Raw genomic sequence first — 70,025 nt, 5'->3', positions numbered from 1 at the left:
ACATCTACAAAAAGTCCTTGAGCGCATAAGGGAGGCAGGACTAACTGTTAAGGCTAAGAAGTGTCAAATAGGCCTAAACAGAGTGACTTACCTTGGACATCAGGTGGGTCAAGGAACTATCAGCCCCCTACAGGCCAAAGTGGATGCCATCCAAAAGTGGCCTGTCCCAAAGTCAAAGAAACAGGTTCAATCCTTCTTAGGCTTGGCCGGTTATTACAGACAATTTGTACCGCAATACAGCCAAATTGCCGCCCCACTGACAGACCTAACCAAAAAGAAACAGCCAAATGCTGTTCAGTGGACCGAAAAGTGTCAGAAAGCCTTTAACAAGCTTAAAGCGACACTCATGTCTGACCCTGTACTAAGGGCCCCAGACTTTGACAAACCGTTCCTAGTAACCACAGATGCGTCCGAGCGTGGTGTGGGAGCAGTTTTAATGCAGAAAGGACCTGATCAAGAATTCCACCCTGTAGTGTTTCTCAGCAAAAAACTGTCTGAGACGGAAAGCAACTGGTCAGTCACTGAAAAAGAATGTTACGCCATTGTCTACGCTCTGGAAAAGCTACTCCCATATGTTTGGGGACGGCATTTCCACCTGCAAACCGACCATGCTGCACTGAAGTGGCTTCACACCATCAAAGAAACTAACAAAAAACTTCTTCGGTGGAGTTTAGCTCTCCAAGATTTTGATTTCGACATCCAACACATCTCAGGAGCTTCTACCAAAGTGGCTGATGCACTCTCCCGTGAAAGTTTCCCAGAATCAACTGGTTAAAATCGTCCTTGAGATGTAGAAAATATTGTTAGTCTTTATGTACTTGGTAGTATATTTAGAGATACATGTGTCTTATTAACTCTGTTTTCCTAGAGCTCCAGGAAGAAATCCCAGCCAGTGTTTCACCCTAGTTGAGATTTGGGGGGTGTGTCATAAATATAAAGGGAACGGTAAACCCCTTTGAAATCCCTCCTGGTCAGGGGAAAGCTCCTCTCACCTGTAAAGGGTTAAGAAGCTAAAGGTAACCTCGCTGGCACCTGACCAAAATGACCAATGAGGAGACAAGATACTTTCAAAAGCTGGGAGGAGGGAGAGAAACAAAGGGTCTGTGTGTCTGTCTATATTCTGTCTTTGCCGGGGATAGACCAGGAATGGAGTCTTAGAACTTTTAGTAAGTAATCTAGCTAGGTACGTGTTAGATTATGATTTCTTTAAATGGCTGAGAAAAGAACTGTGCTGAATAGAATAACTATTTCTGTCTGTGTATCTTTTTTGTAACTTAAGGTTTTGCCTAGAGGGGTTCTCTATGTTTTGAATCTAATTACCCTGTAAGGTATCTACTATCCTGATTTTACAGGGGGGATTTCTTTATTTCTATTTACTTCTATTTTTATTAAAAGTCTTCTTGTAAGAAAACTGAATGCTTTTTCATTGTCTTAAGATCCAAGGGTCTGGGTCTGTAGTCACCTAGGCAAATTGGTGAGGCTATTTACCAAACCTTATCCAGGAAGTGGGGTGCAAGGTTTTGGGAAGTATTTTGGGGGGAAAGACGTGTCCAAACAGCTCTTCCCCAGTAACCAGTATTAGTTTGGTGGTGGTAGCGGCCAATCCAAGGACAAAGGGTGGAATATTTTGTACCTTGGGGGAGTTTTGACCTAAGCTAGTAAAGATAAGCTTAGGAGGTTTTTCATGCAGGTCCCCACATCTGTACCCTAGAGTTCAGAGTGGGGGAGGAACTTTGACACCCTGGAAGGCAGTAATGGATGGGTCCCTTTCTCCCACAGGCTTTGCTGGATCTCGCCATCCAGTGGGGGACTGAACATCAGTTTGGTGAACACGTTGGCGGGGGCTAGTGTGTGGTTACGAAAGGCCTGGGGAGAACTAGCCCCTCCTTTGATGCTGCCCTGCTCTGAGAACGAAGGGGAGAGGAAAGGGTGGTAGCAGCAGAACCTACAAACGGCGCTGACAGGCCAGCTGTGGGATTCCTGGCCAGGGAGGGGAGGAGCAGGATTTTCACCAGGTACCATCACTTGTTGCCCTGGAAGCCAGCAAGAGCATTGCAGCACCCTGTGGTGCAGAGGCCCCTCGCTGCCTGCAGGCTCAGTCACAGAGCCACAGACTCCAAGGTCCGAAGGGACCACTGTTATCGTCCTGTCAGACCCCCTGCACAACGCAGGCCACAGAATCTCACCCACCCACTCCTATGACAAACCCCTCACCTATGTCTGAGCTATTGAAGTCATCAACTCATGGTTTAAAGACTTCAAGGAGCAGAGAATCCTCCAGCAAGTGACCCGTGCCCCCCGCTGCAGAGGAAGGCGAAAACCCTCAGGGCCTCTGCCAATCTGCCCTGGAGGAAAATTCCTTCCTGACCCCAAATATGGCGATCAGCTAAATCCTGAGCAGGTTTGTGTTTCCCTAAGGGGAGCCTCATCCCCAGGCTGCCCTGATCCTTGTCAGCAGGCCTGCAGGACACCAGGGTTCCCATCCTTACTGCCATACGCCCTGATGGAGAGTGGGGTAGCGGAGGAAGGCGGGAATGGGCTCACGTCATTTACGACAATCCTTTTTCTGGCTAGAATCATAGCACAGGCCCCGCTAGCCCCCGCACCAGCCCCCATTCACACGTCCGTGGCTTGAAGGGTCTCCCGTGGCCCATCAGGCCTTACATCATCAAAGAACGGCAGGAGTTTCTCAGCCACTTGCATAGCCGCGGGGCTGGTTCTCTGCCTGTCCAGGCCAGTGAGGATGAGGTTCAGGACAGTGATGGCCTTGGCAATGATGGTCCCTGTCTGCCTCATGTAGCCACTCCCGGATGTCTGGCAGCAGACGCTGGAGTTTCCCCAGCTGTGTGAAACGAGGAGCTGCTTTACGAAACACCCTCCAGTGCCCCAACAAGCCATTTCCAAAAGAACGTCTGCCTCCCCTCCAGACATAGGCATGGGAACTAAGGGTGTGGGGGTGCCGCAGCACTCCCAGGTTGTACACAGGGCTCTGCTCCTGGCCCCACACACAGGATACCAGCTGCCAGCCCTGGGCCAACCCCCAGCTGTGGCCCCAGCCTCGTCCCCCTTGCCTTGTCCACGTCCTGCCCCCCGGAGCCATGGCTCTGCTCCTGATCCCAGCTCTAGGGGTGGCGGGGGGTGTGGACAGGGGCAAGGGGGGGTGCAGCACCTCCACTATAAAAAGTCTTCCAGTGCCCCTGCCTCCAGATGACATGTTAGAGCCTCAAAGCCTTTGCACAGCTAGCTAGGATCACAGGCAGCGGGGCCAGCTACCTGCAACATAAGCAGCTGCTTCCTTGTACCCCAGATCTCAGGGGATGGTATTTATTAGCAGGTATCATCTGTGGAAACTTCTCTGCACAACACGTTGAGCCCAAACAAATCAAGTGTATTATTGTTATAGGGGTTAGAATAGCACCTCGAAGGCCTATCTGCAATCAGGGCTTGTGCTGGGAGCTTTCCAGGCACAGTAAGAGACGGTCCTTGCCCCAGAGCTTACAGGCTAGACACACAAAGGAAGGATTTCTATCCCCATTGTACAGACATGGAACTGAGACACAGAGCGGCTACGTGACTCACCCACGGTCACCCAGGGAGCCTGGCAGAGCCAGGAACTGAACCTGGGTTCTCCTGAGTCCCGGGTCTTACAGCCTGGCCTTGGGGAGGGAGCTGATTTTGCATACGAAAAGCCAGATTCAGTCGTTTCTGTATTTGGTTTTTGACAAACATCAGGGACGGTCGAGGAATGCTTGGCCCTGCCTCAGTGCAGGGGATGGAGTAGATGACCTCTTGAGATCCCTTCCAGCCCTGTACTTCTAGGTTCCCTCTTCCCAGGCTCTGGGATCGAGGAGACCGAGTCTCTGCCAAGGACATTTCTCTCTTTTTGGACCACAAACCACCCACAGAATCTACTTCCTGTGGCCCCAGATCTAGAACGTTGGGGGAATCTAGCTGTAGGCTCTGGCCAGGTTGGTGGGGCCCATGGGTAGTGCTCCAGGCCCACAGCCCAGGGATCCCAGTGTGATTGCTGGGTGGGGGTCTCTCGGCCCAGGAAGGGCCGTGAGAGTTTTGCCATCACTCTGCAGCCCCGCCCTGCCCCAAGGCAGCTCAGCTGTGGTGTTGATGGGCTCTGGAGGCAAGGCCCTGCACACAGCCAAGGGCAGGGCATGAACACCAGGGTCAGATGGGGGCTCAGTGGAGAACACGGCAGATCCTGTGTCCCTCTACCTCCCGCCCCCATGCAGACATCTCTCAGATATAGCTGGGGCACTTGGTCCTCCAGCCCAAGAACCTTTGTATAGAACGTACTCTGAGGAGCAGAAGGCACAGGGATGTCCCATGCTTGAGATTAAATGGAGCCTTGGTCCCCGAGCCCCACCCCAGCTACAGGACTAGTCCCCTTCCTGCCCCCATGCCTCCAGACCTCCAGGATGTTCTGCAGCACCAGAAGGTGGGGCTTCTGATCTTCGCACACCAAGGCCTTCAGCATCTCATCCATGACTTTCAGAGTCTATGTGCAGAGCAGAGGAGAAACCAGAGCAAGTGGCATTACCTAGCCAGGAGCTGAACCAATGCCCTGGCGTGTGACACCCCCCAGGCCATGGCAGCCCCCGGTATTCCAGCTCACCCACTCACTTGTACCCATAGGGGACCTACTGAAAACTCCTCCTGGCAACAGGACCCCACCTGCCTTTGCTGTCCCCAGGAAGGCCCCTGCACACAGTCTAACCCACTGGAAGAGTCAGGAAGGACTCCACATTGGAGGGGGAGGGGAGATTTCCAGCCAAGCTTCAGTTCCCCTGGCCTGTGTGCGACTGAGGCAGCCGATCTCAGGCCTGTGCCCCCAGCCACGCACTGGGGATGAATGTGCTTGTGAAGGGAGTGTCTGTTCCCCACTAATTGCCAGTGCATGTGAAGGATAAATGCCTACTACTGCTACCCTATGAGGGAGTTACTCCTTTCTCTCCGGCCGTGGGGCCTGTGCTTTGGTGCTGCAGGTCCTGAGCTGAAGTCCTTCCAAAGAGCTGTGATTATTACGCTCCTATGCCAGTGCCAGGAAACCCAGTGGGCAGGGACATGAGCGACTGTCAGGATTCCCACTCGGTTTGGGGCAGCTGCGCAAGGCCGGTTTGGGGCTTACCTTGGTGTACAGAGCAGCCTCCACACCCTGGGTGGTCTCTGCTGGAGGCAGGGAGAAGACGCTGCAGAAGCAGGTGGCGAGCAGGCTGGATTGTTCCAGGCCCCGCAGCAGTGGCTTCACTTTGCTAAGAGAAGAGACACGGGTGGATTGGAGGGCTGAGGCGGGACTGATGCGCTAACGTTGGCCGCAGGCTCCCAGGACATGGAAACACCTGCAGGGGCTCCAGCTGGGGGGTGGCGGATGAGAACAGGGGGTGGTGGAGGGAGCTGGTGCTGCCTTCTCCCATACCAGCAGGCAGGGACTTAGTGTAGCCTGCAGCTGTCTGCAGTGACCCCAATAGAGCGCTGCGCTTCGCCGAGAAACAACATCCCGCAAATGGCATGGACGGGAGACTAGAACCTGCTGCCAGCAAAGGGCCTCTGAACCCAGCGGCCACAGTGCAAAGAAGTCTGCCAGTCCTGCCCCGCTGGGGGCAAGAGACCCTCCTGTCACGGAGTCCCTGGGCGATGCTCTGGAACTGCTCCCTACATAGCCAGTCAGGACTCTGGGGAAGTCTGCTTTCTGTGAGCAGACTGTCGCCAGGGCACACAGCTCACACAGCTTCCACCTTCCTGGGTCTGACCTCGGAGCATTCAGCATCCTCTGCCCCTCCGTGCGCTTCCCACAGCGAGTCCGCTCAGGCGGGGTCCTGGGGAAGCCAGAGGGTCCTGCCCCACAACTTCGCAGACAGACGTGACTCTCAGCCAGACAGTAAAACAGAAGGTTTAGATGACAGGAACACGGTCTAACACAGAGCTTGCAGGTGCAGAGAACAGGACCCCTCAGCTGGGTCCATTTTGGGGGGCAGTGAGCCAGACAACCACGTCTGCCCTTCACTCCATGTCCCAGCCAACCCCAAACTGAAACGCTCTCCAGCCCCTCCTCCTCTTGGCTTTGTCCCTTTCCCGGGCCAGGAGGTCACCTGATTCCTTTGATCTCCAACCCTTTAGCTCTGACCTTGCAGGGGGGGAGGGCCAGGCCATCAGTTTCCAGGAAACAGAGTGTTGGCCATTCTCTGTGTCCAGACCCCTGCACACACCTGCCCTCTAGGGCTCTGCAATGATCATACACTCTTATCCCACCCCCTAGAGACTTAAGAACTGCCTAGGGGAAACTGAGGCACCCCCACACTGTTCAGAGGAAACATTAAGAACAGTCCCACTTTGTCACACCTCCCATCACAGCCATCTGCACTGCAGCTGCACAGTCCGGGCCAGCAGAGAGATGCTGCCCTGCCCCTGCCCATTGCTCTCAGGAAGGTGGGGACGACCCATACGGCATTAACCCCTTCACCCCCACTGCCAGAGCATGGCTCCAGCACATGCAATGAGGTGCCAGTTGACCACTCGAGCTGCCCCCTGCAGGACAGAGCTGTGCCCCTCGTGGCGGGTGGCAGCCAGTGAGGAACAGCTACACCCACTGCTGACACAAATCACCCCCTTCGGCCCCTGCAGAGACAGGATCGTGGCCAATGCTGTCGCCTGCCCTGCCCTCAGGAAGCCCGTGTCCAGTGGGGAGAGCTGCCCCAGTGCCTCCCCCTCCCATTCCTGGGAACCTATCGAGCCAACAGCGAGAGCCCAGCTCCAGCCCGCAGCATCCGCCACCCTCCAGGGTCCTGATGGGCAGGCTTCTGGGCCGCTCAGAGCAGGGCACCAGCGGCACTGAGAGAGAGAGCCCCCCCATGGCCCAGGCTGTGCCACGTGCCAGGGCTCAGCCTGCCCAGCCTCTCAGCCACGGGGAGTCGCTGAGCTGCCGGTGCGATGCAGCTGGCATAGCTGGCGGCGACTCCGATTGCTCCGCTCCAGCAGCGCCCAACTGTCCCTCTCCCCCCAGAGCCATCGCCTGCGGGTCCCAGAGGCAGTGCCGGGTTCACAATGGCACCATGCAGCCGGGCCCATGCTCAGAAGGGGCCCCGGTCTGCTCTGCTTCCCTGCACCCCAGGACCCCGCGGGCTCCCCCCACCCACCACTTGCTCCTCTAGGCCTGCCCGCTGAGGGCTTCTCTTCACCCCCTGACCCCACCCGCCAACTTCCCTCAGCCCCCTGGCCGGACCCCAGGGCACCTCCAGTTCCAGGCAGTCTCTGCTTCCCACCACCTGTGGGGCCCCACCTGACTCCTGGAGCTGAGCCACCTGGGACTGGTGCAGAAGCCTGGCCAGTCTCAGCCAGGTGTGTGGGGCGGGACACTGTGGGGGGCTTGGCTGGGCCCCTCCAGGTAAGTGGGTCCTGAGCGAGTCCAGCTGGGGCAGGTCCTGGCCTGGCTGATTGCACCACCCCCGAGGGACCAGAGTGATTCAACCTGGCAGACAGTCACCTCCCAGCCAGGAGGCAGGGCGTGGGGGTGGACCTGGGGTGGGGGGCGTGGTGCTGGGCTGTGAAGGGGGCAGGGAAGATGTGTGTGTGTTGGGGCACTAGGGAGTGGGGGTTCTGTTTGGGGTGCTGGACAGTTGTGGTGGGGCTGTGGGCAGGGGGGCGCTGGGCAGGGGTGGTGGTGTGCAGGGTGCTGGGCATTTGTGGCAGGGTCTGGTTAGAGCGCTGGGCATAGTGAGTCCAGGGGGGCTCTGGCCATAGGGAATCAGAGGGCTGCTCCAGTGTTGGGTAGAGGGGGCTGTGTGGTGCGGCATGGGCCCACCCCCCAGGGGAAGGGGCATGCTGGCAGCACAGGGCTGGGCGGGCCACTATGCGTCTGGCAACGGCTGGTTTGTAAATAGTGCCCTCGCACTGGGATGGGCGGAGCAGGGCCGCCCATTCCAGGCCCCTGGCCACCCCCTCGCTCTGGGGACTGACCCCCCTGCACCATGCTCCATTTCCCCCGTGGGGACGCTGGGTTGGCCAAAGCACCTGCTGGCCTGCTGGGCCGCGCGAAGGGGGAAGCCCAGCATGTTCATGTGGGGCAGTGGGAGAGGGCAATTGGGTGGGGCTGGCCCAAGGCCCTGCTGGATTGCACCTCACGCATATGGGGTCCCTGTGCTACAGAGCTGTGTGCCAGGGGCCACGGTGTGTGGGGGTTTTGTGGCTCATCTCTCCAAGGTCTGGGTGGCAGCAACTGCTGCAGAGAATCCCAGGCCTGATTCCCCCCACGCTGGGTCTCCTGAATGGCCCCTGTCCTGGGGGGTCCATTCCTCACACAATGTCTCCCACTGACTCTCCAGCAGCTGCATGGCAGGTGTCCTAATGCAGCCCCAGCCCTCTCCAGAGCTCAGGGGGACTGGCCTGGTAACTAGAACAATGGCTCCTGGCAACCTAAGAATGCCTGTTCCCCTCTGGAAGTGGTGATGTCAGCAAAGGTGATGGAGGTGGTCATGCCTAGTGGTCAGAGCTGGAGGCAGGAGGCCAGGGCGTGGGTGGAGTGAGGCTGGAGTGAGACCAGGGCTGGAGCAGGCTAAGACTGTTGCCAGTGTCAGGCAGGAGCGAGTTCCTGGCCCTGGAGTCATGTTGAGCAGAATGAGCTGCTGCTGTGAGACCAATATACCAGCTCTGCGAGTCACGGGGCCAGTTCCTGGCTTGTCTGGAGCCCAGCACAGGAGGGACTCAGCGCTTGACAGATGGCTCCATGGGGCACTTGGTTCCTGCTGGGTACTAACATGCCAGGCGCCCCAGGGCCTTATCACCAGCCTGTTCCTAGTCTTGGCATGGCGGTACATTTCCTTCCCAGTCACTGTCCCCTGGCATTAAACCAGGGACTCCGCGCTGGGGATGTGCACCTGGCAGCATGCAGCCTCCTGAGTACAGACAAGCCAGGCTGAAGGGCAAGGGCTCCCAGAGAGAAACAGCAGGAGGGCAATGCTGGGAACCCCCAGGCCATCTTCAGCTAGAGCATGAGGGCGCTCCGGCATCCTGGAGAGCATGAATCTAACTTCATCTCAGCCTTTGTATCCCCCCCTTCTCTGCATAAGGTGGGTCAAAAGTGCCGATCAGGAGTTCCTGGCTTATCCAATGTCAGTTTCCAGCTCTTGTAAAAAAAACGGTGACTTCCCTGACCCAGGAGCTGGTACTCTTCAGGCTGGGCTGGGCCTGTACACGTTCCACGTTCGGGGCGTGTGCACCCAGGACACGCGAGTCGCAGACATTTGCCAACTGCACCATGGAGCAGTGCCCGCGCCCCTGCTCTCCCCGTGTGCTCCAGCTCGGGCATCAAAAGGGCACGTCTGCCACTTTCCTCCCAAGTCCTTCGCACCTGCGTGCTGCCAGGGGAACATCCCCATTTCCACTGAGGCCTCAGAGACAAGGCTTATGACGAACCGGCTGGAGTTGATCCCCCCGCCCCCCTGTTGCACCCCTACGGCTAGCTGGGATCCAAACTGACACTCTGCCTAGCTGTAACAATGCAGTCTTTGGTGGGACATTTCTGAGAGTAGCAATTCAGGACAAATTGCTTAGAACAGGGCAGTCACAGCCCAAGGCTGGGGTTTCTCCACTTCTAAGGCACACCAAACCAGCCACACAGAGAGGACTTTGGTTTCACCCCACTGGCTAACTATAAGTCATACAAGCAATTCCCTAGACACTCCAGTTTCCCAGTATGACCACCAGTGCCACTCGTTATGGGGATGACTGGTTATGAAAACCAATATCCCAGTAGAAGAAAAACGGTTCTCCCGATCCCAAAGGACCAAGCCCCAGACCCAGATCAATATACATGTCAGATCTTACCCACAAATCACACTGTTGCCAATCCTTTAGAATCTATAATCTAAAGCTTTATTCAAAAAAAGAAAGAAATATAGATGAGAGCTAGAATTGGTTAATTGGAATCAATGACATACAGTGATGGCAAAGTTCTTGGTTCAGGCTTGCAGCAGTGATGGAATAAACTGCAGGTTCAAATCAAGTCTCTGGAGAACATCCCCAGCTAGGATGTGTCATTGAATCCTTTGTTCAGAGCTTCAGTTTGCAGCAAGGTTCCTCCAGAAGTCAGAAGCAGGACTGAAGACAAAATGGAGGGGTTTCCATGGCCTTTTATATTCTTGGTCCTCCTGTGCAAAGTCACAGCAAGATGGAGTTTGGAGTCACATGGGCAAGTCACATGTCCCTGCATGACTCAGTTCTTTACAGGCTGACGCCATTGTTTACATGTTAGTTTGAACATTCCCAGGAAAGCTCAGATGTGGACTGGCGTCTCCCAAAGTCCATTGTCAGTTAAGTGTTTCTTGATTGGGCACTTACTGAGAATAGTCCCTTCTCAAGAAGCTGACCAACTTCAACTACAAAAGTGATACACACAGACAGACAGCATCATCATAACCAGCAAAGCATAACCTTTCCATAGGGACCTCCTTTGTACAATATTTGCTGCAAATGTAGAACAGTGGTTGCAACAATGATCTATATGGTCACAGTTTACGTCAATAACTTCACACTAGCCAGGCCCTGTTCCCTCCCCCCCAGGAAGTTGCTGGCCCTGAACTCCTGCAGGCAGCCATGACACACAGGCGCCTGGGGCTCGAGAGAAGGGCTATCGTTGGCTGAAGGAACCCTGTCTGTATGGTGGGGATTGACGCCACTTTGCCAGCAGGTGCCCCCCAAGTCCTGTGCTATGCTGAGTCTGGGGAGATGGGCGGGTTCAGCCTCATTAGAGGGGATGTGGTGGGACAGAAAGGTAGAATCGGGTCCCTGCGCAGAGCCCCTCTACTACCTGCCTGTGTCCTAACCGCCAGGACAGTGGCCAATCCCACCTTCAGGTCAGGTTCCAGCATCGGGTCCTGTCTACACCCACAGCATGTGCTGATAGACTCCGGAACATCCAGTAAGTTCACGGACACTAGAAACTGCCTAACACCAGGCTGGGGGCTGGGGATGTGTAGGGTACAGAGCACAGTGCCCCTAATGCCGGGCAGGAGGCTGGGAGATGGGGAGGTACCGGGTACAGAGTGCAGCGTCCCCTAACCCCGGGCAGGCAGGGCTGAGAGATGGGGGGTACAGGGTGCAGAGCACAGCGCCCCTAACACCAGGCAGGGGGGCTGGGGATTCATATGTAAGCAGAGTCAGGATGAGCTCCACCCTGACATCTGGTGGTGAGGTGTGGCAAGTTGTGGAAAAGAACTTCAGGGGCCGATCTCATTTGCATAGGCACACCCACCACACCTAGAATGAGACCATAGCTGCCCAAATGGTCACTTTGGCTGTTGTGGGATCCCCAGTGTCTCTGTTATTGGGGTGGGAAGAATAAATTGTTATTACCCTGATTATGGGAACTGTGCTTGGAACTGCACGTGGCCTTTTGTTATGATGGAGGGATTCACCATCAACTAAGTAGCACTCGCTAGGCAAGGGTCATGGGTTCCAAAACTGTGTGAATGGAGAGAGGCTGGGGACAAGTATTAATACTTGGTTTCAGAGTAACAGCCGTGTTAGTCTGTATTCGCAAAAAGAAAAGGAGGACTTGTGGCACCTTAGAGACTAACCAATTTATTAGAGCATAAGCTTTCGTGAGCTACAGCTCACTTCTTCAGATGCATATCGTGGAAACTGCAGCAGGCTTTATATATACACAGAGAATATGAAACAATACCTATTCCCACCCCACTGTCCTGCTGGTAATAGCTTATCTAAAGTGATTTCCAGCACAAATCCAGGTTTTTTCACCCTCCACCCCCCCACACAAATTCACTCTCCTGCTGGTGATAGCCCATCCAAAGTGATAACTCTTTACACAATGTGCATGACAATTAAGCTGGGCTATTTCCTGCATAAATCCAGGTTCTCACATCCCCCCCACCCCCATACACACACAAACTCACTCTCCTGCTGGTAATAGCTCATCCAAACTGACCACTCTTCAAGTTAAAATCCAAGTTAAACCAGAACATCTGGGGGGGGGGGGGGGTTAGGAAAAAACAAGAGGAAACAGGCTACCTTGCATAATGACTTAGCCACTCCAAGTCTCTATTTAAGCCTAAATTAATAGTATCCAATTTGCAAATGAATTCCAATTCAGCAGTTTCTCGCTGGAGTCTGGATTTGAAGTTTTTTTGTTTTAAGATAGCGACCTTCATGTCTGTGATCGCGTGACCAGAGAGATTGAAGTGTTCTCCGACTGGTTTATGAATGTTATAATTCTTGACATCTGATTTGTGTCCATTTATTCTTTTACGTAGAGACTGTCCAGTTTGACCAATGTACATGGCAGAGGGGCATTGCTGGCACATGATGGCATATATCACATTGGTGGATGTGCAGGTGAACGAGCCTCTGATAGTGTGGCTGATGTTATTAGGCCCTGTGATGGTGTCCCCTGAATAGATATGTGGGCACAGTTGGCAACGGGCTTTGTTGCAAGGATAAGTTCCTGGGTTAGTGGTTCTGTTGTGTGGTATGTGGTTGTTGGTGAGTATTTGCTTCAGGTTGCGGGGCTGTCTGTAGGCAAGGACTGGCCTGTCTCCCAAGATTTGTGAGAGTGTTGGGTCATCCTTTAGGATAGGTTGTAGATCCTTAATAATGCGTTGGAGGGGTTTTAGTTGGGGGCTGAAGGTGACGGCTAGTGGCGTTCTGTTATTTTCTTTGTTAGGCCTGTCCTGTAGTAGGTAACTTCTGGGAACTCTTCTGGCTCTATCAATCTGTTTCTTTACTTCTGCAGGTGGGTATTGTAGTTGTAAGAAAGCTTGACAGAGATCTTGTAGGTGTTTGTCTCTGTCTGAGGGGTTGGAGCAAATGCGGTTGTATCGCAGAGCTTGGCTGTAGACGATGGATCGTGTGGTGTGGTCAGGGTGAAAGCTGGAGGCATGCAGGTAGGAATAGCGATCAGTAGGTTTCCGGTATAGGGTGGTGTTTATGTGACCATTGTTTATTAGCACTGTAGTGTCCAGGAAGTGGATCTCTTGTGTGGACTGGACCAGGCTGAGGTTGGTGGTGGGATGGAAATTGTTGAAATCATGGTGGAATTCCTCAAGGGCTTCTTTTCCATGGGTCCAGATGATGAAGATGTCATCAATATAGCGCAAGTAGAGTAGGGGCTTTAGGGGACGAGAGCTGAGGAAGCGTTGTTCTAAATCAGCCATAAAAATGTTGGCATACTGTGGGGCCATGCGGGTACCCATAGCAGTGCCGCTGATCTGAAGGTATACATTGTCCCCAAATGTGAAGTAGTTATGGGTAAGGACAAAGTCACAAAGTTCAGCCACCAGGTTAGCCGTGACATTATCGGGGATAGTGTTCTTGACGGCTTGTAGTCCATCTTTGTGTGGAATGTTGGTGTAGAGGGCTTCTACATCCATAGTGGCCAGGATGGTGTTATCAGGAAGATCACCGATGGATTGAAGTTTCCTCAGGAAGTCAGTGGTGTCTCGAAGGTAGCTGGTAGTGCTGGTAGCGTAGGGCCTGAGGAGGGAGTCTACATAGCCAGACAATCCTGCTGTCAGGGTGCCAATGCCTGAGATGATGGGGCGCCCAGGATTTCCAGGTTTATGGATCTTGGGTAGTAGATAGAATATCCCAGGTCGGGGTTCCAGGGGTGTGTCTGTGCGGATTTGATCTTGTGCTTTTTCAGGAAGTTTCTTGAGCAAATGCTGTAGTTGCTTTTGGTAACTCTCAGTGGGATCAGAGGGTAATGGCTTGTAGAAACTCGTGTTGGAGAGCTGCCGAGCAGCCTCTTGTTCATATTCCGACCTATTCATGACGACAACAGCACCTCCTTTGTCAGCCTTTTTGATTATGATGTCAGAGTTGTTTCTGAGGCTGTGGATGGCATTGCGTTCCGCATGGCTGAGGTTATGGGGCAAGTGATACTATTAATTTAGGCTTAAATAGAGACTTGGAGTGGCTAAGTCATTATGCAAGGTAGCCTGTTTCCTCTTGTTTTTTCCTAACCCCCCCCCCCCAGATGTTCTGGTTTAACTTGGATTTTAACTTGAAGAGTGGTCAGTTTGGATGAGCTATTACCAGCAGGAGAGTGAGTTTGTGTGTGTATGGGGGTGGGGGGGATGTGAGAACCTGGATTTATGCAGGAAATAGCCCAGCTTAATTGTCATGCACATTGTGTAAAGAGTTGTCACTTTGGATGGGCTATCACCAGCAGGAGAGTGAATTTGTGTGGGGGGGTGGAGGGTGAAAAAACCTGGATTTGTGCTGGAAATCACTTTAGATAAGCTATTACCAGCAGGACAGTGGGGTGGGAATAGGTATTGTTTCATATTCTCTGTGTATATATAAAGTCTGCTGCAGTTTCCACGATATGCATCTGAAGAAGTGAGCTGTAGCTCACGAAAGCTTATGCTCTAATAAATTGGTTAGTCTCTAAGGTGCCACAAGTCCTCCTTTTCTTTTTATTAATACTTGGTGGCATGGGCCTCTTGGTGAGGGCCTTACATGCTAATTGCACTTCCTCCTCTCTCCACTGTGGAATATCAGAGCTAATTTTGATTTCATTAGAAGTCTAGTTATAGGCTGCTGAGCTCACTTTGGGCTGACAGTGCACCAGCACTGGGGCTCCCCTACTATAAGCTGAATTCACCTAAGAGCTGAAATCACTGAGTGTTGTGTTAAGTAGTGGGGGAGCCTGAAGATATATTGTGGAGCAGTTTGATGCGACGCAGTGTGTGGATGGCAGGAGCTGCTTGTGGGCCGTGGAGCTGAGTGAAGGAGTTTGTGGGGCCGCGGGCGGAGCGGAGCGCCGCTATGGGGCGGTCAGCTTCAGATCACGTAAGGTGCCTCTTACCCCTGTCCCATTTCCACCCAGGTTGGGAGGTAAAGCTCCGCAGATAAACTTTTGAACTCTGGGGCTGCCCTGACCAGGGACAGAGACTTTTTGGGGCATTGGACTTTTGGGACTTTGGGTGATTTGGGGTTGCTGGACTCAAGAACCAAAGGGAAAAGGGCATGCCCCAATTTGCCTGGGGTGGGTTTTTTTTTGCTCATGGGTTGTGTTATGAATCCTGTGGGTGGTGTTTCCCCAACATAATGCCACATTGTTTCTCTCTGTTATTAAAAGACTTTTGCTACACTCAGACTATGTGCTTGCAAGAGGGGAAGTATTGCCTCTTGGAGGCGCCCAGCGGGGGTGGTATATATTGGTCCCAGGTCACTGGGTGGGGGCTCGAGCCGGTTTGCATTGTGTTATTGGAATGGAACCCCTAGATATTGAACCCGGCCCTTGTTGCTGCCAACTCTGACGGGCAGAAGGGTTACACATAGATTCATAGATATTTAGGTCAGAAGGGACCATTATGATCATCTAGTCCGACCTCCTGCACAACGCAGGCCACAGAATTTCACCCACCACTCCTACAAAAAACCTCACACCGATATCTGTGCTATTGAAGTCCTCAAATCGTAGTTTAAAGACTTCAAGGAGCAGAGAATCCTCCAGCAAGTGACCTGTGCCCCATGCTACAGAGGAAGGCGAAAAACCTCCAGGGCCTCTTCCAATCTGCCCTGGAGGAAAATTCCTTCCCAACCCCAAATATGGCGATCAGCTAAACCCTGAGCATATGGGCAAGATTCATCAGCCAGATACTACAGAAAATTCTTTCCTGGGTAACTCAGATCCCACCCCATCTAATATCCCATCACAGCCCATTGGGATGTGTAGGATACAGAGCACAGCGTCCCCCAACACCGGGCAGGGGGGCTGAGAGATGAGTGAATATGTAGGGCACAGACTGAAGTGCCCCCCTAATGACAGGCAGGAGGACTAGGGGAATATTTAGGGTACAGAGCACAGCGCCCCTAACGCCAGGCAGGAGGCTGGGAGATGGGGGGTACAGGGTACAGAATGCAGCGCCTCTAACACCGGGCAGGGGGGCTGGGGATGTGGGCACAGAGCACAGCATCCCCTAATGCCGAGCAGGCAGGGCTGAGAGGTGGGGGGTACAGGGTACAGAGCACAGCGCCCCTAACGCCGGGCAGGAGGCTGGGGATGCGTCGGATATGAAGCACAGCGCCCCCTAACACCAGGACACGAGGTCTCGTCCACGTCAGGGCAGAAATGATCACACCTTTCGAATTGGGGATCTGCCATGGCCTCAGCACTCCACTGATTGGAGCCAGCAGGTCCCCTCACCCTGGGGTTTTGAGGATCTAAATCTTGGGCGTAGGCCCCTGCTGTGGCACTTAGGGGCTGGATCTAGAAACGGCTTTGCCCCCCTCCCCCTTCAGTGCCTGGCTCTCCCCACACGTTGTACGGGGAGCCTGGGCATCTGGGTAGGGGCTGCGACTCCACTGGGCGGCCAGTGCTCAGCCCAAGTCCCCCCATGATCCCCCATGTTCTCGCTCACGCGTCATCTCTCTTGGACTCACGCTGGCTGTCGTACTGCTTGTGACCTTCCCCCTAACAGTCTGGTTCTCCAGCCGTACTAGAGCCTCTGTCCCACCTGGGAATCTTCAGAGGGGAACATAACCCTAGCAGAGAGCGTAACTGGCTCTGGCTGCAGCATACGGTTCCCAGTCCAGTATACGGCCCCAAGCGGGTCCGGACCCTGGGGAGCAGACTCCAACCGAGCCCTGCAAAGCCTTTGCTGGTGGCAGGTGTTAGCAGAACAGAGCCGGGGAGGAGGTGCGCTCTGCACCTGGCATCCTCACCAGCCATGGGGCCGCTTCTACTAGTGCACTAGATTAGCACTGAAAGGGTTGGCTCAAAGAGCTCGCTTAGTGCATGGCAAGCTGGGGCGTGAATCTCCCCCACATGAGCCTTCCCCACACGAACAGTTCCTTAGCACGCTTTGAGCTACCCCACATTGGTGAGGCCTCATCTGGAGTACTGTGTCCAGTTTTGGGCCCCACACTACAAGAAGGATGTGGATAAATTGGAGAGAGTCCAGTGAAGGGCAACAAAAATGATTAGGGGTCTGGAACACATGACTTATGAGGAGAGGCTGAGGGAACTGGGATTGTTTAGACTGCGGAAAAGAAGAATGAGGGGGGATTTGATAGCTGCTTTCAACTGCCTGAGAGGTGGTTCCAGAGAGGATGGTTCTAGACTATTCTCAGTGGTGGAAGAGGACAGGACAAGGAGTAATGGTCTCAAGTTGCAGTGGGGGAGGTTTAGGTTGGATATTAGGAAAAACTTTTTCACTAGGAGGGTGGTGAAACACTGGAATGGGTTACCTAGGGAAGTGTTGGAATCTCCTCCCTTAGAGGTTTTTAAGACCCGGCTTGACAAAGCCCTGGCTGGGATGATTTAACTGGGAATTGGTCCTGCTGTGCGCAGGGGGTTGGACTAGAACCTCCCGAGGTCCCTTCCAACCCTGATATTCTAGGATTCTATGAAGCAGGACTAGATCAAAGCGAACTGTTGGTGTACCTCAGGAGGGACTACGTAGACGCTTAGCCAGTTTTGCAAGCCCACTGGCAGTCCCTGGCAAGCTGGGGTGTGAATCGGCCACATGCTGTTTGGAACATGGGCTAGCTGTAACCCCCGAGATACAGGCTGGATGCAGGAGTCACTGGGTGGGGTTTTCAGGCCTGTGGTCTGCAGGAGATCGGGGGGGAGGTGACAGGAATGGTCTCTTCTAGCCCTGGAATCAATCCTGTGGCCAACATGGCTACAACAACACTGCAAGCTAGAATCTATGGCTCATTAGAACTGGGAAAAGTGTGGGGGGAGGCCATTTTGGATTGGATGGCCCTTTTCTTATGCCCAAATCAAGACCCTCCCCACCCCCATGCCTGATTTGCACAGGTGCTGAGCATATGCAGCTCACCCTGGGAAACTTTGAATAACTGACTACATCTCTTAGCTGAGACTAAGGCAACGTAGGCACCTAAACACACAACGCTCACTCAAACTAACAGAGCCTTTTGGAATATCTCCTCTGAGACTCGACTCTCTGCTCCTTGCTGTCAGCACCACTCTCTCGGAATCAGCCACTCACCCTGTGCAAACTGGGTATTTTTGGGCAGTGGTTTTCAAAGTGTTTTTTCTGGCAATCCAGTAGAAGAAAATTGTTGATGCCCATGACCCAGTGAGGGGATGAGGGGTTTGGGAGGGACTCAGAGCTGCAGCAAAGGGTTGGGGTGCCGGGGTGAGGGCTGTGTGGTGGGGCCAGGAATGAGGGCTTCAGGGTGTGGAAGGGACCTCTTGGCTGGGGAAGGGGGTCAGGGCTCTGGGCTGGGGCTGGTGATGAGGGATTTGGGGTGCAGGAGGGGGCTCTGGGTTTGGGGGGGCTCAGGGTTGGGGCACGGGGTTGGGGTGTGAGAGGGGGTAAGGGCTCTGGGCCAGGGGTGCAAGCTCTGGGGTGGGACCAGGGATGAGGGGTTTCGGGTGCAGGAGGGGGCTCTGGGTTTGGGGGGGCTCAGGGTTGGGGCAGGGGGTAAGGGCTCTGGGCTGGGGCCAGGGATGGGGGTTTGGGGTGCAGGAAGGGGTTCTGGGTTTGTGGGGGCTCAGGGTTGGGGCAGGGGGTTGGGGTGCAGGCTTTGGGGTAGGGCCAGGGATGAAGGGTTTGGGGTGCAGGAAGGGGTTCGAGAGGGGGTAAGGGCTCTGGGCCGGGGGTGCAGGCTCTGGGGTGGGACCAGGGATGAGGGGTTTCGGGTGCAGGAGGGGGCTCTGGGTTTGGGGGGCTCAGGGTTGGGGTGCGAGAGGGGGTGCAGGCTCTGGGGTGGGGCCAGGGATGAGGGGTTTGGGGTGCAGGAGGGGGCTCAGGGGATTGGGACATAGGCTTACCTCGGTCAGCAGGGGGGCTATGGCAGGTTTCCTGCCTGTCCTGGCACCGCGACTCTGGAAGTGGCCAGCAGCAGGTTCGGCTCCTAGGCGGAGGCACGTGGCTCTCACCTGTAGGCACCGTCCCCGCAAAGCTCCGATTGACCAGTTCCCAGCCAACAGGAGTGTGGAGATGGTGCTCAGGGCGGGGGCTGTGCATGGCCCCCCTCTAGGAGCCAGACCTGCTGCTGGCTGCTTCCGGGGGCCGGCGCGGTGTTGGAACAGGAAGGGACCAGCCTGCCTTAGCCGGCAGCGCTGCCAACGGGACTTTTCACGGCCCAGGCTGCGGTGCTGGCCAGAGCCACTGCCACCCAGTACTGGGCCGCGACCCGCACTTTGAAAACCACTCTTTTAGGGTGTCTATGCTGCAGTGTGTGATTAGAGCTCGCCCGGGTAGGTCTGCCCATGCTGTAATCCCAGCCTGGCACGGCAGCGCAGACAGACCCTCGCAGGTCCAAGCTACACTAGGACATGATGCCCCCGAAAAGGGCTGCCAGCAATGGCTGCTCCCACCAGAGCCCTTGTTCTCCCAGCTCAGTCCCCACTCCCCCCCGAGCAGTGCTGCAATGATTTGGGCCCATCTACCCCAAAGGCCGAACCAGTTTAGAGGGGTTAACAAACAAACTGGCACCGGAGTTAACAAACAAACTGGGATTATGCCCCTTTTTGTGGCTTTCCATTAAGGCTTGAAGGACATGAGGTTTCATATTCTCCTGCGTGTCTTCCGAGAGCTGAAGGCTGGATGCGTCCGGCTTTGCTGGAGCCCTCGGACATTTCACCATGGCACAAATGCCACACAAGGGCCATAAACCTACTGCCTTGTACTGGTTCCCTTGAACACCACTGCTGGGACACAGCTGCTGATGGTGACGGTCAGCTGCAGGCGTTCTTCAGACAGACCCGTTTGCTTCCCTACCTCAGTGTGAACTGTTCCCGAGGGTCAAAATCCACTAACTCACTGTGTCCTGCACATTAGAAAGAGGCAGGAGCCTGGTGCTTTCCTCTTTAGTACCTACCCTCCCCATTTGCTGCTCTGAGCTCTCCAAGGACCAGGCTTGAGCACAAGCTGAGTGACAGAGCAGCGTGTGCTGGGCGCCTGGTCAATCCTTGCTGTGCCACTGGCTCGGGCTGCGCCTGTTTCCTGATCTGGAAGATGAGGGGTAATAACCCATCCCACAGGCACCAGGGTTTAATCTCAGGTTTGGAAGGCAACTGGGAGCCAGAGCCACAGCGAGGCCTGAGCATTATTAGTGACTCACGGCTCCTGCAGCCATTTGCACGTAGAAATCGGCGCAGCGATGAGCAGTGGAATCGCGGTGAAGGCGGGTCCCATGTCCCCACCCCACTCAGGGAGTCACACACACCCCGGGAGTTTACTTAAATAGTTTGTATTTATTGATCATGCTCTTTTTTGACATGACAATGGAGAACGACGACTGCGTGCCGGCTGTTTAATCGAATGACACAGCAACACCAGAGTGTGAGTGTGAGGGTAAAATACAGCTCTAAGGTACACAAAAATCAAAACTTTCTCGGCTTAGGCAGCATGGAGAAGTGGGACAGGCTCCGGTGAAGCAGGGGGGCGAGTATGGGGGATAATCCCCTACTGATAAACCTGGCCACTGGGTGGATAGTCCCCGTCCCCACTCCTTAGCCAGGATCTGCAGAGTCCCTCTGCTTTGGACCCTGCTTGTGGCTCTGATCCGCACTGCTCTGTGGGCCAGCACCGGCAGGGCAGCGACGGCTCCTCAGAGCTTCCAGCACCAGGACCCCAGGTAAGGGGCATGGGGCAGGACTAACACATGGACGGAGAGCTCCTACCCCCCCATGGACCAGCCCCACCGTGAATGCTCTGGGACAGGGCCTGGGGCCCCCCAGACATCAGCTAGACCAGTGGCCAGGGTGCGGCGGCTGGAATTGTCTGACAAGACCTGGAGGGTCAGAGCGGGAGCAGCCTGCTGTGGCCGGGGCTCTGGGGGAACAGGTCCAGCTGACCGAACAGCCCTGGAGGGAGCTGGGCTGAGGACCGTCCCCTGGGCTGGGCGGGCGTGTGGGGAGGAGCAAGGGGACGGGGATGGACGGAGGAGAGCGCCCCGCACATATGGGCCCAGGCAGTGACTGTGACCAGAGTTAAGGGGGGAGGGAGCTGAGCTTTGCCCCGGCATGGGGGGCTGCTCCCAGGAGCCGGTGTGGGCAGGGAACCTCCCGCCCATGCGCGACCCCCTGATCTCTCACCATGGTGGCGAGATGGGTGTGGTACTAGGGCTGCCTAGCCGTACTGGCTACCCGGGGCCCAAATGCAGGGGAGAGAGACAAGGGCACAGAGTCCAGGGGCCTGTTTCTAGGGCAGGGGGGGCAGCTCTGGCCCCTGCCACGTACAGCCAGCCCCTCCCCAGCGAAGGGGTCACCCCCCAACCTATAAAAACTTCCCTTCCAGGGGACCTGGGGCCTGAGCTCCGCACTGCACCCCAGCAGAGCAGGCAGGGCCTCTCTTCCTCACAGCAGTCACAGGGGCGGGGAGCACGTGGTCTGGAGCCGTTCCATGGGGGGCCAGAGACGGTTCCTTCCCCACCCCCTGGACTCTGGCACTGTCCCTTCGCGGTAGTCCAGGACCCTAGAACAGAGGTGTGGGGGGGGAAGGGCCCGTCAGATCTAGGGCCCCTCTGGGTAATGCCACGGGGACTTGGCCACAGAACGCTCTGCAAGCCCATGGCCGGCCCCTGATGCATGGGAGCAGAGCAGACGGGGCCGCGGTGGCCCAGCAGGGGACGGGGACAGCTGTGAAGCAGCACGTGTGGGAGGATGGTTCTGCACCCCAACACACCCAGATGAAGTTGGGCACCAGGCACAGACAACTGGGGCCTCGCTCCCTACTGCTGCCAGGGAGCTCCCGGGGTCTCCCACAGGAACTGCCCCCGAGAGACGAGGCTGGCTGTGACTGCCCTGACTGGGTGGTTCCCAGGAGCTAGAGGGTTAATAAAGACGCCCAGGGCCCTCCCTTGCCACTGACAGAGAAAAGCTCAGACTGACACCAGATGCGTACGGAGTTAAAAATACCTCTGCCCCGGCCCCCGGCCTTCCCCCCATGCCAACCCAGGGCAGGACCACAGGCCGGGTCGGAGGACTCAGGTGTCACTGTTTGAGGAATCTGGAGGGTGGATCCTCCTTTCTTTGAGAAGTCCATGGCCCAGCCAGCCCCCAGCACCGTGGCCCATAGAGCTCAGCCGCATGGGGCAGGGGGCATGGCTGCAGCAGGCTGGAGTACTGGGCAAGGGCAAGCCCAGCTCTCAACCACCTGCCCTCATGGCTACAGCTCCAGACACAGAGACATCCAGCCACAGAACTCACCGGACTGATAATCTCAAGGCAACACCTTTCCCAGGCGTAACATAAGCCACCCAGAGCACCATGCTCCAGCAGCCCCCACGCACGTGCATCCCCACCAAGCGAGAGGGGCATCAGCCCCTTGACACATACCAGAGTTTTCACACCAGCACGCTCACGCCACAATTGCCTGCCGCAGGCTCACTAGCACCTCCAAGCCTCTCACCGGGGCCTGTGCGGTTACACGCCAACCCCCTCGTGTCTCCTCTCCCCATGGTGCCAGGATCCACACGCCTGGCCTTCCACCCAGCTCCCTCTGCACTAGTGCCCCCAAACGGCCCCGCAGACCCTCACGCTAGAGTCCAGCAGGAGTAAAAAAAAAAGAAAAAGAACAAACGCAGAAGAAAACTAACAACCCAAAGCAACCAACTAAAAAGGCCCCAGCCCATTCCCAAGGGCAGCCGCTCAGGAAAGAGAATGAGCCCCTTCCTCGGGGAAACACCAAGCAAAGGGGAATGCAGCGAACCCAACGACAGGGAACGGACAGGATCCCCGGGGCCAGGAGTGCAGATGCTATGAAAGGCAGCAGGGGGTTCTCATGCGCCAGGCCAGCGTCCTTCACTGCGTGCCCAGGCTGGAGCTCATGGTTAGGGAGTCCTCTTCCTGGATGGTCTCCAGCTCCGCCGTCTGCACGGCCTGCGTGATCAGTGTCAGCTCCTGGCACAGCGTCTCAAAGCGGTAGCTCACCCGGATGTCCGGCACATTGGTGCGTCTGATGTCATTCCCCTCGGACCCTTCCTTCAGGTAATTGGGTCCCAGCCAGTAGCTCTTCACCTGAGAAAGAGGGCAGAGACGGATGCTCAGGAGGTCTCAGGATGAGACTTTCAGCCTGATGGATCACATGCTGGCTGGGAGGGGTGCCTTTACCCACTGCTGAAATGCAGCCACCTCTGGGGTGGGGAGCAGCAGTCGTATAACAGAGTGCAGCAATGCTATGTAACAGTCATGGCTGGAGAGTGAACAAGAACCCCGTATCCAAGATGTGCTGGGGGATTCATGGAGCAGGCATGGAATAGCTAGAGCTGGAATCTGGCCAACCCCCCACTCTCTGGACGATGTGCCAGGGGCTCAGTAACAGGCACGAAAGGTCCCAGCCTCTGGTTTGTGTCTCGCCTGAAAGGCAGCGCAGCTCCGGAAGCACAGAGCCCCTGGCACTGCGCTGCGGCACGGACTCTGGCAGAAGCAGCGTGTGCCACTCGGCAGGACCTCCCCTCCAGCACCACAGGCCCCTCTGCAGCAGCTGGGAGATGGGGCAAGGGCGGGGTACAGAGCACAGCGCCCCCTAAGGCCAGGCGGGGGGGGGGGGCTGGAGATGGGGGGTTTAGGGTACAGAGCACAGCGCCCCCTAAGGCCAGGCTGGGGGAGGAGGGGAGGCTGGAGATGGGGGGTGTGGGGTACAGAGCACAGCGCCCCCTAATGCCAGGCTGGGAGGCTGGAGATGGGGGGTTTAGGGTACAGAGCACAGCGCCCCCTAATGCCAGGCTGGGGGGCTGGAGATGGGGGGTTTAGGGTACAGAGCACAGCGCCCCCTAATGCCAGGCTGGGGGGGAGGAGGGGAGGCTGGAGATGGGGGGTGTAGGGTACAGAGCACAGCGCCCCCTAACGCCAGGCTGGGGGGGCTGGAGATGGGGGGTGTGGGGTACAGAGCACAGCACCCCTAACGCCAGGCTGGGGGAGGAGGGGAGGCTGGAGATGGGGGGTGTGGGGTACAGAGCACAGCGCCCCTAACGCCAGGCTGGGGGGTTGGAGATGGGGGGTGTAGGGTACAGAGCACAGCACCCCCTAATGCCAGGCTGGGGGGGAGGAGGGGAGGCTGGAGATGGGGGGTGTAGGGTACAGAGCACAGCACCCCCTAACGCCAGGCTGGGAGGCTGGAGATGGGGGGTTTAGGGTACAGAGCACAGCACCCCCTAATGCCAGGCTGGGGGGGAGGAGGGGAGGCTGGAGATGGGGGGTGTAGGGTACAGAGCACAGCGCCCCCTAACGCCAGGCTGGGGGGCTGGAGATGGGGGGTGTGGGATACAGAGCACAGCGCCCCCTAACGCCAGGCTGGGGGCAGGAACCTGCCGAGGTCCCGCAGCGTGGCCTGTACACTCTTGAGCGGCCCAGGCTTTGAGCACGTGCTGGGCTCCCGGCGCACAAGGGGGCCGTGCCCGGGGGTGTGGGGCCCTGGCGTCACCTTGTGGGAGAAGCCGCTCATCAGCACACTGTTGCGAGCGAGTTCACACATGTCACAGGAGCTGAGCTTCCACACCTGCGTGGCGATGCTGTACTCTTCCATCAGGGGCTCCTGCAATGGCACGCCCGCATCAGACTGGCCCCGGCTGCCCCCCGAGCAGCCAGCTCCCCGGAGCATCCTCTCACCCCGTCCCTGCCTGCAGCGGGGCAGGAGAGTGGGGTGGGCTGCTGATCGCTGCAGCGAACCACCAGCCTGGGCAGCACCACAGCATGCTTCCTCCACACTGCCCTGCCCCGTGAGCCTCCGCCCTGCCCTGCCAGTGCAGACGCTTCCCATGAGGGGGCAGCAGGAGGGCTCCTCATGCCCTAAGGTGCCGTTGGTGAGCACAGCTGGTTCCTGGTGGGGAGAATTCTGCAACCGCCTCCACCCCTCACGCCTCTCCCCGGGGCCATGGCGCATGCATCTCCTGTTTGCATGCACCGGGCGGCCTGCACAACCGAGCCTGGCAGCCAGGAGACTGGGGAGGAGTCCTGGCCCTGAATGGGCCCACAATGGAGGGGAAAGGGCACCGATAGTCCCAGCTTTCCTGGCATTTCACCTGCTGGGGACTGGCACTGGAGCCAGAGGAATCCCGGCCTGGGGGCAGGGCACAGTCCCCCAGCTGGCTGGAGCTGGACTTGCTGCCAAAAGGCAGGGCAGACAGAAATCTGGGAACGACTGGGGGGCCCGGGAGCAGCAGGATCAAAGCAAGCCCTGGGAGCAGCGTCTCCTGCATCACGGTACAGGTGGCTGCTTGCAGCCAAGTCTCTGCTCTCACCGCAGCGCCCGCAGGAGTCCCTCAGCCCTGCCGCAGAAAGCTGCAATTTCACCATCTCTGCCGGCTTACATTAAAGCAACATTGCTGGGGACCTCCGGCTTCCCCTCCAGCAGCTGCAACAAAACCTACGCCCTGCTTTAAACACCCCGACCTCCCGCAGCGCACGGCCGTCTGCGGGGTCAGCGTACGCCCAGACCGGAGCGGGCAGAGAGCTGCGGGGGCCAGCCACCAGCGCCACCTCTGCTCCAGGCACCCCACACAGAACCCTCTGGCTCCTGACACAGAACAGGGGCCCCAGCCCATTCCCTGGCAAGAAGGGTCTTCTCACCTTTTTCACCCCAGCGATGCATCCTTGTGCCACCTGCAAGCCCTCCCGAGTCTTGGGGTCACAGCCTGCATGCGCACCAAGGCTGGTCTCATAGCCCCAGCTACCACCCTGGGCCAAGCTAGACACATCCAGCTCTGGTCATCTTTCCCCAAAGGTCAGCACCTGCTGCTCCTGCTCCCCTCCCAGCCCCCCCCCGGCTGCTGGCGTCTCCCCGAGAGTGACACAGGGCCCCCAGAGGGCGCTTTGCAGAGCCGCCTGGGGCAGCGGGGCTCTCGGCCCCGGGCGCCACGACTCGCTCACCTTGGTGAAGTGGAACTGCAGGGGGTCGTCCGTGGAGAGCGAGACCATCAGGCCGCGGGACAGGTACTCGGGCAGCGGGTTGCGGTGGTAGCTCAGGAAGAGACTGTTGTTGCTGAGCGGGGACATGGCGATGCCAATCTGGGCTAGGTAGTAGAGATACTGCAGCACCGGCGCCTGGCCAGGACGAGCCGGGGGCAGCGTGGTTAACGGGGCAGAGCAGCTCCCCTCAGAGCCCGACTTCCCCACCCCGCCGCGGAGCCCGGGTCAGACCCCACGGCGCCGAGCCCGTTCGCTATCCCGCTGACGTGACGTTGCACCCATAAGACTTTAGAGAGAGATGCTTCTGAGTGTATATGTGACATAACTGGAATATGCTTTCAGCTAGACATGCCACGTGACATCTCTCTGCAAAGGTTACGCTCCACTGAACGTCTTCATCCTATCTGTGGGCATGGATCATGTTTATATCTGAAGTTACGAGCGTTGGCTCTATGCTTGGATTTAAAGCGTTTGCTGTAGGAAGCACATAAAGCAGATTTGGTCAACATGGTGAGAAGGGGTTATTCAAGTAATTGGGAGCGCTAAGCTAACAATGGACCTTGGAAGACACCAGTCCACATCTAAGCTTTCCTGGGAACGTTCAAACTAACGTGTAAACAATGGCGTCGGCCTGCAAAAAGCTGAATCATTCATAGACATTGGACTTGCCCAGGTGACTGCAAAACTCCATCTTGTGGAGGGGATTTTACCCAAGAGAACAAAGGGGTTACCACCCACAAGAGAAAGACTATATAAGCCCCTGAAATCCCCCCCATTTTGTCTTCAGCTGGCTCAAGAGAGAGCCTCTCCACCCCAAAGAGATGCCTGAAAGAAACTGGAACAAAGTAACTATAGGGGTGTAAGTGATTGCTGGACCCAGACTAGGAAGGAGTCTAGTTTGTCAAAGAAGCTTATTGGAACATCTCTGAGGGTGAGATTTACCTGCATTTAGTTTCCTATTGTTTTAGGCTTAGACTTGCACATTTTTGTTTTATTTTGCTTGGTAATTCACTTTGTTCTGTCTGTTACTACTTGGAACCCCTTAAATCCTACTTTCTGTATTTAATAAAATCACTTTTTACTTATTAATTAACTCAGAGCAAGCAATTAATTCCTGGGGGAGCAAACACTTGTACATATCTTTCTATCAGTGTTATAAAGGGTGGACAATTTATGAGTTTACCCTGTATAAGCTTTAAACAGAGTAAAATGGATTTATTTGGGGTTTGAATCCCATTGGGAACTGGGTATCTGGGTGCTAGAGACAGGAGCACTTTGTAAGCTGTTTTCAGTTAAGCCTGCAGCTTTTGGGGGACGTGGTTCAGACCTGGGTCTGTCTTTGCAGCAGGCTGGCGTGTCTGGCACAACCAGGCAGGGCACTGAAGTCCCAAGCTGCCAGGGAAAAAGGGGCTCAGAGGTAGTCTAGGCACATCAGGTGGCAGTCCCAAGTGGGTTTCTGTGACCCAGCCTGTCACAGTGGCATAGTCAGCAGGATCAGGCAGCAGCTGTCCCTCTGTCTTGGCATTTGTAGCACCCTAACCTAGCTAAGTTCGCTTAACGTGCCCATCACCATGGTATCCAGGCTCCCCACCAGCCAAGGCCTTCCCCAAGACCTGCCATGATGGAGATGCAGCCATCTGTACCGGTAACATCACAGCCCCCTGCCCGCCCGTCCCGTGCTCCACTGGTGTGTCAGGATCGCTGGTACCCGACAAGAGCCGACTGCATGGGTCTCTGGGTTCTTACCTTGCGGAGCAGCAGCCCGTGCGAGATGTTCTCCGACAGCATGAAGGCTGACACCAGGTGGTGGATCGGGCCCGCCTCCCCGCAGTGAGGGCGCAGTACAAAGGTGTGGAAGCCCCTCTTCCTGCAGAGAGGTTGCCAAAAGCAGGTCAGCGACCGGCCACTGCCTGTCGTGGGCACGGACCCACAGCACGTGAGCCAGGGAGCCACGGGGGGAGGGGATGCTGGGAACCGCCACCACCCAAATGCAACCCCCAGGAGCGGGCTCTCCTGGATAGGGAATCCCCAGACAGACCCTGCACTCTAGACAGCATCCCATACCCTGCTGTGAAATGCCCCAGCCACAAAGGGGCGCTCCATAGCCACGGGGGGTGTAACAGACAACCTCCTGGCAGGACACGAACAGACGGATTAGTAATGTCCTCTACGGGTCCATGCAACCTGCCAGGAGCCCCCACCCCCAGTGCCGTGGGGATGGGCCAGGTGGGGAGAGAGGGCTCCCTCTACCTGCACAGATAACTCCTCCCCCGCGCGGGATGGGGGGGGCTCCTACCTGCGCAGGTGGTTCAGCACGGTCATGTTGGCATACATATAGTACAGGTAGTATGAGTAGGGCGGGTTGTCTTCCTCGACCCAGGCCCCGGGCAGCGGGCTGTCCTGGTTGAAGATGCGATGCTCCGGCTTGGATTCGTCGTCCACGCTGTCAAAGCCGTCCACCTGCCGTGGGGAGGGAGCGCGGGAAGCTGGACGAGGAGCGCACGGCTCAGGGCAGGAGGACCTTCCCAGGGCCCCCCCTGCTGGAGGCAGTGCTGCCCCCTCCCGGGTGACTACAGACCCCCATGCCCATCCCCCAGGCGAGCTGGCAGAAGAGGGACTGATGTGCCCAGGTCAGGGGCAGGGCACCACAGAAGCAGGAGTCTGATGGATCCCAGATCTGGCATGTTACCCTCCCCCAGAAGGCTCCTGTCACCCCACAGAAGCACTCAACTGTGCCACACACAGGGGCCTGCGCTGGACAGTCCCTGCCCCCCCCGCTGCCCCCAGCCCAGTCCAACCCGGTCCCCAAGCCCTGCGGGCGGCACACACGTGCTCCAGGAAGAGGTGTAGCTCCGGGTGGCTGGCAGGATGGATGGTGGCTTCGAAGAGGGGCAGGAAAATATTCTCCAGCATCTCCTGGAAGTTGGCCAGCTGCTTCTTGGTGCGGTACACATCGCTGAGAGAGACAGAGAGGGGCCCCGCCGAGGGCAGGCTCAGACCGGGAAGCCTCCCCACCACGGCCAGCTTGCTCCCTGGGGCCGGATCCTGCTCTCGCTTACACCAGGCTAACGCCTCCAACTTCAATGGGGCTAGTCCTGATTTACACAGGGCAGGGCATCAGGCCACTAGCCCTGCTATCCCTGGGCTGGTGGGCGTAGGATTCTTCTAGATGCTGGAGCCTGATTCCTCTGCTCCCTGAAGAGACTCGGCTGTCAGTTCCCCCCCTTCCAGGCTCCCTCATCCTGCTGCCTCCCCCAGTCCCATCCCTCCCTTGGTTTGGTTCACCTAGCTCCTGGGCCCTGGAACCAGGCTTCCCAATGAGCCTGATGCCTGCTTGGGTGTGGAGATGCAGGATGGCTCCCCCTCCAGCTGGATCCCTTGCCACTTGGGTCAGGACACTGCCCCACCAGGGAGCTCCTGGACTGTCCAGGTTTAGCCAAGCCCAGGCCCCAGAGCAGGGCTACTGGAATACAAAGAATCATTGTTGTCATCCTTGGCTGGAAGGGTCAGTCCCTGGCACAAAGCCCATGTGACCAGCCCTGCTGCCCTGGCCCCGCAGACTGACTACTCACAAGAGGCGCGGCACCTGCACCAGCCAGCGCACGTTGTTGGAGTGCACCTTGTGGCTCACGGCCCACTTGGCCAGCTTGTCCCACTCATCCCGCGACCTGCCGTAGACAGAGAGCCGCAGCTCCGCGTTCTGATACTTGCTCTCCTCCAGGTCGGACATCACCTCCTGCGGAGAGGGTAACAAGCACATTCGCCGTGGAAAGTGCCCTAGCAGCCAGCGGGCTGGCTGGGAAACGCAAGCCTCGGCTCGTGAGACACGAGGGGAGACACACATGCTCGTGCATGTCTCAGTTTGCAAAACAGCAATGCAAGTGTGAGTCTGGACTTGCAACGTGGATGTCTGCGCATTTTGCCTCCTGAATCAAAGGCACGCGTGTGCATGCTACAGTGATGTAAGACCCCCACATGCAACTCATGAAACATGAGCTTCTTCCCCCAACTCCCCCCACACAAACAGGCCTCACTAGGGGAGACAGCCAGCCCCACATCGGGCACATCCTGTATGTCCCCCACCCTCCGTGCGCACACACGTTTTCACCCCCAGGAGGTTCTCGTCTCTGGATCCCCCACCCCCGCTCCCTCAAACAGTCTTTTAGCTCCATTTCCATCATGTGCTCCCCATCTCCATGCTGCTGTTTCCCGACACCCGGCCTTGCAAACTCGTCAACAAGACTGAGCATCCCAGACACTAAATCCACTCGCCATTCACCAGCGGGATCAAGCAAGAGACAGATTCGAACAGTGAGCCGGTGCCAGGGAAGGAGGCACCATTGCCAGGCTGCACTCACCCTTGGTGACCCTGCCGCCATGACAGAATCGGCCTTTGGCTTCCTTCCCAGGCTGCCCGCTCATGGGGGCTGGCAGGCGAGTGGGACTGGTCTCCGCAGCAGGGTGGCAGAGGTGCCAGGGCCCGGGGCAATGCCCCTCCTGGGAGCACAGGCCCAGAGGCAGCTCTCACCTTGATGATGTGGGCGAAGTACTTCCCCGAGACCTGGTTGTCCGTCTTGATGAAGATCTCGCGCAGGATGGACTCCCCGATGGGGTTGTACTTGGTGTTGAACTTGTCAAAGCGGTGGAAGGTGTTACGGTCCTGCCGCCAGGCAGAGGGACACATCAGCGCACAAGCAGCCATGTGAGGAGCACACACAGACCCAGCCCAGTGATCCAACTGCCCCTCCCTGGCTCCCACCAGAGCAAGTCTGCAGAGACCCATCCTCTTAGTGCCCATCCCATGGCAGGGGCGAGCATCCCCTGCCTCCAGCGCCTTCTCCCCCAGACCTAACATCTTCTCCTCCCAAGGGGCCCCGGCTGCCCAGGTCTCACGGAGGATCCATCATTCAGCTCAGCAAAGGCCACAGGGCTGGAGCATCCCCTTGCCTCAGCTGCAGGACATCCCTGCAGGCCAGTGCTGGGACAGCTGGCCTGAGCAGGCACTGGGCGCGGGAGCCCCAGCTCAAGAGTCGGGTCCCTTGGGGAGCACAGTGGGGCAGGTTCTACCCAGAATGGGTTTGCTTTCCTGTGCTGCACCTTCTCCTGGCATCCCAGGTGGGAGCCACAATCCTGCCCAGAGCAAGGAAGCCGTCCTCAGAGGGCAGCAGAGCCAGAGCACCTCCCAAGGGCGACGTACCGCATGGACATCCAGCGTGTCCACGCTGAGGTCGTAGGCTGTGAGGTTCATGGTCTCGAAGACCTCCTTCAGGGTCTGCTCCTTGCCCTTCTCCACGTGCACGATCTCATCCAGGTGCTTCTTCATGGTGCGCTTTATGAAGCGCAGCAGGTGCTTCTGGTTCATGCAGGACGAGGCGTGGATGTGCGTGTCCACCTGCGTGGGGGGAGGGACACACGTGACTGAGGCCTCCCACCAGCACGGGCAGGGAGCAGGAGCCCTTGACCACTAGGTTGGAAGCCAAGCCAAGGTCAGCAGGACCGGAAAGCCGTCTCCACCTAGTGGGTCTCAGTCCCGGTGGGCAGGTGCTCATGGCCTCTGCACAGCAGAGAGGACTGGCACCGACTTGGTCATGGACGCTGATGCAGGCAGTCCCTGCAACCTAGCAGTGCTGCTGCCCCAGCCCAGGGGACAGAGACCTCCCTCCCAAGGGCGGTCAGTCCAGTGAAGAATTTGCTTGGCTACATGGGATGACGCCTCGCGGCAGACAGGGTCGGGGTGAGCTCCGGCCCTGATGGTACCTTGCGGATGTTGTAGAAGTCCCGGTGGGGAACCTTCTTCTGAGCCGCCAGCTCCTTCATCTCGTTGAGCAGGACGTGCATCTGGAACTTGGAGCTCAGGTACTGCAGCCGCCGGTAGCAGAAGGATTTTCTAGACAAGCGAACAGGTGATGGATCTGGGGTCTCTGTTCACAACCCCCTGGGCCTAAACCCCCTTCACTGCAGGGCAGCAGTTTCCTAGTGGGTAGAGCACTGGACTAGAACCCAGAAGCCCTGGGTTTGATCCCTGGCTCTGCCACTCTGTGGCCTTGGTGTTATTAACTGCAACTCTTGGGCTGGAGTCTGAAGAGGGGGCATCCCGTACCGCCTGCAGCCTGAGGCTGGACTGGTCCCGTTCACACACGAGGCGGCCCTCAGTTCAGCTCTGTAGCTGTAACGGTGCAGCAGCCAGCCCGACAGAGGGGCCAGGCAGCTTCATGGGTGGGAGCAGCTGCCTAAGCCGTGCAGCCCTAGGGGAGCGGGCAGGAAGGGAAACTGCTCTGCTTACATGGGGCCATTGATGATCAGAGCCATCAAGACGTTCATGTCGGCTATGAACTCCTGCAGGTTGGGGTACGGCAGGTCCAGTTCCGTGCTCCTGCGGGAGAAGACAGCACAGGGCCGGCCACCCCGACATGTCAAGCACAGTCATTGGGACAGGGAAAGGGAGCAGCCAGGGCAGGGAACCCAGCTGGCATGTGGGAGACCCAAGGTCAAGTCCCTGCTCCAGGAACTATTTACAAGGTGGCCAAGCTCCAAAGGAGAGGCAGAGAAATCCCCACCCAGAGTACCCCATAGCCCTGTGGCTAGGGCACTGCCCTGCCATTCAGATCTTTCCCAAGGGCAGGGGAGTTAATCCAGTACCCAGGCCTCATTCACACGGGTTGTTTCCAGCTGCCTCCCCAAACCCTCAAGCCACTTCAAGTGGCAGTGTTATCTGTCACCTCCCCTCCCCACCCGCATTGGGTCGTGTTGCCAGGGGCTGTTAAGCAGTGGCTACACCCACCCCAGAGGCGGCTACCCTTAGATTCTAAGGGACGTGACAGTTCACAGGGCTCCCTGGGATCTTTCGATGCAATGTAATAAAAAACCTCCCATGAATAATATTATTCCTCCCGGGAGAGGCAGTGGCCACTCAGTGCTTAGAGCCCAGGCTGGGACCAGGGACTGGGCTCTGTCCCTGGTTCTCTGGGCGACCTGAAGAAAGCCAGCCAGCCAGGCTTGCAGAAATGGGGCGAATGAGAGGAAGAAACCCCAAAGGGATGGCAAGGGGAGGCCACCCTGCTGGCCCCAGGCTAGCCCCAGGAAGGCACCCAGATGCAAAAGGGGATTTGCACATGCCATGCAATGCAATGCCTGGGAGAGCCTGCGGGGAAGGGGCAGGATTGGGCCCTTGGGCGGCGCTCCATTCCACGTGCCCCAGAGAGGCTGCCTCTCCAGCACAGACCTGGCTCCTTTCAGACCTGCCAGGTCTTGCTTCTCGCCGTGCCGGGCACCCGGGTTACACCTGGGTTCATGCCCCGGACGCCCTCCCACCTGCGCTTCCCCCTCCCTCACCTGTCCACAACATCCCGCTTGGTGTAGACATGGATCACGCTCCCGACCATCCTGAGGCCGAAGCCCAGGTCAGGCGGCATGGCCTCGGGGAGGCAGGTCTCGTAGGGGTGCTGGTCTGTGAATGGGGGGTGCACAGGAGCATCTGCAAAAGGAGGAGCAGCAGCGCAGGGAGCGTTCATACTGGGTTGGGGTCTGGACAGCCCCTAGCGCTAGCCTGGGACCAGGTCCCTCGTGGCACCCCAGGGCAAGGCACAGGAATCTTCGGCAAAGGCGGGGGGAGCCTGAGAGCAGGCCTCCCCAGTCCAGATACGTCTCTCGCCTGCTCAGTGCCGCGCCCTCCCCCCGGGACTCCCTCCATCTTGCAATCCAGACTTTTGCCCCTTCCCCCCCACCAGGGACGCTCCTCCCTCAGGGCCCCCCCATCTGACCCCCCCTTTTAATTAACAGGGGCAGGGGGAGCATGACCAGGATGCAAGTGCCAGCAGGTGGTGAAGGGGCGGGTTGCCCAGTGAGCTGAGAGATGTTGGCTGGGAAGGGGTGTAGGGGGGCTGGGAAAGCCCCTGGGCAGGATTGTTCTAAGGGATGAGGTTTCTTCCCTTCCCCCCCATTCCCCCAGGAGTCCATTCTGCAGCCCACCCTCTCCCAGCCATCCATCACGCTCCCACCCTGGGGCACCTCAGGGTTTACCCTGCCGCTCGTTGCTCCCCTGCCCCCCGCAGCCCTGGTCTCACCTGCAGCCACGGGGGTCTCCGGGATCTCCTCATAGACCCGGGTCTCCAGTGGTTTCCCAGAGAGCTCCTCCAGGAAGCGGGCAGTGGTCTTGCAGAAGCTCTGCAGGGAGAGCCCCATGTACTTCTCCCGGATGAACAGTGCCTTCACCACGCTCTTGGCTGCATCCAGCAGGTCTGTGAAGGGCACCTGGAGGGCGAACAGGAGACACAGGCTCTAACCAGGGTCAGGCCCACGGCTTGGAACCAACCTGGGCAGGTTTCCATGGATGAACATGCTCCATTCCCAACACTGAGGTCTGGGAGGATCCATCCTATGGGGTAATGCTGGAAGATGTAAATGCCAGTGCTTTAAGGGGTTAGAATAGGGCCTGGGTTTTCCGCATGGGGAGGAGGGAAAATCTTGCTCACATGTAAAGGGTTAAAAAATGATCAGCAGGTTTGGGATCTGGAAGCAGGTTTTCTTCAGTAATATCCTGCAGCAGTAAGTTCCGAGGATAACAATACACGGTGGATTTAAAATAATAATAGTTTTAACTTAGTAAGAGTTTCATCCTTTTTAAATGTTACCTTTTAATTTCACTGATCTCTCTCTCTCTCACCTCCCCCCCCCACACACACACAAATGTCCTTGTCAAGGATTGAAGATCTACCAGACCCAGCTGGTCACCTCTTCATTTCCTATCTTAGGGTTTTCCTTGGCCACCCTAGATAGAAGCCATCACCCTCCCTATTGCAGGAGCTGTGCTAGGATACGGTGCCTCGCCCTGCCTGGGTCCCTTCCTTGGATGCTGGTGCTGAGCCAGTCTGGGAGGATGTACAGGGGGCTGTGGCCTGAAGATGAACTCTCTGCTACAGGCCTCAGCCAAGGAGAGTGGAGGGGGCTAAGGATCTCCCAGAGGGGGGATTTGGGGACAGAGAGAAGGGAGGGTGCATCCCCACATCCCAGCTCCAATCACCATCTACCCCTCTCCTGTAGCAGGGAAGCCTGCTGGAGGCGTAAGACCAAAGCCTGCCTGGCCCAGGTGACATCCGTCCCAGCTCTAGGCCAGCAGCAAGTGGGAGACACACATGCGGGGGGGCTCTCCTCCCCTCCCCCAAGATGCCTCTCCACTCCTCGTGTCAGTGCAGCCTCCTGGGCACACACGCCCACTCCGTCTCTGCTGCACGTGAGGATCTGTGCACAGCCACATCCTCTCGAGCGTGTAACACACCCACGCAAAGGGAAACGCTGCCACTGCATCTACCGATGGCTGAGGACCATCCGGACGAGCACCAGGAATCTTGTGAATGAGCAGGAAGGCACGTGGCTGAGGCTGCAACGGCGACGCTGCCTTGGCAGTTTAACGTCCCCATCGTGGATGCGTGTGCAAGTGAGTGATCGCCCGCGCAGAGCGCGTACACGTGACAGAGGCGGCGGCGCCGGGCGATCGCCCGCGCGGAGCGCGTACACGTGACAGAGGCGGCGGCGCCGGGCGATCGCCCGCGCGGAGCGCGTACACGTGACAGAGGCGGCGGCGCCGGGCGATCGCCCGCGCGGAGCGCGTACACGTGACAGAGGCGGCGGCGCCGGGCGATCGCCCGCGCGGAGCGATGTACACGTGACAGAGGCGGCGGCGCCGGGCGATCGCCCGCGCGGAGCGCGTACACGTGACAGAGGCGGCGGCGCCGGGCGATCGCCCGCGCGGAGCGCGTACACGTGACAGAGGCGGCGGCGCCGGGCGATCGCCCGCGCGGAGCGCGTACACGTGACAGAGGCGGCGGCGCCGGGCGATCGCCCGCGCGGAGCGCGTACACGTGACAGAGGCGGCGGCGCCGGGCGATCGCCCGCGCGGAGCGCGTACACGTGACAGAGGCGGCGGCGCCGGGCGATCGCCCGCGCGGAGCGCGTACACGTGACAGAGGCGGCGGCGCCGGGCGATCGCCCGCGCGGAGCGCGTACACGTGACAGAGGCGGCGGCGCCGGGCGATCGCCCGCGCGGAGCGCGTACACGTGACAGAGGCGGCGCCGGGCGATCGCCCGCGCGGAGCGCGTACACGTGACAGAGGCGCCGCCGGGCGATCGCCCGCGCGGAGCGCGTACACGTGACAGAGGCGGCGCCGGGCGATCGCCCGCGCAGAGAGCGTACACGTGACAGAGGCGCCGCCGGGCGATCGCCCGCGCAGAGAGCGTACACGTGACAGAGGCGCCGCCGGGCGATTGCCCAGGCAGAGAGCGTACACGTGACAGAGGCGCCGCCGGGCGATCGCCCGCGCAGAGAGCGTACACGTGACAGACGCGGCGCCGGGCCAGACACACTGGGTAGGATCCCCTGGGGGACTAACATGAAGGGGAAAGGAGTCCAGGAGAGCTGGCTGTATTTCAAGGAATCCCTGTTGTGGTTACAGGGACAAACCATCCCGATGAGTCGAAAGAATAGTAAATATGGCAGGCCACTAGCTTGGCTTAACGGTGAAATCCTAACGGATCTTAAACATAAAAAAGAAGCTCACAAGAAGTGGAAGGTTGGACATATGACCAGGGAAGAGTATAAAAATATTGCTCGGGAATGTAGGAATGAAATCAGGAGGGCCAAATCGCACCACGAGCTGCAGCTTGCAAGAGATGTCAAGAGTAACAAGAAGAGTTTCTTCAGGTATGTTGGCAACAAGAAGAAAGCCAAGGAAAGTGTGGGCCCCTTAATGAATGAGGGAGGCAACCTAGTGACAGAGGATGTGGAAAAAGCTAATGTGCTCAATGCTTTTTTTGCCTCTGTCTTCACTAACAAGGACAGCTCCGAGACTGCTGCGCTGGGCATCAGAACATGGAGAGTAGATGGCCAGCCCTCTGTGGAGAAAGAGGTGGTTAGGGACTATTTAGAAAAGCTGGACGTGCACAAGTCCATGGGGCCGGACGAGTTGCATCCGAGAGTGCTGAAGGAATTGGCGGCTGTGATTGCAGAGCCATTGGCCATTATCTTTGAAAACTTGCGGCGAACGGGGGAAGTCCCGGATGATTGGAAAAAGGCTAATGTAGTGCCAATCTTTAAAAAAGGGAAGAAGGAAGATCCTGGGAACTACAGGCAAGTCAGCCTCACCTCAGTCCCCGGAAAAATCATGGAGCAGGTCCTCAAAGAATCAATCCTGAAGCACTTGCATGAGAGGAAAGTGATCAGGAACAGCCAGCATGGATTCACCAAAGGAAAGTCATGCCTGACTAATCTAATCGCCTTCTATGATGAGATTACTGGTTCTGTGGATGAAGGGAAAGCAGTGGATGTATTGTATCTTGACTTTAGCAAAGCTTTTGACACGGTCTCCCACAGTATTCTTGTCAGCAAGTTAAGGAAGTATGGGCTGGATGAATGCACCATAAGGTGGGTAGAAAGTTGGCTAGATTGTCGGGCTCAACGGGTAGTGATCAATGGCTCCATGTCTAGTTGGCAGCCGGTGTCAACTGGAGTGCCCCTGGGGTCGGTTCTGGGGCCGGTTTTGTTCAATATCTTCATAAATGATCTGGAGGATGGTGTGGATTGCACTCTCAGCAAATTTGCGGATGATACTAAACTGGGAGGAGTGGTAGATACGCTGGAGGGCAGGGATAGGATACAGAGGGACCTAGACAAATTGGAGGATTGGGCCAAAAGAAATCTGATGAGGTTCAATAAGGATAAGTGCAGGGTCCTGCACTTAGGACGGAAGAACCCAATGCACAGCTACAGACTAGGGACCGAATGGCTAGGCAGCAGTTCTGCAGAAAAGGACCTAGGGGTGACAGTGGACGAGAAGCTGGATATGAGTCAGCAGTGTGCCCTTGTTGCCAAGAAGGCCAATGGCATTTTGGGATGTATAAGTAGGGGCATAGCGAGCAGATCGAGGGACGTGATCGTCCCCCTCTATTCGACATTGGTGAGGCCTCATCTGGAGTACTGTGTCCAGTTTTGGGCCTCACACTACAAGAAGGATGTGGATAAATTGGAGAGAGTCCAGCGAAGGGCAACAAAAATGATTAGGGGTCTGGAACACATGAGTTATGAGGAGAGGCTGAGGGAACTGGGATTGTTTAGTCTGCAGAAGAGAAGAATGAGGGGGGATTTGATAGCTGCTTTCAACTATCTGAGAGGTAGTTCCAGAGAGGATGGTTCTAGACTATTCTCAGTGGTGGTCTCAAGTTGCAGTGGGGGATATTAGGAAAAACTTTTTCACCAGGAGGGTGGTGAAACACTGGAATGTGTTGCCTAGGGAAGTGGCGGAATCTCCTTCCTTAGAAGTTTTTAAGGTCAGGCTTGACAAAGCCCTGGCTGGGATGATTTAATTGGGGATTGGTCCTGCTTTTGAGCAGGGGGTTGGACTAGATGACCTCCTGAGGTCCCTTCCAACCCTGATATTCTATGATTCCTGTCAGGACTGTTTGGTACGAGCCCCTTGGGCACGTCAGGGAGCCCTCTTGCCCCATGCTGGCTCGGCCAAAACATTCGCCTTGACCCCAGTGGCTTCTGGGAAGCGGTGGCGGAGCGTGGGATGGCGCTCCTCCCGAGTGGAGCCAGTGCAGGCAGGCGTCAGCTGGCCGGTTAGAAGGAGAGTCAGACCTGGGGCTCTGTGGATTCCAATGGGACTGTGCCAATTGACTCCAGCTGGGGAGTGGTGACCCTGAATGGGGTTCAAGGGGATCCCACGAGGATCTCACTGGACTCTGATGGTTCTGGAGAGGGGAAGGCCAGCCCCTGGCTTGGGTACTCAGGGGCAGGTGTGCTGCCCATCACCCAAGACGAGGGGATTTGGGGACAGATGCTGTGGCCCAGTCCTCGAGACCAGGTGCAGCGAGGTGCCCGGTGACATGAAGGTGAAGGCGTCACGGGCTGGCATACCAGCATGGCCTGCGCCAGCGGGATTAGAGCGAACAGCGCAGCGAGGACATGGTGGTGTGGGCTAGCCGCCCCTACAAGCCCACCAGAGACTCGGGGGATGTATTTGGGTTGCTGGCCCGTGTCAGGGTCTGTGTTTTCAGATCTTCACTGTTATTGTTACCCGCGCTAGATCACAGGTGTGGTCAGACCTTTGCCTGCAGCACAGATATACCTCAGAGAGGGGAGAGGGACTGGTGGGCTCAGGGAGATCAGAGAATGCAACACAGGGGGTGCCAGTTCCAATCCCACCCCATGTCCCATTAGCCAGCCAATGCCTGTGACAAGGAGCCTTTCCCCTCTAGGGGGCACTGGCTCTGATCCAGCCCCAAGACAGAGGGGAGTGGCTGGCTCCTGGGGTCTTTGAGAGAGAGGAAGGGTAACCCAAGTAACCCTTAGTTCCCACTCCCCCCAGGCAGCCCCTTGTTCCAGGCAAACTCACCCCACACGTCTCTTCCCCGGAGATGGTGACCCTCTGGAACTCCCGCTCCAGCAACGCATCCCGCTCCTTGGGGAGATGATCCACCAGGTCCTCGTTCTGCTCCTTGTACAGCCTGGGGGAGGAAGGGGGGAAAAGATGGGTCAGGGGGCAACGGCAGGTGTCTGGCCCTGGCCACGCCTCTGCTCCCCATCACTTGCACACAGGCCCGTGGAGCTATCCAGAGACAGACACACGGCACATGGGGATGTGCAACATGGACTCGGCCCCCACCGCGGGGGGACAGCTGGGGTAAGCGCAGGGCAGGGGGAGCTCCCCTGGGATCTCAGCAGCCACACAGCAGCAAAGGTGCGACCACTGTTACCCAGTACCCGATTCACAGCTCAGCCACGCTGTGCACCAGGGGTGGCACTCAGCTGAAGAGAGAAGCCAATGCCCAGACGGGTGCCATCTCCCGGGCAGCAGCCTGCAGCGAAGATGGCACTCAAGAGGGTCCCATTCACCGGGCATCGGGACTCAGCTTGGCTGCTGGAGGTTGGGTTCCTGGGAACCTGGTTCTGGACTGAGCCCCCTGCCCCATGCAACTCAGCCCAGGAACGCACGAGCAACGAGGGGGACAGAAACAAACCGCAACAGAGACAAGAGGCAGCACTGGCCTCATCCGCAGCATCTGGAAGCAAAGGCAGGTGGGAAGGGAGCTCAGAGTGAGGGCGAGTGCCCGGCGGGACGAGTGATCCGGCCAGCACCAGCTCTCCAGCCCGGCCTCCCTGAGGCGGGCACCTTCCCCAAAGGGCACAGGAGCAAAACCCACCCCACTGCACCAGCGGGCCTGGCTGCTGCTAGAGCTATGGGATCACAAGCTTCCATCACAGGGATGCCAGGTCTGCCTGCCTTCCTCACCCTAGAGGAAGCGCCCTCCTTAGCCACTGTCCAGAGGGGACACCCCACCCTTCCCCCTTCTCCTCCAGAAGGGGAAGCCAGCTCACACCTCTTCTCCCCTAGCTGGGCCCCTTCTTCCCCACCCTAGAGAGAGCGCCCTGCTTAGCAGCTCTCCAGAAGGATATGCATGGCCCCATCCCTTCCTCTTCCGTTCCCCCACCCACGCCGAGCTACCTGCAGAGCCCCCAGTACACACCATCACTCAGGAATGGGAGGGGGTGCAGGAAAGCCCCCAGGTTGGCCCCTTTGGCACCAGCTGAGCAGTTACTGCAGGAGGGACCGGAGCGCCCAGAGCTCATTTGTGATATCCCGCACCATCCTGGTGGGTCCCCTAGAGGATGCTGCTCCCAGGCCGGGCTGGGATCGGGTGGAGCCGCAGCCCCAGGGTGCTCCCAGCTCACCCCACGTCCCTGGCCGAGGGGAAAAGCCAGACACTCACTGTAAGTCAGCGGCACTGTCAATTTTCAGGAAGTCCTGTTTGGCTCTGAGTAAAATGTCGGGTTCTAGTCTGAGGACAAAAACGGGAAGCAGAGGCAGAGCCAGGGGCGGACGGATGGACGGACAGAGACAGACAGGGACGAGAGAGGAAGAAAGAAAACACGGGTGTTAATGCAGAAACCAACACCAGGCACCACCGATGCAACCAAGTGAAATTCACCGGGATGGGGAAGGGGACCCCAGAGTGAAGAGACCCAAAAGAGCCCGGGGTGCCTGGGAGACCAGAGAAGGACCAGGGCTGGGGGACCCAGGAGACCCATAGCAACCCTAGAGCCCAGCCCCTCCTCCCCCAAACTCAACCCAGCTCTGCTCTTCGGGGCGCTGGCAATCCTGAGGCCTGAGCGAGGTGGGAGAGACAGAGCCTGCTCTGCCTGACGGACGGGGTGGGGGCAGCATGTTCAGCTATTCCCCTAGCGGGGACCCCAAGGAAGCCCAGGATGCTTCCGGCTGCACAAACTCCAGGCAGGATAGGGCAGCCTGGCACTGCCAGCCTTGCACAAGCACCCGCTCCAGCCAGAGGCTCACCCTGCTCCTGGGTTGCCCATCAGCTGCCCTGCTGGCCTCCATGACAGCAGACCTGGCCTGAAGACCAAGCAGGTGGGTCTAAGAACAATCCTGAGGGACCTGGGCGTGTGTGAGTGCTCCTGGCTGGGGTGCAGTGAGTTTCTCAGGCCTCTGACCAGCACAGCTCAGAGCTGGCCCTGGAAGGGACCCTCCCACCTTGTCTAGTCCCAGCTCCCTGTTGGAGCCGGTTAGCCCGTTAACTCCATGATACTCCCTCTGCTCTGCCCCAAGCGGGGCCCAATGGGGTCAGGACCTAGAGAGACGTGGGGAGATGGGGACAGAGAGGGGGAATCGCCTTACTTCACGTCCTGGCTGATCTGCCGCTCCAGCCGCTGGCGCCTCTCCTCCAACTGCTCAATGGGGCTGTCCTCGGGGAACTCGTAGGGGGCGCTGCGCATGTCGCTCTCCACCAGCGAGCGGGAGAACAGCTCCTGGGGGCAAAGCAGCACAGGACAAGCCATGAAGGGAGCTGCCAGTGCAGCCTTCCAGTCATCCCCGCCTGGTGCACCGTGGCCGATCGCTGGCGTGCAGCAGTGTGACGAATTCCTCCCATCCTCAGCTGGTGCAGGGAAGCTGCCGGAGGCTTCCCAGGGGACACCAGATTTCCCAGCAGCAGGGAAGTCATGCCCCGAGGCGCAAGAGGTGAGTCCGCAAAAGGGGTGGAAAAGGAAACAGATGAGCAAGCAGAGATTGCCTGGCTCAGGGCAATGGGAACCAGCCACAGCAGAGTAGCTCAAAGCCAGGGAAGGCCAGCACTGACTGGTAGCCTCCGTGCAGGTGCCAGCGAGTGAATGTCCATCTGTTGGCGGAAGGGCACAGGTAGCATAGCCCACGCGGGGCCCTCGACCCCAAGAAGTGGCCTCTCTGGAGTGGGGAAGCACGGAGGAAGCCACCAACTGCTGCTGCCCCTTCAGAGCCCAGGACTGCCAATCCAGCGGGGGTCACAGGCTGGCACTCAACCTGCTCAGGACGCTTGTTCAAAGCAGAGTGGAGTCGGTGTGGTTTGCCTGGGAGGCTCAATACGGAGGGGACAGGGCTGGGGCAGGGCCTCTCAGCATTCCCCTCCTCTTCCCCCACGTGCTGCCTGCCCAGCCCAGTTGCCTTCAGGATCCAGGCTCCTGACAGGATCGTTGATCCCTCTCAACTGGATGATGATAAATCTGCCCCCGGGGGTCAGCGCGTTACCGATCCCCATGGACGTGCCTCAGCAGATTCTCGGCCCAGCATCGGGACCTGGCCGTGCGAGGGAACATGGTCAGCGATGGATGCCACGAGAGCGCTCGCTTAGGGACGCTTCTCCCCACTGAGAGAGGTGCCCTGAGCGGAGAGAAAAGCAGCTCCAGGCTGAGTGGGGCCTGCTCTGCAGTGATGTCCCTGGTGCCTCAGAAATGCTTTGGGGCGGGGAGGTGCTGGGCTCCCCAAGACATACTGGGCCTCATCCAGAAAGGAGATATTGGCTGGAGCACTTGAGAGGCTCTTCCCTGAGACCAGGCACAAAGGCCGATCATTTCCGTTGACACGTAAGGTCTCCAAGGACTCATCAAAGACCAGCGCAGCGTCCAAGCTGGAGCAATCCTCAGGCTCGCCAGCCACGGGCCTGCAGGGCCGGAGCTGCTGCCTTCCCTTGCTCCCTTACTGCTCTCTTCCCTGCAGGTGCTAGCACCAGAGCCCCTCATTCCCAGCAACAGCCACAGAGGCCAGCAGCTGCGCAGTTTGCAAATGTCCCCCAAAGAGCCCCAGGTCTGACTCTCCTTCTAACCAGCCAGCTGACGCCTGCCTGCACTGGCTCCACTCGGGAGGAGCGCCATCCCACGCTCCGCCACCGCTTCCCAGAAGCCACTGGGGTCAAGGCGAATGTTTTGGCCGAGCCAGCATGGGGCAAGAGGGCTCCCTGACGTGCCCGAGGGGCTCGTACCAAACAGTCCTGACAGGAATCATAGAATATCAGGGTTGGAAGGGACCTCAGGAGGTCATCTAGTCCAACCCCCTGCTCAAAAGCAGGACCAATCCCCAATTAAATCATCCCAGCCAGGGCTTTGTCAAGCCTGACCTTAAAAACTTCTAAGGAAGGAGATTCCGCCACCTCCCTAGGCAACACATTCCAGTGTTTCACCACCCTCCTGGTGAAAAAGTTTTTCCTAATATCCCCCACTGCAACTTGAGACCACCACTGAGAATAGTCTAGAACCATCCTCTCTGGAACTACCTCTCAGATAGTTGAAAGCAGCTATCAAATCCCCCCTCATTCTTCTCTTCTGCAGACTAAACAATCCCAGTTCCCTCAGCCTCTCCTCATAACTCATGTGTTCCAGACCCCTAATCATTTTTGTTGCCCTTCGCTGGACTCTCTCCAATTTATCCACATCCTTCTTGTAGTGTGAGGCCCAAAACTGGACACAATACTCCAGATGAGGCCTCACCAATGTCGAATAGAGGGGGACGATCACGTCCCTCGATCTGCTCGCTATGCCCCTACTTATACATCCCAAAATGCCATTGGCCTTCTTGGCAACAAGGGCACACTGCTGACTCATATCCAGCTTCTCGTCCACTGTCACCCCTAGGTCCTTTTCCGCAGAACTGCTGCCTAGCCATTCGGTCCCTAGTCTGTAGCTGTGCATTGGGTTCTTCCGTCCTAAGTGCAGGACCCTGCACTTATCCTTATTGAACCTCATCAGATTTCTTTTGGCCCAATCCTCCAATTTGTCTAGGTCCCTCTGTATCCTATCCCTGCCCTCCAGCGTATCTACCACTCCTCCCAGTTTAGTATCATCCGCAAATTTGCTGAGAGTGCAATCCACACCATCCTCCAGATCATTTGTGAAGATATTGAACAAAACCGGCCCCAAGACCGACCCCTGGGGCACTCCAGTTGACACCGGCTGCCAACTAGACATGGAGCCATTGATCACTACCCGTTGAGCCCGACAATCTAGCCAACTTTCTACCCACCTTATAGTGCATTCATCCAGCCCATACTTCCTTAACTTGCTGACAAGAATACTGTGGGAGACCGTGTCAAACGCTTTGCTAAAATCAAGAAACAATACATCCACTGCTTTCCCTTCATCCACAGAACCAGTAATCTCATCATAAAAGGCGATTAGATTAGTCAGGCATGACCTTCCCTTGGTGAATCCATGCTGGCTGTTCCTGATCACTTTCCTCTCCTCTAAGTGCTTCAGGATTGATTCTTTGAGGACCTGCTCCATGATTTTTCCAGGGACTGAGGTGAGGCTGACTGGCCTGTAGTTCCCAGGATCCTCCTTCTTCCCTTTTTTAAAGATGGGCACTACATTAGCCTTTTTCCAGTCATCCGGGACTTCCCCCGTTCGCCACGAGTTTTCAAAGATAATGGCCAATGGCTCTGCAATCACAGCCGCCAGTTCCTTTAGCACTCTCGGATGCAACTCATCCGGCCCCATGGACTTGTGCACGTCCAGTTTTTCTAAATAGTCCCTAACCACCTCTTTCTCCACAGAGGGCTGGCCATCTATTCCCCATGTTGTGATGCCCAGCACAGCAGTCTGGGAACTGACCTTGTTCGTGAAGACAGAGGCAAAAAAAGCATTGAGTACATTAGCTTTTTCCACATCCTCTGTCACTAGGTTGCCTCCCTCATTCATTAAGGGGCCCACACTTTCCTTGGTTTTCTTCTTGTTGCCAACATACTTGAAGAAACCCTTCTTGTTACTCTTAACATCTCTCGCTAGCTGCAGCTCCAGGTGCGATTTGGCCCTCCTAATTTCATTCCTACATGCCCGAGCAATATTTTTATACTCTTCCCTGGTCATATGTCCAACCTTCCACTTCTTGTAAGCTTCTTTTTTATGCTTAAGATCTGCTAGGATTTCACCGTTAAGCCAAGCTGGTCGCCTGCCATACTTACTATTCTTTCGACACATCAGGATGGTTTGTCCCTGTAACCTCAGCAGGGATTCCTTGAAATACAGCCAGCTCTCCTGGACTCCTTTCCCCTTCATGTTAGTCCCCCAGGGGATCCTACCCATCTGTTCCCTGAGGGAGTCGAAGTCTGCTTTCCTGAAGTCCAGGGTCCGTATCCTGCTGCTTACCTTTCTTCCCTGTGTCAGGATCCTGAACTCAACCAACTCATGGTCACTGCCTCCCAGATTCCCATCCACTTTTGCTTCCCCTACTAATTCTTCCCGATTTGTGAGCAGCAGGTCAAGGAAAGCTCCCCCCCTAGTTGGCTCCTCTAGCACTTGCACCAGGAAATTGTCCCCTACGCTTTCCAAAAACTTCCTGGATTGTCTATGCACCGCTGTATTGCTCTCCCAGCAGATATCAGGAAAATTAAAGTCACCCATGAGAATCAGGGCATGCGATCTAGTAGCTTCCGCGAGCTGCCGGAAGAAAGCCTCATCTACCTCATCCCCCTGGTCCGGTGGTCTATAGCAGACTCCCACCACTACATCACTCTTGTTGCTCACACTTCTAAACTTAATCCAGACAGGCAGAAATGTCCCAATAGCTTGTGGCTGCTGAGGAGTCACCCACACTTCTGAAAACCTGATCCATCAGGCTGAGCCCTGGCAACTCAATGCACTGAGACCCTGGGAGACAGAGGCTGATGGAAAGTGGGCTCCTGCTCATTCCACTGATTTGGGGAGCCCTCCCTGGCTTTTCTTTAAGGGGACTACAAATGGGAGGCAGTGGGATGGAAGGGAAGAGAAGGAACACAAAAAGATGATGGATGGAGGTGTATAGGGATGGATAGATAGATAGGCCTGTAGAATAGGGTGGAATGGATGGCTGGGCCTGGAGACTGGGGTGGGGTGGGTGACAGAGGGTAGATGAATGGATAAGTGTGCATGGGATGGGAGAGAGAGAGATGCATGGGATGGGATGGGTAAATAGATGGGGGGTTGCATGAGATGGAACGGGAAGGACAGACAGCTACCTCAGCGATTTCCTTGTACTTGCCATCCATGGAGGTGCGCAGGTCGACAGGGAAGTGCTTCAGGCAATGCAGAGTCCCGGGCAGGGAGTGGGCAGACTGCAGCGCTCGAGGCCCCAGCCCACCATGGATCTCTGTGGAAACACAGTTCAGACCAGTCAGCCAGGGAAGGGAGAGTGTGGGCTTCACGGCCCAGCGAGCAGCAGACGCCAGCCACACAAAGGGCCAGACTTTGGTCAGAGTTAAAAAAAAAAAGGGTGGGGTGGGGTGGAGGAAAAATACACTTAACAATGGGGGGGAAAGCACCGACCCCGGAGTTAGCACAGTGCAGATCAGCGAGGAGGGTCTCTGTGTCTGTAACGCGCCTGCCACAGAGGGGTCCCAGCCGCAGCTCCTAAGCACTACTGTAATAATAGATAAACGATAGTGCTACAACCCTGCCCGGCTCCCCTAGGTCCTTTGCCTGCTGTCACTGCAATCTGTCGGTGTAAAGTAGGGTTCCCTACCCATCACCGTGGCATCTGGGCACCTTCCACATCAAATCAACAGCACCAGCAAAGCCCCTAGCAGATGCCATGGAGTCTCTGGCACGCCTCCCTATTTTGGGGTAACAGCTTGGCTGGAGTAAGGATGGGATTTTATTTCTTTGTTTCACGGTTTGGTTTTGTTTCTTTGCTGGGGTGGATGGGGGAGGGGAGGAGGCATCTGGGTCAATGTGGGGCAATAACAATGGTACTACCCTTCACTTCCTTAGCTTTTTCAGGCCTCAATGCGCTTCACAGCCACACAGAGGGTGAGAAAGAGAGAGAGGGAGGTGTCATCCTCATTTTACAGCTCGGGAAACTGAGGCATGGAGTGACTTGCTCCAGATCATGGCAGCAAAGGAGAACCCAGGAGGCCTGATTCCTAGTACCTCACTCTGACCTCCCGCATGAGGCTGCAATTCAGACATTTAAAGCATCCAGGCTGAGGTGTGTGAGTGAGCAACAAAGCACCCAGAAATATCTCAGTACATGCTGTCCCCGGCCCCGTTGTCAGAGGAGCCGGTGCTTTTCCTAAAGCTGTTCCTTTCCCTCAGCAGTAAACTGCAGGACGGCTCCAGGGCACTGGATAGCTCAGAGAACTGGCAGTTCAGCCATCATGGTAATAGAGGCTATATAAAAACCTACGGCAGAGGGGTAATAGGAGAAGGAGGCTCTCGCTGCTGGACTGCTGCTCCAAATCCAGTCCAGCCTGGCAGGACTGGGACAATGTTACCTTCTAATGGCTGGGTCAGTGGCCAGCATGAAATGGGTGGTGGGTCTTAGCCCAACCCCTGGGGAGAACAGACGCCCACAGCACATTAACCAGCACTAACCGGCCCCCACCTGACAACGGTCACTGACAGGCCGCAATAGCACTCAGCACCAGGATCCCAGCATCTATTTAACCTCACAGCCCCCTTGAGCTAGTTCAGTGTCGCTCCTGTCTCACAGATGGTGAGCCCGAGGCAGAGGCTGCATTCTCCAGTGCTCAGTACAGGCCAGTGATTCCAGAGCCCAGCAGGTGCCTGGTGTCCTGAGTTCCTGTGAGGGATGGACCCTTTGGAAGCCGCTGGCTCGAGTAGAGAGGTGACTGGCCCAAGATCACACAGGGACTCCGTGGCAGAGGCAGGAATAGGGCCTAGGGCCAGACCACTGCCAAACCCACCAGATCATCTAACATCTCCCAGAGAGGCCAGGAACTGAGCAGCACGCTGAGAGCGAAGTCTCCTCTCTTCCCTACAGCTGGTCCCACCAGGTCAGTTTAGATGTCGTGGAGGACGAAGCTTGCCCTGTGCTTCTGTTTTGGACCTTCAGGCTCCAGGGCTGTTGAGCCGGCACTGAGCTCACTGCAAGGGTCTCTGGAGAGAATGAGAGCGTAACAAGAACAACCTGGTCTCTGTTCTGCTACCCAGGACAGGCCCGGGGAGAGAACTCTCTCCTGTCTCAGCCTGTCCGAATGAATATAAACCCAGCAGTCAGCTCCCACACCAGGGAAAAGCAGACACCGAACCACAGAGAAACCTGAGGGTCTGTTTTAATGGGTGAACTGGCTAAAACTCGCCGGCCTTGGGATTTCATGGGAACAGGAGTCACCTCCCTGTGTCCTGGGCTGAGACAGTGCAGCCACCTCTAGCTCCCACTCCACACGCAGAGGGGGCAGTGCAGAGGAAAGCTATAAACAGTTCCAGACAGGAAGGTTTTCCCACCCATCCCCCTACATCTAATCTACCGCCCTGTGTTAATTAGCCAGGTGCACTGCTGCTAGGCAGTGGATGCTGAGCTCCCTCGGCTAATGGGCTGATCTCATGGAGCAAACTCTAAATTCCTTGAACATGAAGGTGCCATGCAGCACAGGGAGAAGGAAGGGATAATACTAGTGCAGCAGCAGCTTCCTCACGCCACTTGGAGTCACATGCCCACCTGCAAAAGGCAGAAGGACCATCACACAACAGAGTAAGGAAAACAGCACAGTCTCCCCAAGGAAAGGAATGGGAACCCCATCGCCTGAGACTGGCCAGAGCCCGGCTGGAGAGGCTGTCCCAGGTTCCCCTCATGGAGCCTCCTCTTTCTTTCCAGTCTCCCACTAGAGGGGCAGACACAGCCTGGCCTCTGGCAGGGAGAGAAGTGTATTACCTCTTTTCCACCCTCCCCTGAGACCCTCCTGACTGCTGAGGCAGTTCTGCCATTCTCCCTGTGGCCAGTGAGGTGTAGGTGGGGGGAGCAAGGGAGATGGGAGACAGCTACTGTTCTACTCTACCCAGCCCTCAGCTGATCCACTCCAGCACCTGCCTCTGCTCAGAGCTTCCCCAAACAGCAGCACAAAATGGCCCTGATTCTCCCCCTGCATAGGACTCTGAAGGGCAGCCATGGAACTGACTAAAGTCTTGTTAATTTCACTCTGAGGCTGGTAGGCAAAGTTCTGAGCAGGGGCAGAGAAGCTGGAGCTGTCGGCCTCTGTCCGTGCATCCACGTTCCACTCAAGGGGGGTTCGTTCCATAGCTAGAAATAATACACACACTATAAATGAAAGCTTAAATTCTACAGAAGTTGGTTTCTCCTCCAAGCTCTCTGGGGAAACTCCTACTCGCTGCTGAGGCGCGGACTAATTTGATCTCCAGCGCTGCTGGGGAGCGGCTGAAAGGATATTTAACTGCTAAACAGAGAAGATGGATGGGAGGGAGTTAAGAAAAAAAGGGGGCACAATATGCAGAACTGTGCAAGGAGAGATGCTGCCACTGGGAAGAGATTCCCTCCCCGCCCCGCCCCTGTCATAGAACCATAGAATCTCAGGGTTGGAAGAGACCTCAGGAGGTCATCAAGTCCAACGCCCTGCTCAAAGCAGGACCAATCCCCAATTTTTGCCCCAGATTCCTAAATGGCCCCCCCAAGGATTGAACTCACAACCCTGGGTTTAGCAGGCCAATGTTCAAAGCACTAAGCTATCCCTCCCCCTGCAAACAGAGGAATCCACACCTGGGGGGGTGTGGGGGGGGTGCGCTGTGTCCCAAGGGCAACATCTTTCAGATAAGAAATGAAGCTGAAACCCTGGCTGCCTGGAGCTCCATTGTCCTTCCCCCCTTCTCAGTTTCAACTCTTTTTCATTTCCTGTCCTCAGCGGCTGTGACATTGCCCTGCACCGGAAACGGCTGCTTTGAGCCACCCAACAGGTGGCTGCATTGCAGCGGCATGGGCGGGGGGGTGGGGGTGGGCAATTCTTGTTTATACCTCATGTCAAGTGCTGTGGGGTCCTTGGGGACGGAAGGTGCTATTAGCATGCAGTAGCCAGCTTCCCCCTGGGCTACCAGCTCAGTGTGTCTCGCTCCTAAGCCAGGGACACTTCCTACCCCTCTTAACTATCCAGTGGGTTTTGAAACCACTGCACTGATTTAGCAGGTCTGGGTGGCGAGAGGAGGATTGGTTTAATCCCTTTGAAGTTACTCAGCTTCTGAGATCACCGCTCTGGATATAAGTCAGGGCTCATTGGGAAACTAGGCTCTCTCATGCCAAAAGGCTGAGCCCTTAGACCCATTAACCCCTTTATATCTGGACTTTGCTTCATAGCCAGATTATCGCTCAATGGGGGTGTATTTGTGCATGGGGCGGCCCTGGAGATGCCCCTTTTGGGCTCCTGAAAGGGTTAAATCAGACCTCCAACCCAGAGTGCTCCCCGGGCTTTAGCTCAGTGCTGGCCAGGGTGGGTGAGGGGTGTTTGCAAAGGACCCCACTGGAGTTCTCCTTTCAGGCCCCATGGCCAACCCTGGCACTGGCTGAAAGGAAAAGCTCCTCTTCCAGCTGTCAATGGCTTCACGTGTCTCCTAATGGTCTCCATGCACAGCACGCACCATCAATTCATTCGGTGAACCAGTTGGTGCTGGGCAGCCACAGTGGGGCCAGCCCCAAGGACAGGGCTTGGCTAATGCAAGCCAACGAGTGCCAGGCTCTCCTGACTCCTGGCAACCCCTGGCTCTGCCCCCCAGGGCAATGGCACGTGGACAGTGCCTGCGTTAGGTTGCGAGCACGCACTTGGGAAGCCCAGAGAGAGCAAACATGTCGTTAGCTAATGAGTGTGCCACTGGGCCAGGTAGGGGCTGCAGCTCAGAGAGCCTCCAGGCAAGGGTCTCCAGATCCACTGGACTCCTTCAAATCTCCACCATCAGTCTTTGGGGATCCCAAATCCTAGTGCATCCGCCTCGCCTGGGAGGCTCTGCAGTGTTGCAGCAGAGCCTCAGCTGTGTCAGCAACCCAAACTCCTTCCCCCTCAGCCCCCCGCCACCGCTCCAAACACACCTGAATGCTCCTGCACTGCTCCCCGCACCCAGTCCTGCCCTATGCAGCTGCATCTCCCCACCCGCGCTCCCCTCTCCCAGCCTCCATCTTGGCGGGGGTTGGGGTGGTGAGAGAAGCTGCCTTTGCTGAGCACCCCCATGGTCCTTCAGCCCTCACGGCTGCGGGGCGCAGGCCACCCCCAGCACAGACCTACTCCACGCAAGAAGCTCCTGGCTTCCAGCAGCCAATGCAGCTGGGTCTGTCGGCTGTTGCTTGCTCGACCCCCGCCCCTTGGGAAGGATGGGCTGCCCCCACCACCCTTCAAAAATAATTGTCCCGCTCCAGAAGCCTGGTACCACCCATGCAATGACACTGAACAGAGCCTCTCCCCCACATGGGACTTACCGCCCCTGCAAATACCCCACTCCTAGACCCCAGCCCCCCACCCGCACTCCTTTGCCTACATGGCTGGCTCTGCTAGAAGGGCTTCCTCCCCAGCATCCACAGCACAGTGCCCCAGCAGGGCTTCATCTCCCATCCCTCCTCACACCTGGTACCCCCCAAAACCTGCAGGCTCCTCTGCTCAGACACAATCCAGAGCTGCGACATCAGGGCCTCTCTGAGCCACTGCTTCCCAGCAGAGCATCCCATCGCCTCCTACCTGAGCACGGCTCATGGGGGACAGCCCCCAGGGGGGCCGATCAGGCGCGGCTGCAGCAAGCGCGGGCCCCGGGGGGAGCCTTGCGCAGACAAGGGGCATGGGCTGGACACGGCTCCGGCCACGGCTGCAGCCGGCGTTTCACAGCCTCCTCCGTGCAGCTGCAATCCCACAGGATTCCAGCTCTGAAGCCGGCTTGGGCTGTACCAAACGTAGCCACGCGCCGGGGGGCGGAGACCAGAAATATTTCAGCCCCGTACAAGAGGCAGACAAAGCCCTGAGACATTGTCTCCCAAGGCGGCGGAAGCACTGGGTTGCGAACTGGGCACAGAGCCAGCACGCGTGGCCTGGCTCACCCACGAAGCAGCATCGATACCCAAGGATCCCTCCTGCCAGCGCCAAGGTTGCTGCCCTGAGCCCACAGCGCCAGCTTAGCCCATCTCCAGCCTGGCAGCACCCAGCGCTGGAGCATCTGGCTCAGCCTGTGCGGCTCTGTGTCCCAGCTTGGCCAAGGCTACCCAGGCGGGAGGGCCGGGCCGGGCCGGGCTGGGCCTGGGGCACAAGAACATGCTACCTCAGCACAGGCTCACTTGCCGGCCAGTGGTGGGCGTGCAACTCACAGAACGATCTGACCCCCAAACCCTATCCTGTAGCCAGAGCAAAGAGCCAGGAGTCCTGACTCCCACACCCTTGCTCTGATGCACTAGACCCCACTCCTCTCCCAGAGCTGGGAACAGAACCCAGGAGTCCTGGCTCCCAGCCCGCCCCACTCTAACCACTAGACTCCACTTCCGTCCTTGGGCTGGGGTCGAACCCAGGAGTCCTGACTCCCATCCTCCCTGCTCTGACCATTAGATCCTCCTACCTGCCCAGAGCTGGGAACAGAACCCAGGAGTCCTGGCTCCCAGCCCCGACCCCGCTCTCACCATTTCCTCCCAAGTCAGAACAAGGCAAAGTCTGACCTCACTGGCTTCCCCTAGCCCCCAGGGGCTTGGAGTTACTGAGGGAGGCAGTGAACAAGCCAAGGGCAGGGCTAGCGTTAGGAGAGGAGATTAAGTCTCACTCTGGTTGTATGGTTTAATGCTCTCCCTGTAGGGCTGAGGCCCAGTAGCTGACGGGGGTGGGGGCTACTGCTGGGTGAGGCTGGCTACCAGGGCTGGCTCTTGGTGCTGCAGCCACCTACCAATGAAACACTCACACGGACCTAGAAGGAGCAGCAGCTGCTGCCTCCCTCCCTGCGGAGGGAATGGACGTGCCCAGCCCACACTTCGCTCTGTCCCCGAGATGTAAAGCTACAGAGGAGCTAGGGACAGGCCTTTTATTACATAGCTCCCTGCTCCCCAGCAGCTGGGCTGGACTCCAGCCTAGGGCGGCATCTTCCCTTCCGGATGGCGAGAGGGAGGCCTTGGGGCGCCCCGATGACACAGCACTCCACCACTGCCTGCTCCCAACACCTGGCAACAGCTCCTAAACCCGGCTGGACCCCCCCCCCCCCCACATGTTACAGCCAGGGAAGAACGGAGGCTCAGCTCCGGGGGCAGGGGATGCGAAGCACCTGGACTTCAGCTGATGGGAGTCTCAGGTGCTCAGCATTTGGCTCTAATTTAGCATCTTTTGGTCCAAGCAGGGGGCAGGGGATTGGTGAGAAGTGGCTGGGCTGGGATCGGATGATCCACCCAATATCTAGGGTAAGGAAATATCAGGACAGATTCATCCTTTGCTCTCTGCACCCCGAGTGGGCTCTGAACAGCCTAGATCAGGCTGCGCTTGGCCTCAGGCCCTGCCTTTAGATTTGTCCTTCAAGCATGCCGCTACTTGCTTATTAACAAGACAGGGAGGGGAGACAGCCAGGGCTGGGAGAGCAACAGCCAGCAATAGTGGTGAGGGAGGCAGGGCAGCCATGCCAAGATACTGCCCTCAGGTGAGGAGGACCCAGAGCTGGGACGTCAGGTGCCACTGTTTCCCAACAGAGCATCCCATCGCCTCCTACCTGAGCACGGCTCACGGGGGACAGCCCCCGGGGGGCTGATCAGGCGCGGCTGCAGCAAGCACCCCTGGCAATGACATCATCATTTTGTGCAAAAAGATGTTATTAAAATAATACACTGCCCTTCTCTTACCTACTGCAAGGCTCTCACACGGCTTCATAAACATTCATTCATTGCAGTCCACACTGGGAGGTAGGCAAGTCACTGAACACATGGGGAAACTGAGGTACACATGTCAGAGAGAATGGGCAGCCCTGAGGAAGCACCAGCTGGGACAGCCCCAGGCTCAGCACCTGTGAGGTGAGATTATTGCCTCACATCCTGGCAAACAAGTCTGGCCATCGGCACTGGGGTGCAAGCAATGAGTCACAGACAAGAGTTCCCCCTCCCCACCCTGGACCCTGGCAGCCACGCCCCAGCTCCAGCCATGGCTTCACAGAACAAACACAGGTCTGGGGGGACCCTGGTAGCTGGAAGCAGGTGGCAGCCACTGCTAACACAGCTCCCCTGATACATTTGGGGTGTCCATCTGGGGATACCATAAAGGGCCCAGGTGTTCCAGGGAGTGAACACCTGAGTTGCAGGTGTTCATCTTTTGTGACAATCGGGCCCCTTTCCAGTGATTCCAGTTGGGCTCCCAGCTCCTGAGGCCCTCCGGACCCAGCGCCAGCGTTTGGAGCCCTGGCTGGGACCACATCGCTGCAACTGCAGCCTCGGATCCGCTCCCAGATGGCTGGTTTATCTCCATGCAGGGATTAAGGACAACAGCTTCTGTCCCCGGAGATGGAACAGGCTGGTGCTGAGAAGCAGCCTGCCTGGAGCCTAGCCAAGGGGCCGTAGCACATCACCACCAAAGGGGCGCACCACAAATCCTACGCCTCTCTGCTGCACCTGGAGCCCTCGGTCACCAGCTCCTCCCTCTCACTCCAGCCTATATAGAATCATAGAATATCAGGGTTGGAAGGGACCTCAGGAGATCATCTAGTCCAACCCCCTGCATAGGCTCAAACTCTGCTCCCATTCTGCCCCTGTTAGCGTCCCTGAGCCAAGCCTGTCTCCTTATGAGAGTCACCTTGGGGCACCCTCCAAACCCTCTTTTCCAGGAGGGTTTCCCCGATGGGAGATGCCCACTCTCCCTCCCCAACCCAGTCCCCCTGGGCTATTCCCCTCTTCCTCTCTCAGCAGATTCTTTCGCTGGCCTCCGGGCCCAGCTGGCAGGGGTCCCCAGCTCAGGAGCTTGCAGCACACACGCAAAACCACTCCTGCAAAGAGAGTGGGGAAGGAGCCCCGTTATGCAACCCGGCTGCAACCTCCTGCTGCAGCCCCTTGCACAAGGTCAGGTTCCTCAAATGATGCTCTGCAGCGCTCCGGCTCAGGGAGGGCTGTGCAGACAGAATGGTCCCCTTCCTGCCTCCTACCCATGCTACAGTTGACACTGTGCTAGCAACAACCAGGAAGGCTCCATGTATATTTTGCCTTTCTACAGGGTCTTTCAGCCAGTGGTCTCATAGCCCTTTCCAAAGAAGAGCCAGTGTAGCCATCCCCATGGCACAGATGAGGACACTGAGGCCCAGAGGAGGGATGTGACTTGCTCAACATCCCAGTGAGTCAGTGGCAGAGCCAGGGGCATTCCCAACTCCCAATCCTGTGCTCGGGCCACTCCAGCTGGTATCAGCCATCAAGGGGAAGAGGGTTTGCATATAACCACATGGAGCGTCTGGCCTCCCCTGTTCCAGAAGGAAAGTCTCCGGGTCCTTGCAGAGCCCTTAGCTTTCGAGAGGTCTCATAGCCATGCACAGATCAAGTTTCAGCCAGGCTGCTAGATCCTGAAGCTACAGGCTGGAGTAAGGGGGAGTGGGGTGTCATGTGGTGGAAGGGACCCCAGAGATCTCTCCATCAGAAGGTGGGACCCAGTAGGAAGAGAGGCTAGGCTGGAATTCCCATAATTTTTGACTGCGCAAGGTGGGAACATTGAAGGGTGGGATGGAGATTTCCATTTAGGTGCCAATGTTTGAAAACTGATCCCAGAGACTGAATCCTGCCTTGCTTCAGATAAGGACTGCGGGGTGGGGGTGGGCAGCTGTGAACCATTGTAGCTGTCACAGCTGCGGGGGAGAATATCCAACAATCCCCCCAATCCTAAAAGAGCTAAAATCTAGTCCCCTGTCAGCCATTGCCCCTGACACCTTTGATTTGTAACAGTCCAAATCCTACACAGCTAATTACCCCTCCCCTTCCCATTCCATCCCATGGGTGGCTAGGCCATAGGAGACTATCCTGGAGCAGGGAAGCCTGAGGGGTCTTTTCCAGCCCTTGAGTCAGTGGAAAATCACTGGCCAAGTAAATGGCTGCAAGCGGAACTCAAGTGTGATTATTAAACTTTCACTGCCCACTTTACAAACAAACCAGGACCTGACCCCAGGTCTTAATGTTCTGTCTCCCTTTGGCAGCCTTGCAAGTAGCATTGGCAGACAGACTCTTTTTTTTCATTTTCTAATTGTTTTCTTCCTCGATGATGTCATCACTGGGAGGTAGGCAAGTCACTGAGAAACTGAGGCAAAGATGAGTGACTCGCCCAGTCACACCGCAAGCCAGTGACAGAGCCAGGAGTCCTGGATTCCAGTTCCTTGTTACTAACTGTGGGGTTGCACTGCCTAAGTAGCTACTAACATGCCCTCCTGCCAGGGAGAAAAACTTTCTAACACAGAAGCGTAGCAATAGGCCAATCAAGTCAACAGGCTTATTGTACCAGAGCAAGTTCACCACAGGCCTTTCAGTAGGGTCCCCATGCACCGTGTGTGCAGGGTGTGGGATTCCCCCACAGGCTGATCTGGGATAGCTTGAAGTGCCTGTGAGGGGTTTATGGGACACTTTAAAGCATCTCTGCAGCATTCGGGTATCACAGGATTCGACTAGACCACTCCCTATCCACTAGTAGTCACAAGACCATCCACCCAATTATTCCCACTTCCCTTGTGCCATCATTTACATCAGTTCAACACAAGTGTGAATCAGAACAGTAATGTTCTACACCCAGTGTCTGCATGAGCTGTAGAGCGACAGAGAATCAGGTCCCGGGGTTCAACTCCTGGCACTGCTCCAAACTACCTGTGTGTCCTGGGATGAATCGCTTCCCTGTGCCTCAGTTTCCCTACCAGGTAAACAAGGGGACAGTGCTACTTGCCTACGATTCGCATAGTGCTTTGAGAGCTGCGGCTGAGAAATTAATAAGTGCTAAGTGTTCTTATGACTACAGGATCCAAGTCCCAGAAACCCCAGGACATCTTCTCATGAAGGCTTCCCATCGGCACCTTTAACCCAAGCTGGCGAGCAGGTAGCTGTGATATTAGCGTGCTCCTGCTCTTGGGAGCCCACGCTTTCTAGAGCGCTGGCAGCATCTGATTAACAGTTCCTGGAATAATTACCATCCAGCGGGGTTTGCTCACTGAGAATGCGGCAAAGAATTCTCTACTAATCCAGGCTGTGTCAGTAACCAATGGCCTTAACCCTTCATAAAATGCCTTAGAATCCTAGAATCTCAGGGTTGGAAGGGACCTCAGGAGGTCACCTAGTCCAACCCCCTGCTCAAAGCAGGACCAATCCCCCACTGAGGCCTAAGGCATTGTACACCTCGAAGGGCAGTCATTGTCCTAGAGTGAAAGCTGGCATCTCTGACCAATAGGCAGCAGTTTAGCTCCTGGCCCCCCTCATGCACTCCCTGCTGCCTATCACCCCCTCTCACCCGCCCCGCCTCAGATCTCATGCTGGGAAGCAGCAGTGGCAGTGAAGGGAGGGGAGGTGGATGGAATCTGGCAAGGAGCAATGCTTGCCAGAGACTGCACTATGGCAGGAGGGTGGCAGGGAAGGGATCTCAGGGGAGCACAGGGAGGAAGCAGGACAAGGAGAGGCTCAGATTTAGGGTCCTGAAGGGTGAATTGGCACCGAGAAACCTGTAATTAAGAACAACCACAAATGTGGGGCTCGAGCCCACCATCTGCTCAGCAGAAACCAGCAGACTCCCTGGGCCTGGCACAAACCCACATTTCCCCAGGCTGGGGTGGGCGTAGGGGCAGAGTCTAGGCAGCAGGTGACATAGCTCTGCTGCTGCGTCCTCGGGGAGCGGGGGCCACCCATCCACGCAATGCATGGGAACAGACAGCGCCTAGGCACTGACTCTCCAGGAACCTGCCAGCAAATATCAAATAGGCGCCCCAAAGACCTGGGTCAGCCATCAGCCCTTACCCCATCTCCTCAGTTACCCTGGAGCTCATGTGACTTCTGCCCAAGCCCAGCATCCCTGGGCTGCAGGTCTCAGCTTCACACCGAGGCGCAGCCAAGCTGGAATCTCCTCTAAGGGTGTGTCTACACTGCAATTAGACACCCGCAGCTGGCCTGTGCCAGCTGACTCTTGACCCGCAGGGCTCAGGCTAAGGGGCTGTTTAACTGTAGTGTAGACACAGGACCACTTCACAGGGTCCTAGAGTCCGGACTCCAGCCCAAACCTGAACATCTACAGCCCCACAAGCCCGAGTCAGCTCCCTGTCTGCAGGATGCCTCCCACAGTCCAGGGGACTGCAGAACCCACCTCAGCTGTCTGCATGAGGCAAAGTGTGTCCTTGGCAGTAGGCTCTCACCAGCATGAGCTTCCTCACAGCAGTGCCCTGTCCATACTGGCTCTGAGTCCCAGAACCAGCTGCATCACAGATATGCTGATTTCACCACCTTCCTCACACCCTAGAGGGATGGTGCAACCCAGTGACTCTTCCTCTGCTGGAATCCTGTCTGCCTTGTCCTCCTCCTCCTCTAGTCAGCCTCTCCACTCCCCTGGCCCAGGTGGCTCTGTCTCGTGGGAGCCGTGCAGGTTCTGTAACCTGACCTCCCCATGCGAAGGAGCGCACAGCGGGGAAAGCAGTGACGTGCCTCACCAAGCACTGTCGGGCTGCGGCTTGCCAGGCATATCACTAAGGAGGTTGCTACCCATTTCAGGAATTATAATTACAGGCAAGAAAAACAAGGTATTGATCCACACGCAGAATTACACACATCTCTATCCCCATGCGGCCAGGGCAATCAGCACATACACACACGCCCATACACACAGACACAGGTTAGCATCAGGGTGTCCATCTGACACAGCCATATGAATACACGCTCCCCCAAAGACATAGCATGCTGATCAGCATCAGCTGGGCTTCTAGGCGCAATGGTAACAGATGATAAAATAAATGAATAAGAATAATGTGTCCATGCAACACAGCACCATGAGGGCACAACACAACACTCACTTGCAGATTAGCTAGGTGCATTATGGGCTTTTCCCTCCCCGCCTGCCTCTGACACATCAGGATACCAGCTGCTTAGGCGCTCAGATACTATGGTGCCCAAGACTGACATAGGACAGTGAACTAGATGGCACAATGGCCAGATTCAGTATTAAGCTGGATTTCATCTAACCTAGCAAGGCATTTGCTGTGGGGCACCCACACCTGACAAGCTGGGTGCAAGGCATTCGCTGTGGGGCACCCACACCTGACAAGTTGGGTGGGTCCCTGACACCCAAAAGTGTCAGGGACCCACCCAACATTCACAGTCCCCCTAGGGGTCAAGTTTTGAAGTCTGTGCTGAAGTGGCATGATTCTCACACCGCAAGATACAAGCAGCCCCCACTGACTATAACAGGCATCACTAGTATCCTGTAGCCAGAGAACAGGACCCAGGGTTACCTGGCCTGCAGAGCTGACATCAAAGTCAGGGACCAGGTCCCCCAACATTAGAGGATGCTGCCCAAGGCCCCGCAAGCCAGGTGTGCCCAAGGCTTGGCATCTCTGCAGCAACCTGCCTTTGCAGACTGGGGGACCTGGAATACAATGGAGGGAGAATGTTGTGTGGCCCCCAAAAGTAGTGGTGGCTGTGTTCCAGACCTCAGAGATGACCCCAAATTTTGGTTTGGTCCATATATTCTGTGCCCACAGATCCATGCCACACACACACACCCACACCCACAGACCAGACAGGGCTCACAGGGACATAACACTTGGCTCTTCCATGGCAGCTTTCAGCCCAGGATCTCAAAGCACTCGCTGAAGGCAGGCGAGGAGCATCACACCCATTTCACAAATGGGGAAACAGCCACTAACTCATTGGGGATGGCTCAAAGCTAGGAACAGAAGGAACCCAGGCACCCTGGCCCCCACCCCCCTGCTCTAACCAGGACAGCGCACTCCTGCCCAGAGCCAGGCAGGGAACCCCGGCCCCCGCTCTAACCATGACAGCGCACTCCTGCCCAGAGCCAGGCAGGGAACCCCGGTCCCCACATCCCTGCTCTAACCAGGACAGCGCACTCCTGCCCAGAGCCAGGCAGGGAACCCCGGCCCCCGCTCTAACCAGGACAGCGCACTCCTGCCCAGAGCCAGGCAGGGAACCCCGGTCCCCACATCCCTGCTCTAACCAGGACAGCGCACTCCTGCCCAGAGCCAGGCAGGGAACCCCGGCCCCCGCTCTAACCAGGACAGCGCACTCCTGCCCAGAGCCAGGCAGGGAACCCCGGCCCCCGCTCTAACCAGGACAGCGCACTCCTGCCCAGAGCCAGGCAGGGAACCCCGGTCCCCACATCCCTGCTCTAACCATGACAGTGCACTCCTGCCCAGAGCCAGGCAGGGAACCCCGGCCCCCACATCCCCGCTCTAACCAGGACAGCGCACTCCTGCCCAGAGCCAGGCAGGGAACCCCGGCCCCCGCCCCCGCTCTAACCAGGACAGCGCACTCCTGCCCAGAGCCAGGCAGGGAACCCCGGCCCCCGCCCCCGCTCTAACCAGGACAGCGCACTCCTGCCCAGAGCCAGGCAGGGAACACGACACGACAGTCGTGCCCCCAACACGACAGTCCCTGCCTCCTGCCCGCTCCCCCCGCAGGCGGCGCCACACGTCCACACACGTGCCCGCACAGCTCCCGGCCCCACACTCGCGCGCAAAGGGGGGTGCGGGGGTCCCCTTTTCCTCCCCGCGCCCGGATCCATCCCTGGCCTTTGCCACCGCTGCTCCCCTCCCCGCAGCGGCGCCCCCAGCCAGACGCCCACGACCACCAGATCCCCCGCGGCGGCGGCGCCCGGGCCCACACGGCCACGAGGGGAACCAGCGACCCCCGTCCGCCCGTCCCCGCGGCCCCTGGGCGAGCGGAGAGCGCCGGCCCCCCGCGCGGAACAAAGGCGGCGCCGCCCGCGGGCCTGGGGCGCCACCCGCGGGCCTGGGGCCCGGCCGGCGCTCACCTGCGGCGGCGGGGGCCTGCAGGCTGCCCCGCTTCTGGAAGGGGGGCTTGCCCCGGGGGGCCGCGGCGCCCGCCGACATTCCGCTTCCGTGCGCGGCCGGCGAGGCGGAGCTGCGGAGCCGGCGGCGGCTCTTCCTGCCGCGGCGCCCCAGAGCTTGCGCGGCCCGCTCGCCCCTCCCCTGGCTGATGATTGATGCGGCGAGCTCGGGGCTGGAGCGAAACCCGCGCGCCGGCAGGCCCCGGCGGCCGAGAAGCGGCGCCCGCCTGCTCCCAGGGGAGGTGCATGGTCTGGGGCAATGCCTGGATGGAGATGGGGTCAGTGCTGCTGGAACTAGGGGTGCCGAAGTGGAAATAACAGACACCAAATACATGGTTTCCAGGGTTTCCATCGGCAGCCCCCCCCACTGCAAAAAAGCTCCAGCGCCCCTGGGGGGCTCCCCCGCAGCTTCCCCACCCAGGCCTGTCTGATCACAGCTGTTTCCAGGCCCGCTGAGCCCCGGGGTCCCTGTAGCCGTCTCTGGGCTTGGCCAGGGGCCAGGGCCAGCAGCTTCAGAGGAGAGGAGAAAGAACTCTGCAATGGGCACTTGTGGAATATGGGGGCTCCTGGCACCCCACCCCACCCTGGTGCCTGCCCACCTCCACAAACACATGCCTCAGGGGTGTATCTTTGCCCTAGGTGGCACTTACAGGCAGATAGTCACATCCACACTGAGACAGGGATTGGAGCAGGAGAGGAGTCATCCAGGCCCCCCTGCCAGGGGTCTCCCCACAGAACAGTATATTTCCTCTGAGGATCCTGGCGTGCCCCACAGCCATTGCGCTTTCCAACCCACCCTGATAGACTCCATTCCCTGGGGACGCAGAGGGGTCACACACAGCAGTGCATCGGCATCAGAGCCAGAATCGGAACCCAGTCGTCCTGCCACCTCCACCCCTTGTGCTAACCACGGAGTCACACTCCCACCCTGACCTGCAGGACAGGCAAAGATTTACACCGCTTTATGTTCTGCTTTCCCCAAAGGGTATTTTCAGAGGGCATCAGCCCCGTCCCACACATTCTGCTCCGAGCAGTGCTAGAACAAGAGTCATGAAAAGGGGATCCACTGTGGAATAGGAACAGAACAGCTGGGACAGGTCCTCCCCACCTGCGTCATCATCAGTAAAAATACTCTGGAAAAGGCAGCATGGCCTAGTGGAGAGAGCACTGGACTAGGAATTCTCTTGCTGACTCTGCCACTGGGTGACCATGGGCAACACTTCACCCATTTCTGCCTCGGTTTCCCCCCCTTTGCCTGTCATATCTATTTAGACCAGAGGTCCCCCAAGTGTGTGGCACGCTCCCCTAAGGGGGTGCAGAGGAATGTCTGGGGGAGCGCAGTGGGACCCAGGCCAGCCCCCACAAGGGTGGGGGGGGAGTGACACCCATCCCCTCTCCACCCCCAGCTGTGCTCCAGTCCCGCTCCCAGCTGCGTCCCCGGCTCCCAGCCCTGCTCCGGCCCTGGCCCTGGCCCTAGCCTCAGTGAGGCTCCGTTGACGGTCCTGCACCAGCCCCCAGTCTCACCACTGGCCGCAGCTCCATTCTGGGGCTGAGGCTGAGGGCAAGGCCAGGAGTGGAGCTGCGCCCGGCCACAGGCCCCACTGCCAGCCCCCAGCCACAGCCCCACTCCAGCCCTAGACCCACCCCCAGCTGCAGCCCCCTTACCGAGTCCCTCCTCCCTTCCTGGAGCTGCGGCCCCACTGGCTCCAGGGGTGGGTGGGTGTGGACAGGAGGGTGTGATCCTTAAAAGTTTGGGGACTGACTTCGACTGTCGGCTCTTTGGGGCAAGGACTGTCTGTTGCTGTGTGTGCCACCCCTGGCACCACCTGTCATACCGACATGCCCAGGCAGGTATAGTACCCCGGGTCTGACCATCCTCTGGCTATTTCACCGAAGGGGGTTGGGTGCCGAGCACTGGCTGATTTCTGGGGTATTGCAGGATATTTGTACGGGAGAGTTTTAGAGCATGTAACCTGCAGGGTGCTGGGTTTCAGGCCTGTCAAAATGAAACTTGTCACCTGAGGCGAGGCAGGTCCCACTCAATCAACACTGAGAACAATGGACATCAGGGGAGCCAGCCCTGTGTTTACTGTCTGGACCAGGTGCAAGCTTGAAGATTTACAGAGACAAAAGAACCCCAAGAAATGTCTCTGAACAGGGGACCTCTGGGGGAAGAGCCAGTCTGTAACTGTGCTGGAGATGAAGAGCCCCAGTAGTTATCCATTATGGAGGAGACACTCTGCCAGCCGGAGCATCTTATGAAAGGCGGATCTCAGCTTTGTGAACCGAACAAGCACTCAGCTTTGGTTGAGGAATACCTTATTCCAGAAAAGAGACTTGTTAGTTGTTAATACATGTGGGCTGTAGACTGCATGTTACCTTTCCTTTGACATCGTGTGTCCTTTTATTTGAATCTTTAACTCAAGCTCCGTTAAATAAACCTGTTTGGTTCTAGAATAGCCACATCTCAGTGCTGTGAGCTAAGGAGAGCAGGGAGCTGAGGGGAGGCTGGGGAACCAGGTGCAGGGCATCCAGGGAGCAGTGGATGGGTGTGCCTTGCGGGTGTCCAGAAGGCAAAGGAACCAGGCTCTCAAGTAACAGTGGGATATGTTAATTGGTAGCCCGCGGACAGAGGGGGGCTCAGGGCGCCCAGAGCCCACTGCTTGCGGTACCAGTAGCCAGCAGAACTGGGAGATTTTCCCCTGGTGGGCACAGACAAGGCCCTCGCCCTCTCTAAGCAGAGGGGGGTGATTTGCCCCAGACACCTCAGGTCACCCCAAAAAGCATCACCCTGCCCTAACAGAAACAACAATAAACGGAAGAATCTGGCGCTCTGCCTAGATGCTGATTCTGGCTCCAGCCTGGGGCTTGGAGATTTCGCAACAGCCGGTTGCGTCACCTTTGGCTCGGGGAATTGCCAGCAGCTGGGCTCTGCTCAGCTCCTCTGGGAGCCTTGGTGCCCCGGGGGGAAATGTTTCTATTTGCACATTTCTTCACCGCGCCTTGTGCCGAGCCCCGCGCAGGGGCGGAGTCGGCCGGGGGAGCAGGGAGCAAGGAGCCCCTGCGATGTGAAGGGCCACTTCCAAGCCGCGGCGGATCGTTCCCAGCGAGGTGTGATCGAGGAGCCGGAAACGTGACCCAGACCCGCGGGTACTGGGCAGCCCCCCTGCCCCGGGGCAGAGCTCGGCCCCCTCGGCGGCGCGCCATGGCCCTGCCGGGCGGGCGGAGGGCAGCGCCTGGGCTGAGACACGCCCCCGGCCTTAGCGCCTCCGTTCTCGCCGGGGGGGGCTGAGACCAGCCCCCCCCCCGCCGCCGCGTGTCCGCGCACAAGCGAGGCGGAAAGACGAAGAGGAACCGAACGATCCGCCAGGAGCCGAGCACCGGATCTTCCGCCGGGGGGGCCGACCGCAGCCCCCCCCGGCTGCAAAGCCGCCGCGGGAGGGGCGAACAGCAGCGGCCGGCTGGGGGAGGGAGGCTCGACGGCGGGAGGGGGAAGGGGCCCGGAGCGGAGCGGAGTCCAGCGGGGGGAGCGCGGTGGACACTGGTACAGAAGCCCCCAGCCCCTCGCCCTGCCCGAGGCCATGATCCTGCCCTGTCGCCGCCGGGGGCCGGAGGCTAGCGGGGTCAGGCTGGCTGGGAAGCAGCGGATGAGCCCCGCGGCGTGGGAGAAGAAAGCGGGCTCTGCGTGAACCCAGGAATGGAGCCAGGCGGCCCCAGCCGGGGGCTCTGCCTGCCCTGGAGTCCTGCCAGGGGAGGCTCTGGTCTACAGCCCGAGGCCAGTTCACTGCAGGCAGGACCCGCTCCCACCCCTTCAGCTGTAGCTTTGTCTGTGCCTGGAACTTTAGCTGTAACGCTAAGCAGGGGAGCTAAAGGAGAATCTCCATTAGCTGTTAGCAGTATAGTGCTTATGACCCCCAGCTGAGCAGTTCTGAAGCCATCCAGCAGAAAACAGCGGGGACACACCAGTGAGCTCATTACACTACAGACATTAGTAGCAGCTCTTGCAATTTTCAGCACCCCGCCCCATGAGTAATTCTTGGCCCCCCCAAATGCTCCTTCCCCACATCATTGCAGGGCCCTATTCAGAGTTGCCATTCTTCTCTCAGGGTTGACACCACTGACTTTATTAGAGTTTCACCAGGCAGCAATTTTGGGCCCCTGTTGTTTAAAACCCTTCATGGATTTACTCCAGCCCAGCTCCCAGACCTGGAGCCAGATCCTCAGCTAGGGTAAATGGATATGACTTCATCAGTATCAATATGACTAGAAAAGGAGTACTTGTGGCACCTTAGAGACTAACCAATTTATTTGAGCATGAGCTTTCGTGAGCTACAGCTCACTTCATCAGATGTTTACCGTGGAAACTGCAGCAGACTTTATATACACACAGAAATCATGAAACAATACCTCCTCCCACCCCACTGTCCTGCTGGTAATAGCTTATCTAAAGTGATCAACAGGTGGGCCATCTCCAGCACAAATCCAGGTTTTCTCACCCTCCACCCCCCCACACAAATTCACTCTCCTCACCAAATTCACTGTACAGATACAGACAGACATCATCTTCCTTTCCAAACAGGAGAGTGAATTTGTGTGGGGGGGTGGAGGGTGAGAAAACCTGGATTTGTGCTGGAAATGGCCCACCTGTTGATCACTTTAGATAAGCTATTACCAGCAGGACAGTGGGGTGGGAGGAGGTATTGTTTCATGATTTCTGTGTGTATATAAAGTCTGCTGCAGTTTCCACGGTAAACATCTGATGAAGTGAGCTGTAGCTCACGAAAGCTCATGCTCAAATAAATTGGTTAGTCTCTAAGGTGCCACAAGTACTCCTTTTCTTTTTGCGAATACAGACTAACACGGCTGTTCCTCTGAAACCTGTCAATATGACTAGAGCGGCCGGGACCGGCCCTAGACTAAATGGCACCCAGGCGAGGAACATCGTACGTGCACACACCCACACCCCATTCTCCGCAGTCTTGGTATAACTATGTCGCTACTTACACCAAGTCTTAAAACACAAGTACGCTTTCACAATTGTGCAATCAAACAAGGTTCACACGCTATCACAGCACGGCTCTCACTTCACATCTCTTTATTCTTACATCTCACTGGCTGGTGACGCCCCACCCCTTATCTACCCAAGAGCGCCAACCACTACTCAAAGGTGTCAGCGGACGCCACCCAGAAGAGGCATGACTGGACAAGGGCCTGGAAACAGGCCCCGGTCACCCCCCATCCAGCTTCCTCCTCCTGAAGTGATGGGTGGCCATCTTGGCCAGCACCAGGAGGAGGTAGACGAGGTGGTCTTGCAACTTTGTGGGGCCACGGATGGGGTGTGCATGGATGAGGCAGGGCGGGAAAAAGTGCAGCCAGATTCTCCGTGAGGCCCTGGAGCAGCCAGAGGAGGGGTTGCAGCATGGCACACTCTGCATAGGTGTGCACCAGGGTCTCTCTCCTGCTGCAGAAGGGACGGGTGTCAGGGGATTCTGTGAACCATGCCAGACATATGCCCATGCTCACGGCTCCATGGAGGAGCCACCAGCTAATGCCCCCCGATGGGCTGTGGAATTAGGGTGGAGTTTAGACTGTCACACTAGAGCTTCCACCCTCTGCAGATGGCAGCTCCTCTTGCCACTCGGTGTCAGGGTGAGACATGGGAAAGGTAGTGGATGGTATGAAGCATGAGCACGTAAGGATGTTCTCTGGGTGCACTTCGGAGACAGACCAGCTGGATGGCATTCAGTCAACTCAGGGAGTGTGTCGGGGCAACTGCAGAAGCTTGCGGGGTGTGATGCTTTGGAATTCAACCCAGACCAGTAAGGGGTTGTGTCCCCACCTGCCCTGCAACTCTAGGTGCCTTAGATGCTACTCTGCCATGGCTCACAGCTCTGACACCAACAGCCAGCCTACAGGCATGTAGATCACACATGGTCTTGGTGACTCCTGGCAGGGTGAACATAAGAATGGCCATAGTGGGTCAGACCAAAGGTCCATCCAGCCCAGTAGCCTGTCTCCCGACAGTGGCCAATGCCAGGTGCCCCAGGGGGAGTGAACCTAACAGGTAATGATCTAGTGATCTCTCTCCTGCCATCCATCTCCACCCTCTGACAAGCAGAGGCTAGGGACACCCTTCCTTACCCATCCTGGCTAATAGCCATTTATGGATTTAACCTCCATGAATTTATCCAGTTCTCTTTTAAACCCTGTTATAGTCCTAGCCTTCACAACCTCCTCAGGCAAGGAGTTCCACAGGTTGACTGTGCACTGTGTGAAGAAGAACGTCCTTTTATTTGTTTTAAACCTGCTGCCCATTAATTTCATTTGGTGGCCCCTAGTTCTTATATTATGGGAACAAGTAAATAACTTTTCCTTATTCACTTTCTCCACACCACTCATGATTTTATAGACCTCTATCATATCCCCCCTTAGTCTCCTCTTTTCCAAGCTGAAAAGTCCTAGCCTCTTTAATCTCTCCTCACATGGGACCCATTCCAAACCCCTAATCATTTTAGTGACCCCAACATCCTCCTGCTCCCGAATTTCCCAATGCCATCTGCCAGTGTAACAGTCTGCTAGGGTTCCCAGGCTTGGAGTTACAGTGTTACTCCTCTCAGCCTCAGCAAGTGGGAGTTCTGCTGTGTGCCAACTTCCTGATCGGAACAAGAGCTCTGTGTAGCTCAAAGGCTTGTCTCTCCCACCAGCAGAAGCTGGGCCAATAAAGGATATTGTCTCTCTAACTCCTGACGCCCCAGCAGGCTGCCTGGCCAGCAAACTCTTCAGGGCTCTGCCAGTCCAAGCCTTGCCTGCCAGGTAACAGACAATGACCCCCAGCTCTTGAGTTCCCCAGAGACGTCTCCCTACAGTGTCCAGCCCTCACCTGTAGCACTCCTAGGAGTTATTCAGTTCGCTGCTCCTGTAAAGAAACCATATAATTTAACTGGGGCTTGACAAACACTCTGATTTCAATCACAGCCTGAACTGGTTTATAGTAAAAGTAAAACAAGTTCATTTAACAGCAGGATATAGGATTATGTGATACCAAGTGTAGGGAATAAAGACAGAAGGGTTCACAAGCAAACAAAAGTAAAAATAGACTTCTAAGACTAAAACTTAATTTCAGCATGTTACAATCCTTCCCCTTGGTTGAAGGCTCAGACGTTCTGTGATCTCAAGAGCTCCAGCCCCTGGAATCCCCCAAGAAATGGATACCTGAATGGCTCTCTGTTTCTGCTTACACCTCCCAAAGCTCATTGACCCTGTTCCAAGAAGCAGGAGGACATCCTGCTGTTCTTCTGTTCCTGTGGGCTTCCCATCCACCTGTTGATTCATATGTAAATAGGGCTTCCATTGTTTTGATTCCATAAGGCTTAATTTACACTGCAGACAGGTAGCTGCCTTCTCTCCTATCTGGGAGAAAACCCTATGTCTGGTCACCAACTTTAAAGTGTTATATCAATGAATATCCATAATTCCTGCTATAGTGTTAATGCAGACTAGTGTATTATAGGCTTTCCTAAAAGATCTCAGGCAATACACTTCTATCACACAGTAATGTTGTATACAATCTGTTGATTCAATATGTATCATTTGAGGGTCAGACCCCCTGTCTTTAGAGCCCAGTAAACCTTTGAAATGGATTATTCTGAAATGTATCCCCAGATACAGTTTCTTGCTCCTTCTGGGGTGTAAATGCTGTGTTGGCTCCACCCCTGCTTGATAGCTTTGTTTACCTTATATGTAAATGTACCTTCATTGTCTCTGCCTGAGACCAGGCTGGTTATACAAGCAAGTACACATTCTTTTGTCTAAGGCAGCCTAAGTTCATGCATTGCTTGCCAAACACGTTTTAAGAACATAATCCTAGCACATATCCATAACCCTTTGTACATCCCCCTTACAGACATCAGGCAAGAATATTAGTGATTAGTGAGATATGAGTTTTTCAATGACATTCAACATGCCACCTTTTGGGTATATATCATGGCAACAGTGTGTTAGGTGTAGTATGTCAGGCCTGACAGAGTTGCTGACACAGTAGTGAACAATCAATGGGCCTGTGTCTCACACAGGGCAGGGGTCTGATGAGGAGCTCAAGTGGGCTGGGGTGGGTGGGGAGCACCCTCCTGCAGGACACGCTCGAGAACAGTGAGTGAAGCAGGGGATTCTGCCTGTTCCAAGAGAAGGGCAACAAAGGTGTGACAAGATTATGACTATCAACAGATGGCTCAGGCAGTGGTACTATCAGGAGGGCTTTGGGATGTATGGCCACTGGGAGGCATTCATGGACAGAGGACAGTTCTCTTGGGATGGACTTCATCTGAGTAGGGAAGGAAATAGACTTCTAGGATGGAGGCTGGCACAACTGATTAAGAGAGCTGTAAACTAGGAATTTGGGGGAGATGGTTGGGAGATGTCCAGGTAATCTCCACGCCGGATTTAACATTGAGAGGGAAGAAAACAAAGTAAGAAAGGATACAGCCGTGGGTAGGAGAATGGACATAAGGAGGAAGGGCAGTGTGGATACCAGTCTAATTGGTCATACTGGCTGTAGAATGACCGTGCCCAATCGGGTACAGAATGTGAGCGAGGCCAAACAGCAAAAATGAAGATGTTTGTTCACCAATGCGAGGAGCCGAGGTAACAAAATGGAGGAACCAGAGCTACTGGTGCAGGAAGGGAAACCAGCTATTCCAGGGAGACCAGAAACAGGGTGGAATAGTCGTCACGACTGGCGTACGGGTATCGAAGGGGAGGTGCTGTTTAGGAAAGACCGAAATAAAGGCAAAGGTGGTGGAGTAGCATTGTAGATCAATGAGGAGGTAGAATGTAAAGAAATAAGAAGCGATGGAAGGGATAAGACTGAGTCCGTCTGGGCAAAAATCACACTGGGGAAGAAAACTACGAGAGCCTCCCCTGGGATAGTGCTCGGGGTGGGCTATAGGCCGCCGGGATCCGATCTGGATATGGACAGAGCCCTCTTCAATGTTTTTAATGAAGTAAATACTAATGGGAACTGCGTGATCATGGGAGACTTTAACTTCCCAGATATAGACTGGAGGATGAGTGCTAGTAATAATAATAGGGCTCAGATTTTCCTGGATGCGATAGCTGATGGATTCCTTCATCAAGT

General features: G+C 56.8%; 1 protein-coding gene across 3 annotated transcripts; it reads right to left on the bottom strand.

The window, feature by feature from the left end:
- Nucleotides 1-20,180: 20,180 nt before the first annotated feature.
- On the bottom strand, nucleotides 20,181-61,097 carry AMPD2 (adenosine monophosphate deaminase 2). 3 transcript variants are annotated; one of them, XM_073319589.1, is made up of 18 exons: nucleotides 60,857-61,095; nucleotides 46,160-46,290; nucleotides 41,539-41,669; nucleotides 40,616-40,684; nucleotides 39,241-39,352; nucleotides 33,919-34,105; nucleotides 33,188-33,329; nucleotides 32,139-32,228; nucleotides 31,613-31,742; nucleotides 31,053-31,247; nucleotides 30,384-30,515; nucleotides 29,428-29,591; nucleotides 28,685-28,811; nucleotides 28,152-28,315; nucleotides 27,602-27,722; nucleotides 25,817-25,990; nucleotides 24,372-24,482; nucleotides 20,181-22,966 (listed from the first exon to the last, which is right to left on the bottom strand). In XM_073319589.1, the coding sequence occupies exons 1-18, from the start codon at nucleotides 60,933-60,935 to the stop codon at nucleotides 22,751-22,753; spliced, it is 2,475 nt and encodes an 824-aa protein (XP_073175690.1). In that variant the 5' UTR covers nucleotides 60,936-61,095; the 3' UTR covers nucleotides 20,181-22,750. The 3 variants fall into 3 exon arrangements, with proteins under 3 accessions (XP_073175690.1, XP_073175691.1, XP_073175693.1); XM_073319590.1 differs by lacking the exon at nucleotides 40,616-40,684 and having other exon boundaries at nucleotides 60,857-61,097; XM_073319592.1 differs by lacking the exon at nucleotides 60,857-61,095 and having other exon boundaries at nucleotides 46,183-46,248.
- Nucleotides 61,098-70,025: the final 8,928 nt, after the last annotated feature.

The sequence above is a fragment of the Lepidochelys kempii genome, chromosome 21, assembly GCF_965140265.1.
Source record: "Lepidochelys kempii isolate rLepKem1 chromosome 21, rLepKem1.hap2, whole genome shotgun sequence".
Classification (NCBI taxonomy): Eukaryota; Metazoa; Chordata; order Testudines; family Cheloniidae; genus Lepidochelys; species Lepidochelys kempii.
The sequence above is the reverse complement of the archived record's forward strand: the minus strand, read 5'-3'. Positions and strand labels throughout refer to the sequence as shown.

Coding starts and splice junctions, on each gene's coding strand:
- AMPD2 (XM_073319589.1), bottom strand. CDS start 60,935: ATGTCGGCGGGCGCCGCGGCCCCCCGGGGCAAGCCCCCCTTCCAGAAG. Junction 34,106..39,240: donor CCGGGGAAGAGACGTGTGGG/GTGAGTTTGCCT, acceptor TTCGCCCTCCAG/GTGCCCTTCACAGACCTGCT. Junction 28,316..28,684: donor TACACCTCTTCCTGGAGCAC/GTGTGTGCCGCC, acceptor TCCCCACGGCAG/GTGGACGGCTTTGACAGCGT.